Genomic DNA, 72,089 nt, shown 5'->3' with positions numbered 1-72,089 from the left:
TTTGGTCTTGGTTTTTCTTTGAATAGAGTAAGCTTTGCTGAATCCAAAAGTTTATGTATGTTCCTGAAACGAAAGTGCATTTTAAGCATCTACTGAAACTGCTGTCAGCTAACATTAAATTTCCTAAAGTGACATATTTCAGTTTTAGGTACACTAATCTCAGGAACCATAAGAGCTAGAGCAATCAAATTCAGAACCGGTACACTTCTTTAGGTGCCTAAAACGTACAAGAGTGACTTGTAAAAGTATACTTTTCCCTAACTTTTTTAAGGAGAATTTTTTGAGAGCCGATTTTAATAGGGTAAAATACTTTTTGGACACATATCCAAATATTTATCGTAGAAACTAGTGTCATTAATTTTAACAAAACGACCTATGACTCATATTTTCTGTGTTCGGACCTAGCCAATAACCTGATAGTACAGTAACGAGACGAGTTAAGCTCTGATCTTAAGAATGAGAAGAGTTTTGTTAAATATTAGATTACTTTCATGAGCGAAATATCATCTCACCCAGTTATGAAGGTGTATCCAGTTATTACAAGTAACTTGAATATTTTATTGTATCACAACCCCTAGACTCAGTGACGTGGTCCTCGCCAATATTCATCATGTCGATGAGGTGGTAAACGCAGCTTGCATCAGACGATTGTAGGCAGTCGAACGCTGTATTTACAAGGAATTGTAGATAAAGTGGTGGCGCGAATCGTCACAGACTTACTGCGAGGCGTGTGCGCATTTTAAAGTGTCCAGACGCCTTCCGTGTGTTTTCTCTTTCAGATACTGTGTAAATACCAGACATGAACATAATGGATGGAAGGATGATGTATAATGTTGTCATGATGTCTGATGATGATGATGATGACCGGCTAAACACAGATATGCCAGCTGGGTGAGCCATGACCAGATTCCAGACGAAGGTCTGTAAATTTGTATTAAATATTATATGGACATGTGCCGCTTACCATTTCACCTGTTTCCGATACGGGCGGAGCCCTTCTGTTTCTTTATAATTTTACGTAGGTGTATAGCAGGGCCTCTCAAACGCCCAAAATCTCACGCGTGCAAATCGAGGCGCAAGAGCTCCGTGCACTGTGCATCGCTCCCGCTCGGCAGGGCTCGGACCAACGCTTCGTCTCTGGGCTACTCTGCTAAGCTCGGCTCAACTCGGCTCAATTCGGCTCGGATTTGGAGCGCTACGCAGCAAGTGAGGAAGAGGGAGACAGGGGGTGCGAGCGAGACAGGCGTGGGGAAAGAGAGAGACAGCGCTATTGCTCCAAATCGAGGAGTGGGGGGTCTGCACTCTGGTCAACCAAGCGAAGTCGTCTTTTGCACCGTGCACAGTGCATGCACCAAGCGCATGCTTCCTGAGAGGCCCTGGTGTATAGTGTAAATAAAGAGTCAGGTAACTTGCGAAAAGCGTATTGATAAATTTTATTTGTGCTGGTTAATGTATTTTTGGGTTATGTCACTGCATTCCAAGGTTAGATTATGGCGAGGAGTTATGCAAACAGGAGGAAAGCTTATTCCTTTTGTGTAAATTATTGTTGTCATGCTGTCTGTAAATTCTAGCTTGCCAATTGGGAATTGTTCACTTATTGTGCATTTAATCGGGAATAGAATGTGGAAGTTTTGCGTGCTCACAAAATGTGATAATAATAATAACAAAGTCTGAGATCGATGATATGAGTGTAACAGGATCGGTCACACAGGATATCGCGCGGGCGAAGCGTGAGCAGTCATCAAGGGGGAAGCCAGGAGTATTGTTTTTTTCTTGTCGCCACGACGGCGTGATATTGTGTTCATTTGTAGTAGTAGCGAGAGGTCCGACTCGTTGGCTGAATGGTCAGCGTACTGGCCTTCGGTTCAGAGGGTCCCGGGTTCAAAAAAAACCAATCGTAGCCCCACTACACTCTCTAAAGACAACATTACCATTTTATAAGGCTGCATTTTTCATGGAAAAGTCTACCTGAGAAAGATCTTTCAAGAATATTTTCAACCACACGCTCGCACATACTTCCAAATTGGTATTCACAGCAGTGACGAGACCAGCATAACTTAATCTATAGCAGATTTTAAACAACGTGCTTACAGTTTCATCCGGTGACGCTTCGTGATAGTACAGTCATGGTTTTCACAAAAATACACTGGGACCAACAACTTTTTTTTACTTGAAAAGCCTAATCTAAACTAATCAGCAAATTTTTTTTTTGCTAGTGGCTTTTACGTCGCACCGACACAGATAGGTCTTATGGCGACGATGGGATAGGAAAGACCTAGGAATTGGAAGGAAGCGGCCCTGGCCTTAATTAAGGTACAGACCCAGCATTTGCCTGCTGTGAAAATGGGAAACCACGGAAAACCATCTTCAGGGCTGCCGACATTGGGATTCGAACCCGCTATCTCCCGGATGCAATGTCACAGCCGCGCGCTCCTAACCGTACGGCCAACTCGCCCGGTATCAGCAAAATTTAACTTGTATTTTACCGCCGTTGAAGTTATATAGTTTCATTCGCATACCGCCCGGCTCCATGGCTAAATGGTTAGCGTGCTGGCCTTTGATCACAGAGGTCCCGGGTTCGATTCCCGGCAGGGTCGGGAATTTTAACCATAATTGGATAATTCCCCTGGCACGGGGACTGGGCGTATGTGTCGTCTTCATAATCATTTCATCCTCATCACGACGTGCAGGTCGCCTACGGGAGTCACATCAAAAGATCTGCACCTGGCGAGCCGAAGTACTCGGACACATCCCGACACTAAAAGCCATACGTCATTTCATTCATTCGCATACTGAGTGTACGGGCATCAACGACAAACGAGGGAAAACGTTTGTTACGACGTATAACACACGTTATATTCATGAAGAATGCCACAGAACTCGCGAAACCTTCACCTGTAATCTAAGAGGAACACTACAAAAATTCACTATATACCACCATCACAGACAACCATTCGCGCTTAACTCTGTGTCCATGCTGGGCAACCTAAATATTTTTCTGCGGCTATCGGGACACACACTCTACACGTGCTATCAATGAATTGCTCGAAAAAACTGTATACATGCCGAAACCCAAGACTAAAATATATTCTTCTTTATTACAATTGATTTCATATACTGGCTCTGTTTTTATTAGCAAGACGATGTCCAAGTGGCTATACTGTTAAACGTTGATATTTTTTCTTGTAGTCTCTGGTGTGTAGCGCTGAAGACTTCGAGTGTCAAGTATTAAAACTAACACCCCTTACCTAAGCTAGCTGGCCTGTCGCCGTAAATTGCTGTCGGGGGAGGGGCACAGCTCCGCCTCGAGGAAGATTCAAGTGCATGCGTCACCCAAGCGACCTTAAATTTCGCTGGGGGTAGCTCTCTATCGCGCCTGCAAGGAAACCCAGCTCGCTGGAGAAGCTGAACTGCGGTAGTGCGAGCGGATTGTCGAGACAGTTGTACTTGGCTTGGCTTAGATGTTCGCAATGTTTTAAACATTATAAAAAGTTATCTAAGGAATAATTAGAAAATGTTAATACGAAGTTCTTCGGGGGTAGCTCTCTATCGCGCCTGCAAGGAAACCCAGCTCGCTGGAGAAGCTGAACTGCGGTAGTGTGAGCGGATTGTCGAGACAGTTGTACTTGGCTTGGCTTAGATGTTCGCAATGTTTTAAACATTATAAAAAGTTATCTAAGGAATAATTAGAAAATGTTAATACGAAGTTCTTCACCCCAGCAGCGCTGGGGTAGGTGGGGTTCAGTTCACACCACTGGAATTGATGAAAATGAGCGCTTTTCCCCATGTGAATCGGGAACCGCTACAGTTTAGCATAGTGGTTATCACGGGAGGGGTGTATGATGGAGCGCTGATCTACGAATGGAAGTCTGGGTTCGCTGGTGCGCGTGAGCACTGTGGTGTGTTCCATTTATTTTATTGAGGATTTTTTACATTGACGTTCGGGGCGTTGGCTCAACGTTATCCACACGTTTAGTTATGACTTATGAGCAATGTAGTAATTTTAGTGACGTTTAAGTGACGTAAGGGAACAGTTAGGATGGTAAGAAAATTGTAGAAGCACATGTATTTCTTTCAGGAAGCTGCACACGAGTGTGATATTCAGTCACTTTATTTTCGTTGTGGAAGCTTCACTTCCAAATAATTAACTTTTAACTGTTTCATTAGTGTTTTGTTGTTGACAAATGAATGGAGCATTTATTTAACAACACCGGGTGGTACAACAGCCCCTATTTTTTCCCAAACATATGCGACCAGCTAGGATTTAAATGTCTCTTAGTCCTATCTTGCGCAACATCTTACAGCAATTTTATGGGCAATTAGTCCGATATAGACTTCCCCACACAATGCATAAAAGGTACAAGAGGCAGTAAGTGAGGTCCATCTCAAAAACACAGTACCATTTTATGTAGAGCGGAGTCCAATACTCCAGTCAATTTTACGAAATGTTACTGTACTGTACAAATCATAGCCACTCCTTTATCTGTCGGTAGAGAATTGCGCACATGATTGGTTCAAGAGGCCATTTTCTTTTGACAGTAAAGGGTGGTCACAGTATCATAGAAAACGTGATAGGTTTGGACCAATTACAGTCATGTCACTTCACTGCCATTTTGTATAGTCTCATCACATCGAAATTGATAGAAACGCGTTTTTCACAGTATTTTATAATATACGGCACGCAAATGCTGTACAGAAGATGTGATGGCTTACGCCATGTAATTATTACCGTTACTGCATTCAATAAAGTCATAAAATTGGGCCATATGGCTGTAATACACAAGTAAATTTACGAAGCGAGAACTTTCGCTCTCCTCGTGAATACAGAGTTGTAAGACCTATACATTCAAGCAGGAAGTAGCTGCGCGGCATTAGACATGTTACATACACCCGGATAAGCTGCAGGTAGCAGTGAGGGCTCAAAACCATACTGAGTCATGCGTTTTAAAATTTTTATTTCGTACACTTCTAGGCATCTTTTAGGAAGAATGGACTTTTCTGAAGTCTCAGATATTCTTCTAAGGAAGTTATAATTAACAGACACAATTATCGCCACGTAAGCACCGACCACGGACAAACACCACCTGAAACATAATGCTGGACTCATTTAACCAAGTGAAAAAAATGAAATGGCGTATGGCTTTTAGTGCCGGGAGTGTCCGAGGACAAGTTCGGCTCGCCAGATGCAGGTCTTTTGGTTTGACTCCCGTAGGCGACCTGCGCGTCGTGATGAGGATGAAATGATGATGAGGACGACACATACACTCAGCCCCCGTGTCAGAGAAATTAACCAATTATGGTTAAAATTCCCGACCCCGCCGGGAATCGAACCCGGGACTCCTGTGACCGAAGGCCAGCAGGCTAACCATTTAGCCATGGAGCCGGACATTTAACCAAGTAATAGGTACATACTCTACTCGCAGGGACTGGTTGCAACTATCTGGGCTTAAGAGAGTCTCCATTAGTACAGAGATACGAGACCTATTTTTCGTTGCCTGGAGTTGCTACATGGTAATAATCGCAGCGAGCGTATGATTTTTCGACGGATTCACAGTTCGAATCTAGCTCTGAGCTTTTCCTTTTTATTTTTATATTCTTAAGGTTTTCGTAGTTAAGGTTTCTTTCTTTCTTTATCTGCTTACTCCCCAGGGTTGGTTTTTCCCTCGGACTCAGCGAGGGATCCCAGCTCTACCGCCTCAAGGGCAGTGTCCTGGAGCGTGAGACATTGGGTCGGGGATACAACTGGGGAGTATGACCAGTACCTCGCCCAGGCGGCCTCACGTGCTATGCTGAACAGGGGCCTTTGGGGGAGGGATGGGAAGATTGGAAGGGATAGAAAGGAAGAGGGAAGGAAGCGGCCGTGGCCTTAAGTTAGGTACCATCCCGGCATTTGCCTGGAGGAGAAGTGGGAAATCACGGAAAACCACTTCTAGGATGCCTGAGGTGGGAATCGAACCCACCTCTACTCAGAGGCTGAGTGGACCCCGTTCCAGCCCTCGTACCACTTTTCAAATTTCGTGGCAGAGCCTGGAATCGAACCCGGGCCTCCGGGGGTGGCAGCTAATCACGCTAACCACTACACCACAGAGGCGGACATATTAAGGTTCAACTTCCTTAAGTCTCAAAAGTCACTTTTCACCTTTAGAAGGAAAGTATACATCAGAAAGGAATAAATACATGCGACTTTTATATGACAAACGGCTACAACGAATGAAGCACACTGCACTTATTGTCAGCCTTATGATACACCCATTCAACCAAACAACTGCGCACGTTCGACTCGAAGAACGACTGGACTTCGTACGTACGGCACATGAAACAGCAAAGTGCAGGCAGTTTCCACCACATACGCTGCAACAACCAAGAATGACTCACCTCTACCACCTCTACCGTACTCAGATATACATTAACGAACATTTCCTTTATTAATCGAATGCGCCTCTGTCGGTAATAGCTTGTTTTACTGCAAATAGCTCTTTTAAGAGCTACTTAGAAATGAACATAACAGAGTACCTGCAACATAAGAACTGGTCATAATTTAGATTTGTCTTCAACAACGCGACTCACACGAACATTTAACAACGAAATTTAAAAAAAAGACTGATCTGCATTTAGGGCAGTCGCCCAGGTGGCAGATTCCCTATCTGTTGTTTTCCTAGCCTTTCCTAAATGATTTCAAAAATATTGGAAATTTATTGAACATCTCCCTTGGTAATTTATTCCAATCCCTAACTCCCCTTCCTATAAATGAATATTTGCCTCAGTTTGTCCTCTTGAATTCCAACTTTATCTTCATATTGTGATCTTTCCTACTTTTATAAACACCACTCAAACTTATTCGTTTACTAATGTCATTCCACGCCATCTCTCCGCTGACAGCTCGGAACATACCACTTAATCGAGCAGCTCTTCTTCTTTCTCTCAATTCTTCCCAGCCCAAACTTTGCAACATATTTGTAACGCTACTCTTTTGTCGGAAATCACCCAGAACAAATCGAGCTGCTTTTCTTTGGATTTTTTCCAGTTCTTGAATCAGGTAATCCTGGTGAGGGTCCCATACACTGGAACCATACTCTAGTTTACATCCTTACTACAACCCCTAAACACCCTCATAACCATGTGCAGAGATCTGTACCCTTTATTTACAATCCCATTTATGTGATTACCCCAATGAAGATATTTCCTTATATTAACACCTAGATACTTACAATGATCCCCAAAAGGAACTTTTACCCCCTCAACGCAGTAATTAAAACTGAGAGGACTTTTCCTATTTGTGAAACTCACAACCTGACTTTTAACCCCGCTTATCAACATACCATTGCCTGCTGTCCATCTTACAACATTTTCGAGATCACGTTGCAGTTGCTCACAATCTCGCAATATCGGACTCGAACCTCCAACTAACGAGCGCCGACTTCCTCCTCTTACTCCGAGCACGCTCGGCTATCACGAGCTGTCGTTTGCCAGCGTTATATCATCACTACTTCTAATCATTCAGCCATCATATTCACTGTACATGAAGTTTCTGTGAGACAGATATTTCACGATTCTTTACAATCGTTCGGTATTTTATCGTTAATGCTGATTTCGTTGACATGAATAAACAAATTATAGAAAGCGTAGTAAGACCAGACATCGCTGTGAGTAGCCAAGGTCAATGTTTTTAGGCTATAATCTACGGGTTGCATAAAACTGCGTGAATAGGGGCAGTTGTACCACTCGGTATAATTAATGTTTCATTATTTAACTTTGTTTTCTGGCATAATGATGCATTCGATTTTATTTTGGGATCTTCTATCCAATAATCCAATAATCAGTCGATTGGACTTATCCTTTGGTCATCAGCCCTTATAACTTAAATTCATTAATTGTGATAGTCGATCCACAAGGACATCGGAGATCAATCAGATTCAATTAAGGATCAGGTGACTGCCAATTCATATGGAACAATCCACTGCTGCCAGTGAAATTCGACAGATAGATTTTCATGTTGTTGTTGTTGTTGTTGTTGTTGTTGTTGTTGTTGTTGTTGTTGTTAGGATATCAGGTTCACGGCGGCTTTCATTTATTAAGCCCTTCAGGCAACACTGTAAGGAAACATGGCGACTCCGAAATATTGAATGAAACTGTGCCCAGTATGATCATCAGAACTGATGACTTAAGATTTTGATTAATCGATTTTACGTTTTAATAAATAATATTTTAATCTCCCACAGGCTTTTAATTTCACGTAGTTATATTTTTAATTGTTCTCTTAGTCATGCCAGCAAGTTCCAGAGAAATGAATAGTTTTGTTTTCGGTTATTACCCCCCATTTAACCCTTAAGGGCTGAAAGTTTTTCTAAACTTGTCTTTTTTAACATCTAGTAAATAAAGTAGCAATCGTTGAGTGCAATTTCAACTTTGCCCTGTGAACGGTTTCGGAGTAATGAATATTTTGGTTTTCAGTGTTTCATCTCCGTTTCATCCCCTTAAAGGAGTGATTTTCGAAACCCTTCCTTAGTGGTGCCTACACTGTTGTAGAAATGTATCGCCAAAAATTTATTTCGTTATGTCCAGTAGTTTTGCCTGGGCCCGCCTCTGAGGCGTAGTGGTTAACGTGACTAGCTGCCACCCCCGGAGACCCGGGTTCGATTCCCGGCTCTGCCACGAAAATTGAAAAGTGGTACGAGGGCTGGAACGGGTCCATTCAGCCTCGGGAGGTCAACAGAGTTGAGGTTGGTTCGATTCCCACCTCAGCCACCCTGGAGTTGGTTTTCCGTAGTTTCCCACTTCTCCTCCAGGCAAATGCCGGAACGGTACCTAACTTAAGGTCTATCCCTTCCAATCGTCCAATCCCCCACCAAGGTCCCTGTTCAGCATGGCAGGCGAGGCCGCCTGGACGAGGTACTGGCCCTCTTCCTCAGTTTTATCCCCCAACTCAAAGTCTCACGCTCCAGGACACTGCCCTTGAGGCGGTAGAGGTGGGATCCCTCGCTAAGTCCGAGTGAAAAACCAACCCTGGGGGGTAAACAGATTAAGAAAAGCAGAAATTTTGCCTGGGCGTTGACTGATAGTCAGTCAGGACATTACCTTTTTTATTATAGATGATGATGATAATAATAATAATAAAAATAATTAATAATAATGTTATTTGCTTTACGTTCCACTAACTTCTTTTACGGTTTTAGGAAACGCATTGGTGCCGAACTTCTGTCCCGCGGGAGTACTTTTACGTGCCAGTAAATCTACCGACACGAGGCTGACGTATTTTAGCACCTTCAAATACCACTGGACTGAGCCAGGATCGAACCTGCCAAGTTGGGGTCAGAAGGCCAGCGCCTGAGCCACTCAGTCCGGCTTTAAAGTACAGATTAACACCGTAATAAAGTCGAGACGGCCAATGGAAGCCCCTTAAGCGAATACTTCTCCTGTGGTTGGCCCACCCTAGTGATAACGAGGGTTCCCCGTCGGTTCTTTCCTCTAGACACAGGAGGCGATGGCCATTCGTGTGTCGTTTAAATAGCAAGGTTGTCATATTTTGCGTCGACTATTTAAACATATTAGCCTTTAATTCATAAGACAAAATAAAAATATAAAAGACTGATCGCGAACCACAGCACAAACCAGTATCGAAGTATATTTTGTTTCGTGCATGACCCGTGCGACGGTCGCAGTCGTTAAAAGAAAGAAAGAAAGAAAGAAAGAAAGAAAGAAAGAAAGAAAGAAAGAAAGAAAGAAAGGAAGGAAGAAATATTTGGTAGATGAAACTGACAAAGAACTTTCAAAAAGCCGTAAATGATGGCCATGAGATATTTATGTGTAGGCCCCTATAAATACCAGGTCTTTCAAAATACACTTATTTTTTCTTTCTGTACAATGTGCTTTACGTGGCATCGTCACATATAGGCCTTATGGAACAGAAAAGGGCTAGGAGTGGAAAGGAAGTGGCCGTGGCTTTGATTAAGGTATGAAAATGAGAAGATACGGAAAACCATCTTCAGGGCTGCCGACAGTGAAGTTCTAATCAACTATCTCCCACAAACCGCACAGCTACTCGCTCGGTCTCAAAATACTAAACTGAAATTCGTAACAAAGTAGGCCTATTACAATACAGTGGAACCTCGATTATCCGCTCCCGGAAACTACGTTTTCCCGGATATTGCGTTCAAATTACGTGGTCCCGCGAGCATTCTAATTCAATCGCATTGTAAAAATCCCGCATTATCCGTTTCTCGAAGAAACGAATTTTCGTACCAACCGTCCAGAAATTTGAGTCCGATCAACGCTAAATCCTCGATCAAGCGTTTTTCAAGAAACTGTATCTCACGAAAAGTTGGGTACGGCATACTTATGGAACGCCCCGTCATGGCGATAATTAGAGCAAGTACTGTACTGGAAAAGCGATCGGTGGTGAACTTGCATAAGGGACCATCTTAAACATCGCATTCAGGTGGTATTGTTTAGAGAATCCTCGGAAATCATAAAGCAGAGAGTGGCCACAAAAACTGGAAGGAGATAGAGTGCATTTCGACAACTCTACTTGAAGACGGAACGAATTTCGTCAAATGTTCGTACTAGTAAAACGTCCACATATAATGTCCAGGGTTAGATGCTTATACTTTTACTTTTCTTCGATTGTATCGCCGAACAGGTTTTCGGCACTTTCCTCAGAGCACTGTATAGTCACTGGGCTTTCAGGCAGGAATCGAAACTGCTCCTTCTTAACAAAAATCTAGTATTTTAATATTATCGTAAGTTATACCGTAGGATTATGTTATCAAGACCAGAACAGATGTTGCAGCTTACATACATAAAGCCACGAGAGGCCTCGGGATTGCCTATTACTGTTTTGGTCCTAATATAAGCTAAGACGGGAAATTTTACGCTTTTGTGTTAAAATGTCATAAATATCGCAGTCGATTTTGTTACCGAGATTTGATGGTTTAGTAGATGTGGAAAGAAGGTGCGGGCGGTGAATGGGTCTAACTACGAAATTTAAAGTTAATTTAAAACTTCAACAAAGGTTATATTTTTCAGACAGAACAAGATTTACATATAATTTGGAATATCAACAAGTTCAGCAAGAAATGATTAAAGCCAAAAATCAGGTACAATTACAAGTAAACAGCAAGTTAGAGGTATCCCAATTTTAGGGGGTTTTTACCCTCTAGGACTATCAGCCCTACATTTTACAAAGCTCTCGGGCATACATTCTGAGTTCCAAGCTCCGCTTTCCCTACATGTACTTAATTCATGGGGTAGAAAACCCCTTCATACAAGGAGCACTCGCTCCCAACAAACACCTTCAGGCCTTCTAGAGGCACTCAAAAAATCCACTTCGGAGAGAACTAACAGGCTCTCAGTTACTCACGCCTATTTAAGGCAACCTCAACTTTCACCATCACTTGCCCTCGGGCACAACTTACAAATTTATACAGGGGTATCATGTACCCAATCTACTGGGCCTTATCAGAAAAGAACAGGTTAATTACATGGCCCTAAAATACCAAATTGGCTGGAGGCGTAGCTTTCACTCCTACATGAAACTTCTTAAAACCTAGGTGGCACTCGGCCGGTTACACAGGGGCTAATCCCATACTAGAGAGGTGACTCGTAGAAGAAAAACTTTATTACCTTAAGAAGAGAAGAAAATTGGTTATAAAAACGTAGTCACCTCAAAACAATATGAGTGGGAGCTCGAGAGGGTTAAGCACTCCCTATCCCCATTTGCGGTTAAAGATATAGAGTTTTACAAAGATATTACATTTTACATGAGAAAAGTTTCGAACCCGCCCGGTGGGTTAAACTGCTGAGCTAGAAAGAAAAAGTTATTAAACGGCCATTACCTTGTTGATGAACTGCTGCCCGAAGAAAGAGGCGCTTCCCGTCCCCTGCTACATAATCACACACTAAGCAAGATGTCGATGACGTGGCGCCGAGCCATGACAATTAGCAGTTTTATACCCACAAGGAAACTTCGAGACCTTTCATGGAAGAAAAACGCCACACCCACTCTGTTTATTGGTGGACGCAATAGTTACATACAACATTGGAGAAGATATACATGATTGGCTGAAAATTATTTTAGAAAATTAGTGATTGGTAGAATTCAAAACTGGCGGAAGAAGAGATCAATATTGCCAACCCAAAAAATGAAAGAACGAAATTTAACAAAGAACAAACTTAGGGATACAAAATTTCTTCAAAACAGTTCGTTCATTTCGCACCAGGGTGCACAGTCATAGTTTTTTTTGGGTAGTGACATCTGGAAGAGAATGTCTACACCTCTTGCTACAGAGCAAACAAACACGAATCGAAATAGACACAGTTCAGAACACTTCAAAATTTACCGTAGTGACATCTCCCAAGGAACCATTGATTTAATACAGATTTTAAAGTTCGGAGATTCTCCTGTAGGGGATTATTTTAGGCGCACAATTTAAACTTGCGGGGTCGGGGTGTACCAACCGGTACAGACCTCCCCCCCCCCCAAAGTCCTTCCAAGCAGTAGCGTGCATTGTGGGTATGCAGGCTAAGCCGGGCTTACCCGTTGGACTTGAGAAGCAAAATAAGCAGTAATACAACTGTAAAGTGCAACAATAGTTTTATCTTGTCAGTTGGCAATACATTTTTTTTAATGAAAGCAGTTGCTGCAGTAAATATATTCTGCAGTACGAATTTCTGCATTAGCGAGGGTACGCGACACACCTACCGCTTGGCTCGCCCAGCGTTGAGCTCAAGGTGACGCATGCGTAGTAACCGCGCCAGTAAGTGAGCTTGGTAAGCCGACAATTCAACGCTGCCCGGCTTGATCGCATTGTGTAGCAGTGTGAAGCAACTTTGTGCGGGTTTATGATATGTTTTATTTATTGTGATTTGGTTTATTGCTGAAACAGCTCTTGCGAGTGATAACTGACAGCAGTGAAGAACGTTTTAACAGTACGGATATCCAGTTCATTTTAGAATGAAAATTAGCTTTTTCTTAAATGTAACGGTGTGAGAAAAACTTGTCTACTAGTAAGATGCAGCGTTGTTGTGGACCATGTGGCGTGTTTGTGAGGGCGTACGTTCTAATGATTTTCATAATAATAACATGCAACGTGGACAGTGCTGTGTCGTGAGTGTGTAACTGTGTACTTACACAGAAGTATTTATTTAGTGAAATATACGGTAATTTCTTATTAGTTTCAACTATCGTAATATTTGCGATGGCTGACTCTTATTTGTGTGATTGAACAACTCTTGGATAAACCGTTTCGCTTTAGGAGCTTATGTGAGAAACTAGAAATTGTTCAATCTGGAAAACCTTCTCCAGACATGTCCAACTTTAAAGGGACGCATAAAAACAAAAGTCAAGAGTACGTTCGTCATTTTCAAACTTCACAGTACATTAAAACAGAATGGCTTGCTGGAAGTTCCAAATTTAATAATATAATAATGTTATTTGCTTTACGTCCCACTAACTACTTTTGCGGTCTTCGGAGACGCCGAGGTGCTGGAATTTAGTCCCGCAGGAGTTCTTTTACGTGCCAGTAATTCTACCGACACGAGGCTGACGTATTCGAGCACCTTCAAATACCACCGGACTGAGCCAGGATCGAACCTGCCAAGTTGGGGTCAGAAGGCCAGCGCCTCAACCGTCTGAGCCACTCAGCCCGGCAAAGTTCCAAATTTAATAAACTGTTTTGCTGGCCATGCTTACTCTTTGCAAGAGACCGAACTGTTTGGTCTGACACTGGTTATGATAATCTGAGTAACTTGCACAATGCCATTCAAAAGCATGGGAAATCGCAGTCACACATTTCTGCACTATTACGGCTGAGAACGTTTGGAAAATCTAGAATTGATATTCAGCTTGATGGTCAATTGCTTGCAAGCATTGTACAATATAATGAGACCGTTCGGAAAAACAGAGAGGTGATCAAGTGATTGAATGATGTGTGTGTTTTCAGCTACTCACGAATTACCATTCCGAGGAGATTCTGAGGGTGAAGGTTCTTTGAACAGGGGTGCTTACTTGGGTGCATTGAACTTACTCGCCACTTACGATGCGACGTTAAATACACACCTAGAAACATCGACCGTGTTTCGCGGAACTTCAAACAGGATACAAAATGACTTAATAAGGGCAGTCAGTGATGTAGTTTTGGAAAAAGTGAAGTCAGAAATAAAACACGCTATTTTTGTTGCCCTTGTTCTTGACGAGACTTCAGACATTATGAATTTCTTTCAACTATCAACTACTCTGAGATACGTTGATTCTGAAAATGTTAAGTTCACGAAAGGTTCATTTTTTACTGATGTTAGCGCAGATCGAACAGCCAGTGGTTTGCTTGAACATGTGAAAAACATCGTTACTGAGCTTGACTTAAACTACAGGTTGGTTGCACAAACTTTCGACGGAGCAGCTGTGATGGCCGGCCACACAAGTGGACTGAGAACCAAAGTACAAGAAAAGAACTCTTTCCGAAGGCCATATTTATCCATTGCTTCAGTCACAAGCTTAATCTGATTTTGTCACAGTCAGTTTCCTGTATCAAGGAATGTAGAATATTTTTTTTCAAACCTTAACGGGATTAGAATCATTTTTTCACAAGTCCTCTAAACGATCTCGTGGACTGAAAGAATTTACCGCAAAAAGGATGCCTAGAAATGCTCCAACACTGTGGAATTTTTCATCTCGTCTTGTTCACACAGTGAAAGAACATCGCACGTCATTCCTTGAATTGTTTCGGAATGTTTTTTGATAGGCCTATGTGTACAATGTAATATGCATGGTAGTTGCAATAGTGTCAGAGGTATTTCAAGTTGGCTTCTATTCTGAAGGGTGAAAAGTGTAAAAGGACAGAGAGTTTTCTGATACATACATACATAAACTGGGACAGTGAAACAGTAGTAGCGGCACAAGGTTTCATGACATTTCTAACCAGCACTGAAACTTCCTTTTTGTTACTGATTTTTAGCAACATTTTTACCTTCACCGATATCCTTTTCAATATCCTTCAATCTAAGCATTTAGACGTCCTATATTGCTCCCAGAAAGTTCAGGAAATCAAAAGAGAGATACTAAACCTCAGGAATAAGTGCGACGTAATTTGGGCCGAGACTCTGGTCTATCATGGTGTCGAAGACTCTCTACCAACTAAACGACAATGTCGGGAAGAATATACAATAATATCAAAGAAATGCCTTTACCACTCTATTTTTGACAACATTATTGCACAATTAAACGATAGATTTGGGTCATTAAACCAATTACAGTTTACTTCCTTGTTAGATCCTCTGGAGTATGAAGCGTACAAAGCTACTTTTACTCATTCCGCTTTTGAAAATCTTAAACTCTCCTTTAAAGACTTGTTTGATTTTATCCGATTGAAGAATGAACTCGTGCTGTATTCGTTTGATGAATTTTATGGTCAACACCCTCATCAGTCAATGTGTTCTCTGAAAAGGAAACGATTAGATACAGCCCTGCCTGAAGTGTATAAATTGGGTGTACTTATAGTAACTGTTCCAAGCACAACAGCATCAGTTGAAAGAACATTTTCAGCTCTCAGGAGGATTAAGACTTATCAGAGGTCAACACCGAGTCAAGAGCGGCTTTCAGGCTTGGCAGTTCTGTCCATAGAAAAGGAAGTTCTGCACCAACTGAAAAGCACAGACACATTTTACGATGATGTCAACACAACATTCACAAAACAAGAGAGCGACTAGATTTCACCTTCAAGTAGACTCAAAGCAACCAAAAATCTTGTGGAGGGACTTAATGCATAGTTTTGTTAGTAGTAAACCATACAGTGGACAATAGAAGAACTTCTCACAAAAACGTAGCAAATAAGTTACTATAGTTTTTTGATAGGCCTATGTGTACAATGTAATATGCATGGTACTGTTGCAATAGTGTCAGAGGTATTTCAAGTTGGCTTCTATTCTGAAGGGTGAAAATTGTAAAAGGACAGAGAGTTTTCTGATACATACATAAGAGATCAAAGAGTTTTTAACTGAATAGTGACGGGGGATACATGAAATAGACGTGATTTCTACTAATCTATGCACTTTCATCTAGGAAACTGATTAAAATAAAAAAAATAGACACAAACGCAACAATGACACGTTTGTCTTCCATTTTTTGCGGATTATGCACTGTCATTGGGAATAAATAAACTATTTCTATACATCTCAATAAGTTAATTGCAGCTTTAAAAATATATCGATTTCTTAAATCTGTAGAAGTGATGTCACTAGTTATTTTATGTTTCCTGAAAAGCGAAGGATTTGACATGATACAGTACGCTCTGGTTAAAAGTCCTTCAATTTTCATGAGATTACACATATGTAAGTCTATATGGTTACAGCTTGGTTACATTCCTTTGTATAATGATGTACGTTAAATTATACTTCCTACGTCCGGTAATTAGTACGTCCTACTTTGGACAGCATACCCACGTTTCAAAACCACCGCACGCCACTGCTTCCAAGGGCGACACACCAAAAAGGTTGAAGAAAATAATATTCCAAAAAGAAGTCCCAGATGGTTGTAGATAATTTGCCATTAATTGTTTTTCATCTTCCGCTGAAATAGATTAGATGGAGTCATTAGGAATTTTCAAGATCTGTAGCAGAATTTAAACAAAATCGTTTAAAGCATCAAAACCATTTTAAAGACTCCTTTGTTATGAATAAAATAGTTAGGAGCTAGTTGAACTCTGGCTTGAAAGTGTCTTTGTTTAGTCAAATTTTCAAGGTAGTTTAATGCCGAAACCAAAAAAATTCTTGAAAGATATATATTGTAAGTCCATTCCAGTTGACTTGAAGTAAAAAAAATATTAAATGGAGCAAAAGAATGTCTAGGTAACTGTTGAAGTTTCTTATATGCTGGCTGGTTTTGACGGCAAGGCCTGCTGCCGCTGCCGATGTTTGGTCGAGGCGCTCGGACCCCTCAAGTATCCTGAGATACCGCTCTCCCGCACTATGAGAGGGGTAGTGGTGCTGCACGCCGCAGATGAGAGGTGAAGTTTAAGCGTCCAGATGAGTTTGTGGAAGGGCCGCCGGACACCAACCAGTGCCGGGAGATGGACTCCGGCGCGCCGTACTCAATTAGCCATCACGGGAGTGGAGTGGGCCCGTACCCCACCGCAGTGGGAGTACGACGCCGAACAGCTGCGGGGCACTGACACATTAAAATTTCTGCGGCAGAAAGATGTTGTTGGAGACATTGTATAGTAATTGCCACGTAAGGAAATACCCCAGAAAGTAAATATCGCCGCCCGATGCTCTTCTTTTCTCTTTTTTGTAATGGCTGATCACTGCTGCCAACCTGCCTGGTTACATATTAAAATCATCAGACATAACCATAACAAACTAACCTCAATGTAAACACCGATAATGAATGTTTCCCTACCCTAGTAAATGATAAAAGATAAGATGAAATAAATCAAGATAATTATGAATATCTCCTCAATGAGGAATTAAGGAAATAAACACACTTTCTCACTTAAATTATCTGTCTTTATTTTGATATACAGTAGGCGTGCTATAACCATATTCTTGAAAAGAGGGGCGTGTTAAACGATGCAATTTATTTAATAAGTCTTTGCAGTGTGATTTTCGAAAGTTCCAGACATCCAATGACTTCCCTTTCTTTTGCGCGAATATTTCCTTCTCTCTTCAATACCGGTAACCAGTAAGGAGAGAGATTATTGGGCATATTTTCAGCCTGCAGGCTGGTTATATCTTCAAGCTTATCAGGAAACATATAGGAATACTAATGTGCCAAGCTCCTTGAACGGAATTTAGGTCAGCTTTCAAGTTCACTGCGGATTTGAAAATAATAATGTTATAAGTCCTACTGCCAAAATTTCGTCCCGCAAGAGTTATTTCATGTACCGGTAGATCTAGACATGAGACTGACGTATTTGAGCACTTTCATCATTTCACACAAACTATGTTATTAAATGCATTATCCGAACATGCCACAATCCTACTTACCTGGTATTAGCCAAATAGATTTACAATCCCACAGAAAAAGAAAATATGCTTTAAATATTCTCGCAAATGTATCACTAGTGACTTCAACGGCGATGCGGTGGCAACACGCACTTCACGCTAGAGCAGTGATTGAACGTTGCCAACGTGCCAGATTAACGGTAAATGTAAGACGTCGTATCGGCAAGTAGGGTCCCTAAACTGTATGGTTACCGACACTGAAAAAGACCCAACAGCAAGAAAAGTAACCATAAATCAATATCTTAATATTACAGGGGAGAAAGGGTAAGGTTGCACCCTTAGGGTACGTCCTTACACGGAGAGGACTATATTTAGGGTACGGTGATGTTAAGGATGAGGGGCCAGCGGCGTGACATTTGGTTTTTCTCATAAAGCCACTGCTGTGTTTGAGCAGGAGACGGGAGCTTGGTAATGGCCTAGGTGGACAGGACAGCAGTTTAACTGACAGGGGAGGTTGTACAATGAATATTTAAATACAAAGAACATAATTCAAAGGGCAGAAGGCCTCAAAATGAAACCAAAAATATAACCTTCTGATTTCTTTCAAAAGGTAAAAAAAAAGCCAGCTAAGTTAGCACGGAAATTCCACAGGTTTCACCTGCGACAGGTGAACCCTAAAGATCCTCTCAGTGGCTGGATTGCTTAGTAATAAAGTAACGAGTGTGAGGAAATCGAGAATAATACACGGCCCATGAAATCTGGGGGCAAGCTTGCCCGCGGGAACAAAATTCTTGACCATTACGTGGTCGCCTACCTTCAAACGGGTGGGTCTCCGTCCACGATCATATCTCTCTAACTTTTTCATGATACACTTTAAGATTGGCCTTAGCCTTTTTCCAAAGATCTCTAATATTATCAGGATCTATTGTCTCCGGCAGAATGTCACTAAGAGACCAAAGATTAGAGAGCGGCGTGTTGGGCACAAACTTAAACATTAATGAAGCTGGAGTACATTTATGAGATTCAGGAACCGCCGAATTCAAAGCGAAGGCTAACCAATGTAATGACGTGTCCCGCCTGGAATGGTCGTCGTGATGATAGGCGATAAGAGCCGACCTCAGATTACGATTGACCCGTTCAGTTAGAGATGGTTGAGGGTAATATGCCGAAGCAGTTACATGAGAGATGGATAAATCGAAACAGAATTTACGAAAGAGATTGGAAGTGAAAGCTTTAGCATTATCAGACACTATATATTGGCAAGGACCAAAAGAAGCAAAAATGGAATTCAAACAAGAAATGGTGGTCTGAGCGGTAGCCAGCTTAGTCGGAAATAACCATGAAAATCTAGTAAAACCATCTACACATACAAGGATGAAATTATTAGCATTCCCCTTTGATTGGGGGAAGGGTCCGACGTAGTCGATATACAGGCGTTCCATTGGGCGCGACGCTTGATGAGAAGCCAAAAGGCCTACCTTAGTGGATATGGTGGGTTTACTAAGCAAGCAAGATTTACAAGCTTTTATTAGTTCACGAATTTCACCGTCCATACCTTTCCAAATAAACATCTCCCGGATCTTTTCACGGGTTTTGAAGATGCCTAAATGCCCCCCTAATGGGGTCTCATGATAGTATTTGAAGATCATAGGTACAAGAACAGCTGGAACCACCACTTTCATCTTATTATCATGCCTCGACGGGCAACATAAAACACCATTCCTCAGCACATAAGGGACAACATGTTCCCCAGAAGAAAGGGTTTCCACGACAGGGGCCAGCGTCGGATCTTCGCGCTGATATTTTTCAATATCCCTAAACAACATGGGAGCATCGGTTAGTATGGCATACACACCATGAGGTATGGACTCGGGAAGTGAAGAACAGTCTTCCTGTTCCGAGTTCTCTACATCACTAGAAAACATACGACTAAGTCCGTCAGCCACAACATTTTCAGTTCCTCTAATATGCCTAACGTCAAACTGGAAGGCCGAAATTCTGATGGCCCAGCGGGCTATACGACCTGTACGACGGGGCCTAGCTAAGGCCCAACTTAAGGCTTGGTTATCCGTCTCCAAGTCAAATTTGACATGTTCCAGATAGAGACGGAACTTTTCTAAAGCAAATAAGACTGCCTAACCTTCAAGCTCATAGATGGAATACTTGGCTTCTTGAGCCGATAGAGTCCTAGACGCATAGGCGATGGGTCGCCTCCCTAGTTCGGTCTCTTGAAGAAGGACTGCAGCCACAGCCGACGACGACGCGTCGGTCTGGACGATGAATTTCCTCGAGAAATCAGGCATAGCAAGAATAGGGGCGTTACAAAGAGCTAATTTGAGTTCTTCAAAAGCGGCTTGTTGAGAAGGCCCCCACTCAAATTTGACGTCTTTCCTACGAAGAAGGTTCAAGGGCGCCGCTCGGTTGGCGAAGTTAGGAATAAATTTCCTGAAGAAGTTCACCATGCCAATGAATCTGGCGATACATTTAATGTCCTTGGGAGGGTTGAAATCACGGATGGCCTGAGTTCTAGATTGATCTACTGCGACACCATCGGGCGACACAATATGCCCTAGAAATGACATGGAAGGCTTAGCGAAGGCAACCTTGGACAACTTAACAGTTAATCCAGCCTTACGAAGGCGATTAAGGACCTCTTTCAGATGATCTAAATGTTTTTCAAAGGTCTCAGAAAATACGACGACATCATCAAGATAGTGGTACAAGTACTCAAACTTGATGTCGGAGAAGACCCTGTCTAGCAGCCTCGTAAGCACAGCTGCTCCCGTGCGGAGCACGAAAGGCACGCGGTTGTACTCATACAAATTCCAATCCGTGGCAAACGCTGTCAGATGTTTAGATTCTTCAGCTAGAGGGATCTGATTGTACGCCTGATTGAGATCTAAGATGGTGAAGAACTTAGCTTTCCTGAACCATGAAAAACAAGAATGAAGGTCGGGGAGGGGTACAGATTGTAACACCACCTTCTTATTTAATGCCCTATAATCAATCACAGGCCTAAAGCCACCTTGGGGCTTCGGAACCAGAAAAATAGGCGAAGAATATGCCGACTTAGAGGGCCGAATAATACCGTCTTTCAACATTTGATCTATGATCTCTTTCAGCGCCTTCATTTTGGGCGGAGATAGCCTATAAGGAGGAAATCTAACGGGGATAGAATCCGTAACCTCAATCTTGTATTCGATAAGGTCAGTAACCCCGAGAGTGTCAGAGAAAACATCAGGAAATGACTGACACAACTTACGAATACTATCAGCCCGCTCCTCAGGTAGATGTTTAAGATCTAACAACATCTCATCCTGGGTAGGCGAAACAGATGAACATGACACAGAACTACATTTTAATAAAGGGATTTTACAATTAGAAGCAAATTTGAATGTGCACGACCTGCTCTGAATGTCGAGCACTAGACCAGTAAAAAACATGTAATCCGCTCCCAACATAATGGGGCAAGACAACTTCCTAGCCACAAATAGTTTAACTTTCCAAGTGAATTTGGCAATTCTAATTTTGGCATACAGAAAACCCAAAATTTCTAATGGAGAAAGGTTGGCCGAAATACATTGAACCGAAGACGAAGAATAATTGGCAAGTTTACAGACAGACTTTAATTTGGAATACCATTCATCCGAAATAATGGAACACACGCTACCAGAGTCTAATAGAGCCGTAACAGGTTCATTATTTAATTCAATTTTGAGAAAAGGAACCGGTGCGGGGGTATCCGCCGCAATCCTCCGACATTCTTTGGGGCCTTCAAATGGGGGGTCAGAAGAATTTCTACCCTGTTCCGAACTGTCGCAAATTTTGTTCAGGGCAGAGCCTTGGAAAGATGAATTTGCCGACTCAGCTGAAGCCACTAGTCACTTTTGATTCTTGGTGGGAGTTGCACCAGAAGTTGAGCAGGAGGGGGTGCTATTAGCATTAGGGCAATTCTTGGCGATATGAGAAAATGCGCCACATTTAAAACAGCCTTGGGATGACCCTGCTCCATTGTTTGTCCTACTAGCTTTAATCAAAGGACACTTGTTTCGGAGATGATCTGCCGACCCACAGGCATAACATTTTCGGGTAGTGATGGTTCGGCGAGGTGGAGGCCGAAAGTTACTCGATAACGGAGGGGGCTCCCTCGCGACACGTAGTGTGTCCGCATACCTAACCCCTTCGGCTGACACAGCCAATGCTTCTAGCTCGGGAAAGGTTTGCGGGCGCGCCGCAAAACACAAATATGACCTGTAGGATGGTGATATTCCTTCCACAATAGCATGAACAATTTGATCTTCTGGAAAATGAAGAGCAAACGCCCTGGTATAGAATTTGATGTCTTGTATGAAATCAGCAAGATGTTCATCCAGTCTCTGTACTCAATAATAGTACTTCTGAATCAGAGATGACCTCGCCCGAGCAGGAATGAAATTTGCGAGAAGGTGTGCATGAAAGTCTTCAATCGATGACTGTTCAGCTATTGCCCTAACAATCTTGTCCGAGAGGACACCTATGGCATACGGATATATAATTTGAAGAATTTGCGAAGCAGAGAGGGAAAACACTAGAGCATGATCCTGGAACTCGACCAAAAATCTCAAGAATGAAATTACATCACTGGTAGAGTTGACCGAAAACTTAGAAATACCCCTAAGTAACATTGCTAATGGATGAGGCAAACTACTGAACCCAGGTGACATAGTAAGTAACTGCCTAGGGGGTGAGGGAGGCTCGGACGGAGCGTTATTCAAAAAGAAGGGCGGAATTGAGGGCTGATGATCAGGCTCGGTGTCTAGTGGGGCAGTGGTTTTTTGAGTAACCGCTGGTGTTCCATTTTCTTCCCCTTTGGAAGAAGTTTCCTCGCTAACAATGTTTACCCCTAGGGGCGGATCGGTTTTGGGAGCCGTTACCCCAGTTAGGAACTGGCTAACTTTACTGGACAATTTAGAAATGTTTTCAATAAGAGCACTAGCCTCCTTTCCCTGAATGTCACTCAACTTAAGAGACAATAGATCAAAGTCTATTACAAAAATGGAATAGTCTAGCTTGCACACGTTTAAGTTGGTTAGGGGATGGATTCCCCTCCTCAAAAAACGAACTACAGATGCTAGCTCAGTTATATTTTCAGTGATCGTGGAGAGAGCGTCATCGATCTCTGTCTCTCCCAAAGTTGGGGTGGTAATAGGCAAATCAAGGGAATCTTTAAGTTTATTGGAATCCACCGCAACCGTGCCTCCAGATTGAACGTTTCTAATAGATAATTCATAAATTAATTCCTCCTTACGCAAATAGAAGGGATGGAGGACATCGCGAGGGCCGGACATGATGACGAACGATTTACAAATTTAGAAAAGAAAAATTTCCAGCAACGGAGAAAATTGTTAGAGTTCGAATTAAATGCAATATTTAGCCGTCAACAGGGGCTAAATTGAGACCAATTCAACCACGCTCTGCTACCACTTGTTACCGAGTTTTGATGGTTTAGCAGATGTGGAAAGAAGGTGCGGGCGGTGAATGGGTCTAACTACGAAATTTAAAGTTAATTTAAAACTTCAACAAAGGTTATATTTTTCAAACAGAACAAGATTTACATATAATTTGGAATATCAACAAGTTCAGCAAGAAATGATTAAAGCCAAAAATCAGGTACAATTACAAGTAAACAGCAAGATTAGAGGTATCCAAATTTTAGGGGTTTTTTACCCTCTTGGGCTATAAGCCCTACATTTTACAAAGCTCTCGGGCATACATCCTGAGTTCCAAGCTCCGCTTTACCTACAAGTACTTAATTCATGGGGTAGAAAACCCCTTCATACAAGGAGCACTTGCTCCCAACAAACACCTTCAGACCTTCTAGAGGCACTCAAAAAATCCACTTCGGAGAGAACTAACAGGCTCTCAGTTACTCACGCCTATTTAAGGCAACCTCAACTTTCACCATCACTTGCCCTCGGGCACAACTTACAAATTTATACAGGGGTATCATGTACCCAATCTACTTGGCCTTATCAGAAAAGAACAGGTTAATTACATGGCCCTAAAATAACAAATTGGCTGGAGGCGTAGCATGCACTCCTACATGAAACTTCTTAAAACCTAGGTGGCACTCGGCCGGTTACACAGGGGCTAATCCCATACTAGAAAGGTGACTCGTAGAAGAAAAACTTTATTACCTTAAGAAGAGAAGAAAATTGGTTATAAAAACGTAGTCACCTCAAAACAATATGAGTGGGAGCTCGAGAGGGTTAAGCACTCCCTATCCCCATTTGCGGTTAAAGATATAGAGTTTTACAAAGATATTACATTTTACATGAGAAAAGTTTCGAACCCGCCCGGTGGGTTAAACTGCTGAGCTAGCTAGAAAAAGTTATTAAACGGCCATTACCTTGTTGATGAACTGCTGCCCGAAGAAAGAGGCGCTTCCCGTCCCCTGCTACATAATCACACACTAAGCAAAATGTCGATGAAGTGGCGCCGAGCCATGACAATCAGCAGTTTTATACCCACAAGGAAACTTCGAGACCTTTCATGAAAGAAAAACGCCACACCCACTCTGTTTATTGGTGGACGCAATAGTTACATACAACATTGGAGAAGATATACATGATTGGCTGAAAATTATTTTAGAAAATTAGTGATTGGTAGAATTCAAAATTGGCGGAAGAAGAGATCAATATTGCCAACCCAAAAAATGAAAGAAAGAAATTTAACAAAGAACAAACTTAGGGATACAAAATTTCTTCAAAACAGTTCGTTCACTTCGCACCAGGGTGCACAGTCATAGTTTTTTTTTGGGTAGTGACATCTGGAAGAGAATGTCCACACCTCTTGCTACAGAGCAAACAAACACGAATCGAAATAGACACAGTTCAGAATACTTCATAATTTACCGTAGTGACATCTTCCAAGGAACCATTGATTTAATACAGATTTTAAAGTTCGGAGATTCTCCTGTAGGGGATTATTTTAGGCGCACAATTTAAACTTGCGGGGTCGGGGTGTACCAACCGGTACAGATTTATTTGCGCGCGTTACATTTAAATAGTTTGTTTCGTTTCCAAATCGTACTGACTTGTGCAGCGAGCGCACTTTCCAGCTGAGTTCGGGGTCACGAACATCTGTAATTTCTGAAGTTATTATATTTTTTCTCTTTCCAATTTGATTGTGATTAGTGACGGGCAGAATTAAATATAATGCATTCGAGAACTTTTGAGAATCGATACTTACATCCGAAACCATATTCTCGAGCTCAACATAACCTTCAAAATCTCGATGTAGGCCTAATTTACGGGATAGAAGATTTCCATAAACTGACTACGAACAGTATTCAATATACTGTACCGGAAACCAAATTACAATGGAAGATTAAAAAAATAAGGGATTTCGCCATCATGTTGGGCGCTTTTGTATCTAATATACTTGATTTTATTAGATTAGAGATTAGATTGGCTTGGCGTTATTAGATTTTTCGAAGAGTTTGGCTGATCAAAGTTGCTGAACTGAAAGAAGTTTCCCAGGTAAAACTGAATATAAGACATCGAGAGTTTTAACTCGCGTGCCGGTAATTAATGTTTGAAGCCGGTCTCGCGGTCTAACCTGCCTGCCACTTAGCCGGAGGGCCCGGATTCGATTCCCGGCCAAGTCAGGCATTTCTACCTGGATATAAGCGATGTTTCCAGGTCCACTCAGCCTACGATATTACCTTTAATTCAGGAGCTATCTAATGGTGAGATGGTGACCTCGGGCTGGAGGGCCAGGAATAACTGCTGAGAGGATTTGTCACACTGACCATGCGTCACCTCGTAATCTGCTGGCCTTCGGGCTGAGCAGCGGTCGCTTGGCAGGCAAAAGCCCATTGGGGCTGTTGTTTGGTTTGGTGTAGGGGTATTTGTAAGATTATCATCATACATATTTCATTTTTGTGATGTTTAGCCAAATTGTTGGATGGTTTTCATTCATTCCCGGATTTTCCGTTTTCCCGTGTTGTACGTCTTTATTTCGTGGTCCCTCCAAAAATGGAGAATCGAGGTTCCACTATTACTTTTATGCTGCTAATATCAGTGTCTCGCTTTCAGTAAAAAAATCAAAGGTAAAATTACGAACTAGGGTCTAAGATAATAATGTTTTCTTATGGGTTTAACGGCCCGTTTAACTACTGCAGCTTTATAGAGTCCCTGGGGTGCCGGAATTTTGCCCTGTAGGGGATCTTTTCCGTACGTAATTAAATCGCATTTAAGCAACCTCAAATGCCAACTGACTTCGCCGGGATTCGATTCCACTACCTTGGGCACAGGGACTAGGGGTCGCATTTCGTGTTCTCTCTCTAACTCTATTCGGCTCTTCAGTTTTGTTACTTTACGTTTCAAGTAAACTTGGGACTAAAAGGGTATATAAAAACCATTTCATAATCATTGTATTTATAATAAAAATTAACTTCGATGTATAATAATAATAATAATAATAATAATAATAATAATAATAATTGTACCGGGCGGTACACCTCTACTCTGTTTATTTAAAAGTTGCGCCAGTTGAAACTCCTCTTCTGGAGGAAGGTTGAACTTTATCTATTCTATTAATTCTCTACTTTCTCAGAAGATGTCACCACGTGAAAAATTTTGAGTTTTTGAACTGTGTCACTTTTGATGTGTTTTTGTTTCGCTTGAAGTAAGAAGTGTGAACTTTCTCTTCTAGAGGACACTACTGAAGAATTACAATAGTGCAACCTAGTGCGAAATCAAAGAACTATTTTGTTGGAGAAATTTTTATTTCAAAAGTTTGTTTCTTGTTAAATTTCTTTCTGTTATTGTTTAAGTTGGCTGTATACCCCTCTTTTTCCCCTTAGTTTGGATCTAGCCAATCCCGAATTTCTTTAATTAATTTTCCACCAATAATGTGTTTCTTTTTCCTCTATGTAGGGGTTTCTTTTCCCGAACCAATAAAGATTTTGTGGGAGGGTGTTTTATTTCCCCTAACGCCTAGAATCTTCCGCGAGAGGATATAAACTGCTGATTTTGGGGTCTCCGGGCCACTTCTGTTCCATCTTTCAGTGTATTAAGTACATAGCAGGAGGCGGGAAGCGCCTCTTTCCTCGGCAGCGATCTACTACCAGGTAATGGCCTATTAATATCTTCTTTTCTTGCTAGGTCGGCAGTTTAACTCTCGCGGCGGGTTCGAAGCGTTTTCCATCATGTAACCTTTTCCTAAAATGTAACTACTCTTTTCTTCTTTTCTTGTAAAGTTACATATTGGGATAGAGAGTGCTAACCCTCTCGAGCTCCCACTCACATTTGTTTTGAGGTGAACTTATTTTCTCAAACTTTTCTTCGTTTATGTAATGTAAAGTGTTCTTCTCTAAGTCACCTCTGTAGTATGGGATTAGCCCTTGCGTTAGTGGCCCAGAGCCAGATTAGGTTTTAAAAGCAAAGTGTATTAGGAGTGCAAGTTCGCCTCCTCTCAAGTTGTATTTTAGAGGTCATGTATTAATCTTTTCTCACCTAATAGACCTCAGTAGGTTGGGTATTTTACCCCTGTGTATATGTCCTTTGAGAACAACTTGAAAGTTGAGTTTGGTGTGGCCTGGGAGAGGCTTAACTTTAAGAGCGAGTGGCTCTTTTCTAAAACTGGGAGTTGTATGCCTCGAGGAGGCTTTGCTGTGTAATTTGGAGCAAGGGCTCCAGGGTTTGAGTGGGGTCTTCTGCCCCTTTTGTTGAAATTGGTATATCGTAAAGTTGAGCTAGTTGCTCAAGAATTGTGTTTTCAGGGCTCGAAGCCCAAATTCTTTAATCCCTGTAATTGTACATTTCAAGTTGTATTTCGGCTATTAAGTACCTGTTCTATTTGTTGTTACCTAATTTTGAAAAGAAAATATAACCTTGTTAAATTTTAAAATTTAATTTCTCTTTAGTAGCTTGAGACCTATTCACCACCCAGCACCTTCTTTCATGCTTAACTACCACAAAAACTCGGTAACAAGTGGTAGCAGAGCGTGGTTGAATGGGTCTCAATTTAGCCCCTTTTGACGGCTAAACATTGCTTTGATTCGAACTCTAACAATTTTCTCAGTTGCTGGAATTTTTTGAGTTTTTCAAAATTGTTCTGTCATCATGCCCGGCCCTCGCGATGTTCTCCTCCTTAACTACTTGCGCAAAGAGGAGTTGATATATGAGTTAACTATCAGAAACGTTCAATCTGGAGGCACGGTTGCAATAGACACTAACAAGCTTAGAGAGTCCCTTGATTTGCCCATTTCCATCCCCAATTTGGGAGAGAAAGAAATTGATGACTCTCTTTCCACGATTGTCGAGAATATTACTGGGCTAGCATCGGTAGTCAGCTTTTTTGATGAAAACGATCCATCTCCTAATCAAATTAAGCGTGTGCAAGGCAGGCTGTATCACTTTGCAAATAGAGTTAATGATCTATTGTCTCTAAAGGTGAATGACGTTCAGAGGAAGCAAGCTAATACGCTCCTTGAAACTATTTCTGAATTGTCTAATAAGGTCACTCAATTGCTAACCGGCGAAGCTCCTCCCAAAACTGATCAACCCGCCACGGTGAATGTAGGTAACGAGGAAGAGCCTCCTCAGGGAGAAGTCAATAGGATAACCGTTGCTGCTCAAACTATCTCTGCCCCATCGAACAACGAATCTGAACGCCGTGCGTCATTGAGTAACATCCGCTCTGAATTAACTTCCTTGCCCTTGAAACCTTTCACGACTATGACACCTGGGTTCAGCAGCTTGCCTCATCCATTGGCAATGTTGCTTAGAGGTATCTCTAAGTTTTCCGTCAACACCACCAGTGACGTAATTTCATTTTTAAGATTTCTAGTGGAATTTCAGGATCATGCCCTTGTGTTTTCTCTTTCCCCATGTCAAATTTTGCAAATTATCTATCCTTATGCTATTGGTGTTCTATCTGACAAAATAGTTAGAGCCATTGCCGAGCAATCTTCTATTGAGGATTTCCACGCCCATTTGCTAGCTAACTTCATCCCGGCTAGGGCCAGGTCCTCCCTTATTCAGAAATACTATTATCGGGTACAGCGCTTGGATGAAAACCTGGCAGACTTCATCCAAGATATTAAGTTTTATACTAGGGTGTTTGCTCTCCACTTCCCTGAGGATCAGATCGTGCAAGCTATTGTTGAAGGGATTTCACCACCCTACAGGTCATATTTGTGTTTCGCGGCGTGCCCGCAAACCTTCTCTGAACTGGAAGCATTAGCCGTCTCTGCGGAAGGAGTTAGGTATGCCGATTCCTTGCGTGTGGCGAAAGAACCCCCGCCTTCCTTTAGTAACACTCGGCCTCCACCTCGCCGACCAGTCAATCCCCGTAAATGTTATGCTTGTGGGTCGCCTGACCATCTGCGGAATAAGTGTCCTCTGATCAAGTCAAGTGGGACAAGGAATGGAGTAGGGTCATCACAAGGCTGTTTTAAGTGTGGGGCCTTCTCACATATCGCCAAGAATTGCCCAAACTCAAATAGCACCCCCTCCTGCTCAACTTCTGGTGCAAATTCCAGCTATTCCAATAATAAAAAGTGACTAGTGGCGTCGGCTGAGCCGACTAATCCATCTTCCCGAGACTTAGCCCCTAGTAAACAGGTTGTAAATGCAGAGAACGACCAGCCTTCAAATTCATCTTTTGAATGCCCTAAAGAGTGTCTTAGGATTGCGGCGGATACCCCCGCACCTGTTCCTTTTCTTAAGATTGAGTTAAATAACGAGCCTATAACAGCTCTCTTAGATTCAGGCAGTGTTTGTTCCATTATTTCGGCTGATTGGTATTCTAAATTGAAATCTGTTTGTAAACTCCCTGACTATGTCTCTTCTCCTGTTCAATATGTTTCGGCTAATTCATCTCCATTAGAAATTCTAGGTTCCATACATGTCAAAATTCGGGTTTTTAAGTTTACATGGAAGATCAAATTGTTTGTGGCCAAGCGTTTGTCTTGCCCCATCATATTGGGAGCGGACTTCATTTCTCACACTGGTCTTGTGCTCGATCTCCAGTGTAGGTCGTGCATATTCAAATTTGCGTCCAATTGTAGAATTCCCTTGTTAAAGTGTAATTCTGTATCATGTTCATCTATTTCGCCTACCCAGGATGAGATGTTGTTAGACCTTAGACATCTACCTGAGGAGCAGGCTGATAGTATTCGGAAACTGTGTCAGTCGTTTCCCGAGGTGTTCTCTGATACTCTTGGTGTTACTGACCTTATTGAATACAAAATTGAGGTCACGGATTCAATTCCTGTCCGTTTTCCACCGTATAGGCTATCTCCACCTAAAATGAAGGCTCTGAAAGAAATCATCGATCAGATGTTGAAGGATGGTATTATTAGGCCCTCTAAGTCAGCGTATTCTTCGCCTATTTTTCTAGTCCCGAAACCCCAAGGAGGCTTCAGGCCTGTCATTGATTACAGGGCTCTCAATCGGAAGGTGGTGTTGCAATCTGTGCCCCTTCCCGACCTTCATTCTTGCTTTTCATGGTTTCGTAAGGCCAAGTTCTTCACCATCTTGGACTTGAATCAGGCCTATAATCAAATTCCCCTTGCCGAAGAGTCTAAACATCTTACAGCGTTTGCCACGGACTGGAATTTATATGAATACAACCGCGTGCCTTTCGGGCTCCCCACGGGGGCAGCTGTGCTCACTAGGCTACTAGATAGGGTCTTTTCCGACATCAAATTTGAGTACTTATATCACTACTTGGATGATGTCGTCGTATTTTCCGAAACCTTTGAAGAACATCTAGATCATTTGCGAGAAGTTCTCAATCGCCTTCGTAAGGCTGGGTTAACTGTTAAGTTGTCCAAGGTTGCCTTTGCTAAGCCCTCTATGTCATTCCTAGGGCATATTGTGTCACCTGATGGTGTAGCAGTCGATCATTCTAGAACACAGGCCATCCGTGATTTTAAACCTCCTAAGGACATCAAAGGTATCGCTAGATTCATTGGTATGGTGAATTTCTTCAGGAAGTTTATTCCTAACTTCGCTAATAGAGCGGCGCCCTTAAACCTTCTTCGTAGGAAAGGCATCAAATTCGAGTGGGGACCTTCTCAACAAGCCGCTTTCGAAGATCTTAAATTAGCTCTCTGTAATGCCCCTGTACTTGCTATGCCTGATTTCTCGAAGAAATTCATCGTCCAAACGGACGCGTCGTCGTCAGCTGTAGCTGCAGTCCTTCTTCAAGAGACTGAACTAGGGAGGCGTCCCATCGCCTATGCATCTAGGACTCTATCGGTTCAAGAAGCCAAGTATTCCATCTATGAGCTCGAAGGGTTGGCAGTCTTATTCGCCTTAGAAAAGTTCCGTCTCTATCTGGAACATGTCAAATTCGACCTGGAGACAGATAATCAAGCCTTAAGCTGGGTCTTAGGTAGGCCGCGTCGTACTGGTCGTATAGCCCGTTGGGCCATCCGTATTTCTGCCTTCCAATTTGATGTACGACATATCAGAGGTACCGAAAATGTTGTTGCTGATGGACTCAGCCGTATGTTTCATAACGACGTCGAGACCCACGAACCGGTCGATAGTTCATCACCTTCCGAGTCCATACTATCTGGTGTTAGTGCCATCTTAACTGGTGCTCCCATGCTTTTTAGGGATATTGAGAAATACCAACGTGAAGATCCGACGCTGGCTCCTATAATGGAAACCCTTTCTTCTGGGGAACATGTTGTCCCTTATGTTCTGAGGAATGGTGTTCTATGTTGCCCTTCGAGGCATGATAAGTTGATGAAAGTTGTTGTTCCAGCGGTTCTTGTACCTATGATCTTCAAATACTATCATGAGACCCCATTGGGGGGGCATCTTGGAATCTTTAAAACTCGTGAAAAGATTCGTGAAATGTTCATATGGAAAGGTATGGACGGGGAAATTCGAGAACTTGTAAAAGCTTGTAAATCTTGTTTGATCAGTAAACCCACCATGTCCACTAAAGTAGGCCTTTTGTCTTCTCATCAAGCGTCGCGCCCCATGGAACGCCTGTATATCGATTATGTGGGACCCTTCCCCCAGTCAAAGGGTAATGCCAACAAGTTCATCTTTGTGTGTGTAGATGGTTTTACAAGATTTTCCTGGTTATTTCCGACTAAGCTGGCTACCGCTCAGTCCACCATTACTTGCCTAAATTCTATTTTTGCTTCTTTTGGTCCGTGCCAATACATTGTATCTGATAATGCTAAAGCTTTTACATCAAATCTGTTTCGTAAATTCTGTTTTGACTTGTCCATCTCTCATGTAACTACATCTGCTTATTACCCTCAACCATCTCTGGCTGAACGGGTTAACCGCAATCTCAGGTCCGCACTTATTGCCTATCATCATGAAGATCATTCTAGGTGGGACACGTCCCTGCATTGGTTAGCTTTTGCTTTGAATTCGGCGGTTCATGAATCTCACAAATTTACTCCAGCTTCTTTGATGTTTAAGTTCGTTCCCAACACGCCGCTCTCTAACCTCTGGTCTCTGAATGACATTCTGCCCGAGACAATAGATCCGGACAACATTAAAGATCTTTGGAAGAAGGCTAAAGCTAATCTTAAAGTATCTCATGAAAAGGTTAGGGAAAGGTATGATCGTGGACGGAGACCCACCACCTTGAAGGTAGGTGACCAGGTTATGGTCAAAAATTTTGTTCCCGCGGGCAAGCTTGCCCCCAGATTTCATGGGCCTTGTATCATTCTCGATTTTCTTACGCCGGTTACCCTATTGCTAAGTAATCCAGCCACCGAGAGGATATTTAGAGTTCACCTGTCCCAGGTGAAACCGGTGTAATTTCTGTGTTAACTTGCTCCATATTATTTTGAAAGGATATGAAGGTTATATTTTTTTTGAGTTTCACTTTTAAGGCATTCTGCCCCTTCTGTAATATTTTGGTTTTAGATGTAAGCCTTATGTAAAACCTGCCCCGACCCGTTAAACTGCCATCCTGTTCTTGCCACGGCCATTACCACGCTCCCGTCTCCTGCTCCACTCTACACAGTGGCTTAATGAATACCATGAATATCTGCACGCCGCTGGCCCCTCACTCTCTCTACAAGCCTGTACCCTCAAAGAAAATAATTGTCCAACACAATTCTGCCGCCTAGCTTTAATGTTTCAGCGCCCCCGCAGCCGCGCAGCGCCGTGCAGCGACTGGGGAGGGGGATGGGCCCCCTCCTCTCCAGCGAGGACGACATGTGCACGGCGAGCCGGAGCTCACCTCCCGGCCAAGGCTGATGTGCGGCGCACGACCTGCTACATGCCCGCAGCCTGTATCTGTTCACCGCGGGCGCGGCGTACTTCAACACCTCTGCTCCCCTCATAGTGCGGGCGAGCGGTATCTCAGGGTACTTGAGGGGTCCGAGCGGCCTCCGTTGGACGCAAGCTGCAACGGCCGGTCTGGCCATCCGACTCAATCTACATCAACTACATGGACAGTCACCATAAGCAATAATTACATTTGGGAATTTAACAACAATATTTGGTGGACATTGCAAAACTTTTCTTCACCTTTTAAGCATTAAAGGTTTATCTTCAGAAATTCAACTTCTACAAACATAAAAACTTTACTGCACCGGCAACAACAAAATTTTGAAATTGCAACCAACCAAATTACTAAAATCTTATAAATGCTTCCGCAATTAATCTTAATATCAACATCAAAACTTGGACCTTATTTTGGAAACAAAGCTTATGTTCTTCTGTGTTACCCCTTGGAGGAACTTTTGGGGGGGGAGGTCTGTACCGGGCGGTACACCTCTACTCTGTTTATTTAAAAGTTGCGCCAGTTGAAACTCCTCTTCTGGAGGAAGGTTGAACTTTATCTATTCTATTAATTCTCTACTTTCTCAGAAGATGTCACCACGTGAAAAATTTTGAGTTTTTGAACTGTGTCACTTTTGATGTGTTTTTGTTTCGCTTGAAGTAAGAAGTGTGAACTTTCTCTTCTAGAGGACACTACTGAAGAATTACAATAGTGCAACCTAGTGCGAAATCAAAGAACTATTTTGTTGGAGAAATTTTTATTTCAAAAGTTTGTTTCTTGTTAAATTTCTTTCTGTTATTGTTTAAGTTGGCTGTATACCCCTCTTTTTCCCCTTAGTTTGGATCTAGCCAATCCCGAATTTCTTTAATTAATTTTCCACCAATAATGTGTTTCTTTTTCCTCTATGTAGGGGTTTCTTTTCCCGAACCAATAAAGATTTTGTGGGAGGGTGTTTTATTTCCCCTAACGCCTAGAATCTTCCGCGAGAGGATATAAACTGCTGATTTTGGGGTCTCCGGGCCACTTCTGTTCCATCTTTCAGTGTATTAAGTACATAGCAGGAGGCGGGAAGCGCCTCTTTCCTCGGCAGCGATCTACTACCAGGTAATGGCCTATTAATATCTTCTTTTCTTGCTAGGTCGGCAGTTTAACTCTCGCGGCGGGTTCGAAGCGTTTTCCATCATGTAACCTTTTCCTAAAATGTAACTACTCTTTTCTTCTTTTCTTGTAAAGTTACATATTGGGATAGAGAGTGCTAACCCTCTCGAGCTCCCACTCACATTTGTTTTGAGGTGAACTTATTTTCTCAAACTTTTCTTCGTTTATGTAATGTAAAGTGTTCTTCTCTAAGTCACCTCTGTAGTATGGGATTAGCCCTTGCGTTAGTGGCCCAGAGCCAGATTAGGTTTTAAAAGCAAAGTGTATTAGGAGTGCAAGTTCGCCTCCTCTCAAGTTGTATTTTAGAGGTCATGTATTAATCTTTTCTCACCTAATAGACCTCAGTAGGTTGGGTATTTTACCCCTGTGTATATGTCCTTTGAGAACAACTTGAAAGTTGAGTTTGGTGTGGCCTGGGAGAGGCTTAACTTTAAGAGCGAGTGGCTCTTTTCTAAAACTGGGAGTTGTATGCCTCGAGGAGGCTTTGCTGTGTAATTTGGAGCAAGGGCTCCAGGGTTTGAGTGGGGTCTTCTGCCCCTTTTGTTGAAATTGGTATATCGTAAAGTTGAGCTAGTTGCTCAAGAATTGTGTTTTCAGGGCTCGAAGCCCAAATTCTTTAATCCCTGTAATTGTACATTTCAAGTTGTATTTCGGCTATTAAGTACCTGTTCTATTTGTTGTTACCTAATTTTGAAAAGAAAATATAACCTTGTTAAATTTTAAAATTTAATTTCTCTTTAGTAGCTTGAGACCTATTCACCACCCAGCACCTTCTTTCATGCTTAACTACCACAAAAACTTGGTAACAATAATAATAATAATAATAATAATAATAATAATAATAATAATAAAGTTTAAATTTGTAGTTCGGACACAGCGAACTAATTTAAATATTTAAAAAACTAAAATGCAGTATTTACCTTATCTATGTTCGTCGTCGTCCTCGTCAGTGAATCATAATTTTATCTTGGTTGCTATCCATGTCACGTTTCATGTAACTTATCTTCTATCTTGGTGTGGCGAATACAAGCAGACCAGCTCCTCAGTATCGACTGTTCCAGCTCCTTCACGCAGAAGCTGACACACATTAGCACTCAAAGTTGGGGAAACTATTTTTCTAACACACGACTTCAGTTGAGCCCAGATCATTTGTATGGGGTTTGTTAGTTTGTTAATTGATTTACGTCGCACCGACTCAGATAGGTCTTATGGCGACGATGGGACAGGGAAGGGCTAGGAGTGGGAAGGAAGCGGCCGTGGCCTTAATTAAGTTACAGCCCCAGCATTTGCCTGGTGTGAAAATGGGAAACTACGGAAAACCATTTTCAGGGCTGCCGACAGTGGGGTTCGAACCTACTATCTCCCGAATACTGGATACTGGCCGCACTTAAGCGACTGCAGCTATCGAGCTCGGTTGTATGGGGTTTAAAATACAGTGATATGGAGGGAGTCGCAACATTTCGTGGCCGCGTAGGGCTGCGATCTCCTCTACAGCGTATCTTTCACTGATATTGGCTGATTTGATTTCCTGCAACGTAACTGCCTTGGCATAGGAATATTATTGTACTCAATAAACTTAATAATGTCCTTAACATTGCTGTTCATGGAAGAAGGTTCTCTATAAGATAGGACCTAAACCAGTTTTCGAAAACTTGAACTATCATTTCGTGATGGATATCAGCTTGGCAGTCTCCAAGAATTTTAGCCTACAAATAAAGACAATATTGTCCACCCAGTCCTCACTGCCCCCAACATGTAAAACTACAATACGCTTGCCTCGCAATGTGGGTGCCTTCAATATGCAAATACAAGTTCCTATCTTCATAATGCCCTGATTGTCGTACCAAGTTTCATCTCTGTACCCCTAGGAATTTACAGAGACGGTCTATGAATTTATATCGCCAAGCTACTATTCTAGCAGATTACATTACAGTCTGTGTTTTCCTCAGAATGCGGAAAAAACCCAAGCTTTAATAACAGCTGTCGTAGACCAGCTTTCTCATAAGGAAAGACAGACAGACAGACAGACAGATAGACAGACAGACAGACAGACAGACAGACAGACAGACAGACACATCCACGCAAGTTTTAACAGTTCCTATACGGTGGTTACTTACCTTTAGTAAAGAATTTATATTCCTTAAAGTCTCACCAAGTCACAGGTCCGGCCCCTTAAGGACTGAATGGTCAGCATAGTGCTCTTCGTTTCAGAGGGACCCGGGTTCGATTCCCGGCCGGATAGGAGATTTTAACCTTAAATTGTTAATCTCCTTGTCTCGGAGGCAGGGTTTTTGTAATGTTCCCAACATACCTGCAACCCACAACCCACACACAACAATATCTCCACTACAACAATACACAGTTTCCTATACACGGCCGATGCCGCCCACTCTCGTCGGAGGGTCTGCCTTATAAGGGTTGTACCAGGCTAGAAATAACCACACTAAATTTTTATTACCAAGTCGCAGCAAAAAAACATACATTTAGTTAAAAATAACATTATTACCTGACTTTTTGGGAGTTGTAGGACATCTTTGAACGATTTCCCTAATAGTTTTCCTGTCAAGTTACGAAAAAATTAGCTGTCTCCTAAATATCCTTCCCTAAATTGTTCTTCGTAACGCATTCTTATGCGTTACATACCAGCCGTAGTCTTTGCTTTCGAAAAATTGTAGCCGTCGTGATATAAATATCTAAAGAAGTCAGTCACACCGATAGTATAAGTAACTAAAGCCAGTTTCTGATAACCCGTACGAAGAACGGGTACTTCTGCTAGTAATTCATATAGATGTATCAATCCTAATTTTCTCTATCTTGTGGTGCATAATACTTTTACTGTGGATTTATCTATAACAGGCCAAAGCTTGGGCACTAGGCAATTCTTGCCTTTTACCTTCCCACTTTTCTTCACACAGGGCATATTTGTATTTTGGAGCTTCTACATGTTGGAGAATATGGGACTTATTTATTATCACAACTTCCCCCATGCGGAGGCTGCCGCAAGGACAAAGTATGTCGACTACACAGTATTTTGTCTTCTAAGTTACTATTGACTTTGCTAGTGGGCCAGGTAGAAAAATCACCACAAGGCTCAGGAATACATTTGCAATACGGTTCTTCAGATGTTATATAGATGATTACGGAGTATGGTCACTGAACCTCGTATTGCGGCGATAGCGATGTCGTGAAGTCGTGTCCGGCTGAGGCCGAGATAATCCCATAGCTGTGCAATAAATTTAGGGATTGTGCCTCGAGCTCCGATCATGAGTCCATGGACGGAAATATTGTCTAGGTGATATTTATCTTTATAGTAGTTTACAGTTGGCTGGTAAATTGACTTCTTTTCGGCGTCCACCTCTTCGGCCTGGCCAACGTGCGACTCGAAGCGTATCGTGGGATCTAAGATTAGTCCTTGCTTGCTAGCTGGTTGAAAGGCGTACTGTTCAATGATGTTTAACAGATGTTATAGAATACAATTGGTCTGTCAGTTTACAGTATCACCAAATTCTTAAATGATTTTATGTAAGTTTTTTAAATGTTGCTGTTCTTTAGGGACATGGTAATCGCCAAGAAGAAACTACTGAATACTGTCACACCAATATGAAGGCAGACTGTTCAGGATAATTTGAAGGTTAGACGATCTCAGCACAGTTTCAGTTTCACCACATATCTTCGTAAAACCCAGTATGCTTGGACCAGGGAACAACAACAGTGAATCATCACTTGTTGGTATCGGGTGTCCACAGTTGAACTGACAGTGTTCAACGTGGCACAGCATGGGCTGTAATGGCCATAAGAGTCTGAAATTATGTTGATATGCTAACTAAGCAACGTGTTTGTCAATTATGCCACATAAATTATTAATTATACATACATACATACATACATACATACATACATACATACATACATACATACATGCATACATACATACATACATACATACATACATACATACATACATACATACATACATACATACATACATACATACATACATCATCATTATAGACTGTAATGCCTTTCAGCGTTCAGTCTAAAAATATGGGGCTGTAAGCAGTGGTAAGGTTGCAGAAAAAATGCAGGGAAGATCAGATATATGTTACTGGTGGTTCTGGCACATTTATTTGGATTTATGGTTACAAATATTGTTCGGTATAGCCTCCCAATTCATCAACATGCTGCATCTGTAAGACGGCATGTTCGACAGTTGCCTGCTGCATATTGGGGAAAATCAGAGCGACATGTCGTTGTATACTAGCCTTTAAATCATGCAGAAACCGGGTATGTCCTTGATAGACACGATCCCTTAAATATCCCCATTTCCAGAAGTCACATTGTTTTAGGTCCGGGGATCTTGAAGGCCATGCATCTGGAAAATGCCTAGAGATGATGTGCTTGTTACTGAAGGTCTCTCGCAGCAAATCTTTCACCTGGTGAGCGACATGCTCTGCCACGAAATTTGAAAAGTGGTACGAGGGCTGGAACGGGGTTCACTCAGCCTCGGGAGGTCAACTGAGTAGAGGTGGGTTCGATTCCCACCTCAGCCATCCTGGAAGTGGTTTTCCGTGGTTTTCCACTTCTCCCACCTAAGGCCACGGCCGCTTCCTTTCCTCTTCCTTGTCTATCCCTTCCAATCTTCCCATCCCCCCGCAAGGCCACTGTTCAGCATAGCAGATGAGGCCGTTTGGGCTAGGTACTGGTCATCCTCCCCAGTTGTATCCCCCGACCCAGAGTGAGATACCTCGCTGAGTCCGAGGGAAAACCGACTCTGGAGAGTAAACAGATTAAGAAGAAGTAGAAAGATGTCTTTTATCGCATCTTCGCTGACTACTGGGTTCTCAGAACTGGCTAATTACTTCAAAAGCCTTGTTGATTGTTGTGAGTGACAGCAAGGGACGATTGTTACTGGAACAGGTTCAGAAACCCACATTCTTTCAGAAATAACTACCGTACTCCTATTGACGAAAGGAACTCTGCACTACGACGGCCAAGTTTGGAATAACCCTCTGTAATACACATAATACTGTGTTGTTTGCTGTAGCTTCATCAATACGTAAATTCACTCTTCAACTACTGAATTAAGAAACAGTCATGGGCCCCTCACAAGCCACGGGCTCCCCGCCCGGCGGGGTCTGCGGGCCCTTATCGCCGGCACTGTCATAAATGTATTTTGACCGAGCTCGATAGCTGCAGTCGCTTAAGTGCGGCCAGTATCCAGTAATCGGGAGATAGTGGGTTCGAGCCCCACTGTCGGCAGCCCTGAAGATGGTTTTCCGTGGTTTCCCATTTTCACACCAGGCAAATGCCGCGGCTGTACCTTAATTAAGGCCACGGCCGCTTCTTTCCAATTCATAGGCCTTTCCTATCCCATCGTCGCCGTAAGACATATCTGTGTCGGTGCGACGTAAAGCAAATAGCAAAAAGAGAAATGTATTTTGACCAAGCTCGATAGCTGCAGTCGCTTAAGTGTGGCCAGTATCCAGTATTCGGGAGATAGTGGGTTCGAACCCCACTGTCGGCAGCCCTGAAGATGGTTTTCCACGGTTTCCTATTTTCACACCAGGCAAATACCGGGGCTGTACCTTAATTAAGGCCACGGCCGCTTCCTTCCCACTCTTAGCCCTGTCCTATTCCATCGTCACGGCAAGACCTATCTGTGTCGGTACGACGTAAAACAACTTGCAATACATAATAATAAATGTATTTGGTATATTTTTTTCTTCATGGGCAACCTCCTTATGGGGGAATATATGTTGTAACGTTTTGTCGGGGAGGATGAATAAGCACAGAAACTGTTAGTACATAACTTCTAAAATGTGTTAACCAATGGCTACACGTTAATGCACACAGGCATACCGAAATCACAACTTACACTCATAGTACAAGGTACACATTTACGCAATACGCTCTCAACTCAGACTCGCCCACAGACTGGCTGAGCTCGGCTCCAAATCGACTAGAACTACTACTCCATGCTGGTAACTGAACCCGCCTGACTTACATCAAATACAGTAGAAACAATACGCGACACTTACGGATTTCGCCTTGCTAAAATGGGAGACAATTCGACGGTGGCGCTCCTAGTGACTTGACCTGAACAAATCGCGCTAAATTCAAATATCAGTGGAAATGTATATACGGAAATGGATAAATAAATTACGTCTAGAAAGAAAGTGGTATTGAGCTATTAACTTCGAAGTTGCTAAAGCAATTCTGGATAAATGAATGAAGAATTATTTAAAAGGTTATTTATTATTCAAAGACTGAAATTAGACACATAAACAAGATATGAAATGGGCTGCTGTGAAATGGTTTGATCTTTCATTTATGCATTACTTTTTAAGCTTTAGCATTCCTGCCTGAACTTTTACGGTTGGACTTGTCTTTTTTCTCATTTAAAAAACATTGTATGATCACATTAAGACACTTGTCAATAAAAATATCGGCACATTCCTTACACACATGATGCAATGAATTAACATTTAAAAGCTGGACAATTTTCCTCTTAACATGAAGCCTACTAACAGAAAGAAAATCTATAAAATTCCGGCTTTAATCTGAGAAGAGGGATTAAAGAAAGAAAAGTATGAAAATGTTGTCGATAGTGATGCTTTGAGGAATATTTACGTACAATTAGAGTAAAAATGTAACATATCCTTGGCTGTAAAGTCGAGGATTTTTAAAGTCGCTGGCCTGGAAATGATCTGAACAGATCTTACAATTCTTATATAAGCGTAACGTCCCTTCTTTCTTGTACACCTCATCCAAATCACTTCTGTGACATTTCAAAACCCACAGATCACACCTACAACAACACATCGGTATTGAAGGTTAACTGCTGGACTATACAATAAAATATGCGTATTACATTTTATGGCAGTTAAAATATGGGTCGAGTAGGTCAGAAGATTATGAAGTACTATAAAAATCTCTGTCACTGGAAGAATATATATGCAAACACACTATTACTTACATGTTCTTGTCACGAGGGAACCTGAAGAACGACCGCGCATTTTTCTCTACTTCGTAATTACTGCAGCCAAACACAGCGCATACCTTTCCCCTCATGTTGAGATGAGATATCAAGGAATGACACACGCTACTATTTAATTATGTCAACTCACTGAAAACGCATACAGTACATAACGCCAGAAACTTCACACAAAAATACACGTGCTCTTATGAGAGAATCAGTACTGTTCAGGTCTATCCGCTAGAGTGAGCTCCAATAGCAGTCCCTCGATATCTCGCTCAGAGTCGCGTATTGTCTCTACTGTATTTGCTTACATACACCTGATCGACCCTTCGAGATACATGCTATTTAGAGGGCGAAAGGGCTACTCCTCACCAAGAATAAAGGAAATGAGACACCTGTTCAGATAGAAAAGGCAGAATTCCACCCGGAGACATCGGTTTGCATCGGACGATGCGGAGTGTGATAGCTTTTTCAAGAATGAGACTGACCATCTCACCATCCAGTGGGATGAATGTCTTAACAGTTCTGGTGGTTACTTTTGAAATATTGAAGATCCGTTATACGTTTTCAGAACGAAAAGGGTGAACGGGGTTCATCGTAGGAGAGGCTGAGCAACTTGGGCAGGCAAGGGTTCTGTACATGCTGATTCAAATACCCGTCTTAGCCATATTTGCTAAATATTTGTGTGTATTGTAGTTTCGGCATTTTTTATAAAACTTAGTAAAAACATTCAATATGTAAACGTACGCGCACAGTAAATAAAATGAGTCAATGTTACACTGCATTAAGGTATACTGGTATACGTAACACAAAGTGATAAATATATTCGTGTAAACATAAGAAACACAAAATACACGCACAACACACTAATGAAAGTTACTAAATAATTTAAAATAATGACCCATTCGGAGCTGCGGTAGAATGAGTCAGTCCTGCACAGACACCATTGATGGAATGAACTCACAAAGGAAAACAGAACTCGTCCAGAAAAATAACGGTACTTCCCAATTACATGAAGGAGATTTACAGGCTCACCCTAACGTAATTAACAAATAACAGTAGTGATATTTCCACCGGGCTCTAGGTACATTCTAATCTTTTCCACTAATTTGATTCAGTGATATTAATGCCATAAATGTGTGACATTGCATTTACATTTTGCAAGGCCACTAGAAAATCAGCTGAAGCATAAACATTCCACCAAAACTTACGCTAGCCACAAAATGCATTTTTGTTTTGCCGCTAGAAGGATTTAGAATCCGCCAGATTTAGCGGGAAATCCGTTAAAATCGGAACACAGGTGCATAGGCGTTGTCGCGTAAAAACCCAAAAAGAAAAAAAAAAAACGAAATAGGGGTCATGGCCGCAGGTATTGACGTAAATCATGTATCGCGTAATGTAGCAGGTGATCTCAGTTTACCAAATGACAACTGGTAAGGTAATGCGAACGACAGGGAGCATGAACAACAAATGGCAAATAAGTTAGTATGGGAAGGGCAGCTGATACAGAAAGTGATGGAACCAACTAGAGGGAAGAACATACTCGATGTGGTGCTGGTAAAACCAGATGAGCTCTATAGAGAAACCGAAGTAATAGATGGCATTAGTGATCACGAAGGTGTTTTTGTTGTAGTTAAAAATAAAAGTGAAAGAAAGGAAGGTATTAAAATTAGGACTATCAGGCAGTACCATATGGTTGAAAAAACAGGCGTGAGGGAGTTTTCAAAAAGCAACTGTGATCGGTGGAAAACGGTAAATAAAAATGTAAACAGACTCTGGGATGGGTTTAACGCAATTGTTGAAGAATGTGAAAATAGGTTTGTATCTTTGAAGGTGGTAAAGAATGGTAAAGATGAACTATATTATAACAGAGAAGTAAAGAGACTAAGAAGGAGGTGCAGGTTGGAAAGAAATAGAGTTAGAAATGGCTGTGGAAGTAAGGAGAAATTTATGGAACTTACTAGGAAATTGAATCCAGCAAAGAAGTCAGCTAAGGATAACATAATGGCAAGCATAACTGGTAGTCATACTAATTTTAGTGAAAAATGGAAGAGTTTGTATAGGTACTTTAAGGCAGAAACAGGTTCCAAGAAGGACATTCCAGGAATCATTAAAGAACAAGGGGAGTGTGTATGCGAGGATCTTCAACAGGCAGAAGTATTCAGTCAGCAGCATGTAAATATTGTTGGTTACAAGGATAATGTCCAGAATAAGGAGGTGACTAATGCTAAAGAAGTAGTAAAATTTACCTATGATAACAATGACATTATTTTACAATAAGATACGAAAATCGAAAACTAGAAAAGCGGCTGGAATTGATAAGATTTTTGAGGATATACTAAAGACAATGGGTTGGGATATAGTACCATATCTGAAGTACTTATTTGATTATCGTTTTGTTGAAGGAGCTATACCTAATGAATGGAGAGTTGCTATAATACCCCCTGTGAATAAAGAAAAGGGTGATAGACATACAGCTGAAAATTACAGGCCAGTGAGTTTGACATGCATTGCATATAAGCTTTGGGAAAGCATTCTTTCTGATTATATTAGATATGTTTGCGAAATTAAGAACTGGTTTGACAGAAGGCAGTTCAGGTTTAGGAAAGGTTATTCCATTGAAACTCAACTTGTAGGATTCCAGCAAGGTATATCACATATCCTGGATTCAGGAAGTCAAATGAACTGTATTGCGATTGACCTATCTAAGGCATACGACAGGGTACATCATGGGAGACTACTGGGAAAAATTGGACTAGGAAAAAAGTAACTGAATGGGTGGCTATATTTCTAGGAAATAGAACTCAGAGAATTACAATAGGCGAAGCTTTATCTGACCCTCTAATAATTAAGAGGGGAATTCCTCAAGACAGTATTATTGGAACTTTATGTTTTCTGATATACGTATGTCAATGATATGTGTAAAGAAGTGGAATCAGAGATAAGACTGTTTGCAGATGATGTTATTCTGTACAGAGTTATAAATAACTTACAAGATTGTGAGCAACTGCAAAATGACGATAATGTTGTGAGATGAACAGTAGGCAATGGTATGATGATAAACGGGGTTAAAAGTCAGGTCATGAGTTTTACAAAGGAAAAGTACTCTCAGTTTTAATTACTGCGTTGATGGGGTGAAAGTTCCTTTTGGGGATCATTATAAGTATTTAGGTGTTAATATAAGGAAAGATCTTCATTGGGGTGATCACATAAAAGTATGATTGTTCATAAAGGGTACAGATCTCTGCACATGGTTATGAGGGTATTTAGGGGTTGTAGTAAGGATGTAAAGGAGAGGGCATATAAGTCTCTGGTAAGACCCCAACTAGAGTATGGCTCCAATATATGGGACCTTTACCAGGATTTCTTGATTCAAGACAAAAGTGTGCCGTTACAAAAATGTTGTTAAGTTTCGGCTGGAAAGACTTGGGAGAAAGGAGACGAGCTGTTCGACTAAGTGGTATTTTCCGAGCTGTCGGTGGAGAGATGGTGTAGAACAGGCCTTTCCAACTCGAGCACTTAGTGCCGGGACGCACCAGCGCTGCACTCAGCAGCACCTTTCCCCTCCTTCCCCACCTACCCCGCGCAGTGGTCGGTGCATGTGTGCGTAAGAGACAGTACATCCATTCTCATTCTCTCTCTGTTTGTGTCATTCACAGTAGAATCTATTCGATAGAACAGACAGTGGAGCAGTTGGTTTCACCTTCGTTAAAAATGTCGTTTAATTCTTCATGGGTGGATTAATATTTTGTTCTCAATACCGAAGGGAAAGCTCAGTGTTTAATTTGTAATGCCATTTTAAGCGTAAAGTCTTCAACCGTGCGACGACACTACCACAATAAACATGTTTCCACCTATGATGACATCGTTGACGCAGCAAGAACCGAACAAATTGCTAAGTTAAACTCGGAATTGTCAAGTTCTTCAAAGATATGTAATAACTTACTCATTAGGAATTGTTGTACATGCAATTTAGGATATTTGTTTTCGTCTTTGGTTTTGTATTATTAAGAACTGTTTTGAATCAGACTTAGATGTGCTGCTAAGAAAAAACACCGGCGAAGTTGGCGGCGCGGTTAGGGGCGCTCAGCTGTGAGCTTGTATTCGGGAGATAGTGGGTTCGAACCCCACTGTCGGCAGCGCTGAAGATGGTTTTCCGTGGTTTCCCATTTTCAAACCATGAAAATGCTGGGGCTGTTCCTTAATTAAGCCCACGGCCGCTTCCTTCCCATTCATAGCCTTTTCCTATCCAATCATCGCCGTAAGACCTATTGCAAAAAAGAACCCACAGAGATAATTATTTTAATTATCTCCCTGTCCCACAGATACTTGAACTCAATACTTTAGAAGGCGCGGTTCGAGCACGTTATGGGCTATTGTTGCTCTGAAAATTGCAAAAAAAAAAAAAAAAAAAACAGTTTTCTATTCTGAATTTAAATAAATGGAGAACTAGTACTTTTCTGTCTGATGCGGACTTAGAGGCTGTACTTAGAATTTATAATGCTAAATCGATTGTACCCATTATTGGTAAATTAGTTGCTGCAAAAAAAATGGGCCTATGACCTTTGATGTTAGGCCCCTTAAAACAACAAGCAACAAGCAGTTGCTGCAAAACGATGTCAGCAATGGACTTAAACGCTAAATGTACATTAAGGCAAACGCAAAGTACGTGCAGAATAAATTGTGTGTTTATGTGTTCACAGAACTGTCATAAATAATATTGTTTTCATAAGCTGCGCGCTGATTGACGACCTGTGGTTCTGCCTCTGTCACTTCCCCTCCTTCCCCCTCCACCTCAACGGTGCTATAGCACAGCACCGGGGCTGTTGCCGGGGCCGTGGAAGCACATCAGTTGGAATCGCTTGGTGTAGAATGACATCGGTAGACGAATATGTTTGAGTGGTGTCTTTAAAAGTGGGAAAGATCACAATATTAAGATAAAGCTGGAATTCAAGAGAACAAATTGGGGCAAATATTCGTTTATATGAAGGGGAGTTAGGGATTGGAATAACTTACCAGGGAAGATGTTCAATCAATTTCCAATTTTTTGCGATCATTTAAGAAAAGGCTAGGAAAACAACAGATACGGAATCTGCCACCTGGGCGACTGCCCTAAATGCAGATCAGTAGTGATTGACTGTTTGATTGTATTGTCGAAATAACGTATTTAGTCTGTATAGGTTTGAAAAATGTCCACCATTGGAGTACAGTATGCGCAACTTTTAGTGATATTTAGAGTTACGGGGGTGAGAAGTAAGGAGGGAGCTCTCCCGGTTCCGGTGTTACTGCCAACTGAATGTAAATGAAATATGAATTGAATCGATAATATGATCGATCGAAAGGAATTAAAACCTTTATTATCTTAAGCCAACAACTGTGTCACACACACGCTTTATATAACATTATATAACATTTCTCGTTGCGAATCTTGTTCCTAGCATGAATTCCATAGTTTGGCCTTGTTGTGTAAACAACAACAGTACTAGTACGTAAAGTGTACGCCATATGTCTCTCAGCGATGCATAAGCGATTAATAGTTTGTGTTTCAAAGGTTGCCAATACGAATCTCGAAGATAACCGAGGTTTACCAATTCAGCACTAGGGAGCCCATGTATCACTTTGTGCAAGTAATAATATATATGCTCGGCTGGGGCGCAACTCGCCTCGCGACACTCGGTCTCAGTAACTACGAGACGCTCCCGATAAGCATTTTGACGCTCGGCATTGGTGATCTTGGACTTACTGGATTTCAAACAAACCACTCTATCCTCTAGAATTCATTCTCGATAATTTCGAACGCATTTATTGTCCCTATGTCGCAAACATTTCGAAAGCATTTTTTAGCATTTTCTCAAATGTTCAATATTTAATGTTTTTCGCCGAATACCGAGTGACCACAATTAAACCGACGGTGTTCAGCGCGGTAGAGCACACACGGGCTGTAGTGATCGTAAGAGTCTGAGCATTCGTAGATATGCTAAGTAAGCAATGCGCTCACAACAATTAGTTCCAAGTCTTGCCACCAGAAGAAAATATAGCGCTGTAATCAGTGTTAGGGTCGCAGAAAAAGTCAGGAAAGACCAAACACAGGATAACGCTAGTTCTGGCACATTTATTAGGATTTTTGTTTGCAAATAGGCCTACTGTTCGATTGTGCTTCCCAACTCAGCAACATGCTGTATTCATAACACGGCATGGTCGACAGTTGCCAGCAGCATATCGGGTGAAATCAGAGCGACATGTTCTTGTGTGCTAGCCTTTAGACCAGGAAGAGAACGGGTATGTCCCTGACAGACACACTCCTTCAAATATCCTCACAACCAGAAGTCACACGATTTAGGTCGGGGGATATTAAATGTCTAGAGATGATGTGGTCGTTAATGAAGGTTTCTCGCAGCAAATCTTTCACCTAGCGAGCGACATGTGGTGTTATCCCGTCTTGCATGAAAATAACAGTGTGGTCACAATTGCGTCCTTGCAAAGCTGGAATCACATGTTTGCACGAGGAGGTCCCTATAACGTGCAGATGTCGCTGTACACCTAACAGGCCCACGAGAGGTTATCTCCTTAAAGAAAAACGGACCAAGAATGAAGGTGCTTGTAAAACAACACGTCACGTAGTCTGAATGCAATGGTTGTTCCTGCAGCAAGCAAGGAACTGTCACAACGCAATTCCACCGGAAGAACATTCTGACGTCAGAGTTAAGGAAAATTGTACGTTCTGACTCCTTGCAGCGCCGTACATTCGCCAGGTGGAACTAATACTTTTGTGGTGTGGTTTGGGCGCGCATTGCTGTCAGTTTAATTGCGGACACCCGTATTTGCAGTACTCGGTGAGGCGAATCAAATGGTACCTCACACGACATGTTCCCAAGCCCCAGTCCAGAGCTATACTCAAGTCCCCGAAGATTGTGGTGCTGTTGGATCACGTCCTACCGAGGTAAGACTCTTGTTACTACAGTAAGTACACTTCTTTCCTCTTTACAATGATATTGAATACTTTCATTGGACGTTTTATCTAGAAATGATTTCGATTTTAAAACTTTCACAGTTTTGTAACGTTCTTCAGCCCAAGTACGGTTCCGAAACTATAGACGCATTCTACGTCAAAATAGAGAGAGTCTTTTCATTCTTATTCTACAGCTTTTCCTACATTTGTGGGGTCGCGGATGCGAACTGTGTTGCAGATGTGGATTTGGCCCTGTTTTATGACCCTTCCTGACTACAAACCTATGTGGAAGGATGTAAACACTATTGCGTGTTTCTGTGGTGGTTGGAAGTTTAGTGCGTTGTCTGAATATGAGGAGGAAGGACAATGTTGAGACAAACACAAACACCCAGTCCCCGAGCCAGAATAATTTATCAAACACGACAATATTCCTGACCCGGCCGGAAATCGAACGCGGGACCCTCTGAACCGAAGGCCTCAACGCTGAGCATTCCGCTAATGAGTCGGAGTGAGAGTGTAGAACATCTATAGCCTATATATAAAATAAGAGTTTTGCCTGTACATTGCTCAGAATTTGAAAAGAATGGTGTTTCTGTATCGGTCATATCCACAGTAACCAGGAAATGCACTTTTTACTTTGTCTCTGTATGTATGTACGCGCATCACTAGAAAACGGCGAAAGAGAATTTAATGAAAATCGGTATGCAAAGTCGGGGAATAAGTTGCTACAATCTAGGCAATAAATAATTTTATTTACGCTGATAGAAATGGCAGTTTAAGGGAAGGCCTAAAATTTAATTTTCAAATATTTATGTTTTTAGTAATCCTACCTTCATAAAAATTGGTATGCAAAGTCGAGGAATACGTCGCTACAATCTACCCTATGAATAATTTTACTGGCCGTGTGCGTAGAGGCGCGCGGCTGTGAGCTTGCATCCGGGAGATAGTAGGTTCGAATCCCACTATCGGCAGCCCTGAAAATGGTTTTCCGTGGTTTCCCATTTTCACACCAGGCAAATGCTGGGGCTGTACCTTAATTAAGGCCACGGCCGCTTCCTTCCAACCCCTAGGCCTTTCCTATCCCATCGTCGCCATAAGACCTATCTGTGTCGGTGCGACGTAAAGCCCCTAGCAAAAAAAAATAATTTTATTCACGCTGAGTGAAATGGTAGTTTAGGGGAAGACTTAAAATTTAATTTTTAAATATTTACGTTCTTACAGAACATTTACGTTATTATTGAAAATTGGTATGCAAAGTCGGAGAATGAGCCACTACAATTTAAGCTATAAGTAATTTTATTTACCATGAGTGAAATGGTAGTTTAGGGGAAGGCCTAAATGTAATTCTCAAATATTTATATTATTAGTTGTCGTATCGATAAATACTACACAACCAAAGTTTTAGAGAATTAAATTTCCGATCATTTATGTCTTATACATTTTACCGTATCGGCTATGATAACACATATATTCATGAATTTGTATTTTTGTTGCTAAGTCCATATCAACGCCGAGCCACGAGAAAATGGGTTAACAGAATTTAATGAAAATCGGTATCAATCAATCACTACTGATCTGCATTTAGGGCAGTCGCCCAGGTGGCAGATTCCCTATCTGTTGTTTTCCTAGCCATTTCTTAAATGATCGCAAAGAAATTGGAAAATTATTGAACATTTCCCTTAACTCCCCTTCCTATAAACGAATATTTGCCCCAATTTGTCCTCTTGAATTCCAACTTTATCTTCATATTGTGATCTTTCCTACTTTTAAAGACACCACTCAGACTTATTCGTCTACTGATGTCCTCCCACGCCATCTCTCCACTGACAGCTCGGAACATACCACTTAATCGAGCAGCTCGTCTCCTTTCTCCCAAATCTTCCCAGCCCAAACTTTGCAACATTTTTGTAACGCTGCTCTTTTGTCGGAAATCGCCCAGAACAAATCGAACTGCTTTTCTTTGGATTTTTTTTCCAATTCTTGAATCAAGTAATCCTGGTGAGGGTCCCATATACTGGAACCATACTCTAGTTGGGGTCTTACCAGAGACTTATATGCCCTCTCCTTTACATCCTTACTACAACCCCTAAATACCCTCATAACCTTGTGCAGAGATCTGTACCCTTTATTAACAATCATATTTATGTGATTACCCCAATGAAAGTCTTTTCTTATATTAAGACCTAGGTACTTACAATAATCCCCAAAAGGAACTTTCACCCCATAACGCAGTAGTTAAAACTGAGAGGACTTTTCCTATTTGTGAAACTCACAACCTGACTTTTAAACCCGTTTATCATCATACCATTGCCCACCGTCCATCTCAACACTATCGAGGTCACCCTGCAGCCGCTCACAATCTTGTAACTTATTTATTACTCTGTACAGAATAACATCATCTGCAAACAGCCTTATCTCGGATTCCACTTCTTTACACATATCATTGATATATATAAGAAAACATAAAGGTCCAATAATACTGTCTTGAGGAATTCCCCTCTTAATTATTACAGGGTCAGATAAAGCTTCGCCTACTCTAATTCTCTGAGTCCTATTTTCTAGAAATATAGCCACCCATTCAGTCACTCTTTTTTCTAGTCCAGTTGCACTCATTTTTTGCCAGTAGTCTCCCATGATCTATATAGAGTCGGTATATAGAGTCGGGGAATAAGAAACTACAGTCTAAGCTATAAACATTTTAATTCATCCCTGATGAAATTGTATTTTAGGGGAAGGTGCCTAAAATGTAATTTTTAAATACCAATGTTATTGGTCCTATCGAAAAGTACTATATAAAAAAGTAATAGAGAATACATTTTCCGATCATTTATCTTTTATTCAGTTTGACCATACCGACTATGATAAGAGTGGTATTTCAGAGTCGGAAGAAAGCGAAATGTAAAGGCCTATAATATAGAAAGTGCAAAACATTGATCAACAATAACAATTCAATGACCATTGTTTATTGTGATGTTCTTTGTCTTTTACGCTGCCTCTCAACTCCGATAGATGGGATTACTGCTGCGTACCGAGTATAACCAAATACAGTAGAGACAATACGCGACACTGAGCGAGATATCGAGGGACAGCTATTGGAGCTCACTCTAGCGTATAGACCTGAACAGTACTGATTCTCTCATAAGAGCACGTGTGTTTTAGTGTGAAGTTTTTGGCGTTATGTACTGTATGCGTTTTCAGTGAGTTGACATAATTAAATAGTAGCGTGTGTCATTCCTTGATATCTCCTCTCAACATGAGGGGAAAGGTATGTGCTGTGTTTGGCTGCAGTAATTACGAAATAGAGAAAAATGCGCGGTCGTTCTTCCGGTTCCCTCGTGACAAGAACATGTAAGTAATAGTGTGTTTGCATATATATTCTTCCAGTGACAGAGATTTTTATAGTACTTCATAATTTTCTGACCTACTCGACCCATATTTTAACTGCCATAAAATGTAATACGCATATTTTATTGTATAGTGCAGCAGTTAACCTTCAATACCGATGTGTTGTTGTAGGTGTGATCTGTGGGTTTTGAAATGTCACAGAAGTGATTTGGATAAGGTGTACAAGAAAGAAGGGACGTTACGCTTATATAAGAATTATAAGATCTGTTCAGATCATTTCCAGGCCAGCGACTTTAAAAATCCTCGACTATACAGCCAAGGGTATGTTACATTTTTTACTCTAATTGTACGTAAATATTCCTCAAAGCATCACTATCGACAACATTTTCATACTTTTCTTTCTTTAATCCCTCTTCTCAGATTAAAGCCGGAATTTTATAGATTTTCTTTCTGTTAGTAGGCTTCATGTTAAGGGGAAAATTATCCAGCTTTTAAATGTTAATTCATTACATCATGCGTGTAAGGAATGCGTCGATATGTTTATTGACAAGTGTCTTAATGTGATCATACAATGTTTTTTAAATGAGAAAAAAGACAAGTCCAACCGTAAAAGTTCAGGCAGGAATGCTAAAGCTTAAAAAGTAATGCATAAATGAAAGATCAAACCATTTCACAGCAGCCCATTTCATATCTTGTTTATGTGTCTAATTTCAGTCTTTGAATAATAACCTTTTAAATAATTCTTCATTCATTTATCCAGAATTGCTTTAGCAACTTCGAAGTTAATATCTCAATACCACTTTCTTTCTAGACGTAATTTATTTATCCATTTCCGTATATACATTTCCATTGATATTTGAATTTAGCGCGATTTGTTCAGGTCAAGTCACTAGGAGCGCCACCGTCGAATTGTCTCCCATTTTAGCAAGGTGAAATCCGTAAGTGTCGCGTATTGTCTCTACTGTATTTGTTATAACAGCCTGACTGAATATTGGCGGGAAATAGCCGGGGATACAGCTGGTATGTAACACACTGGATCATCACAGTATTTCAGCTATTCGATTCCTACTCTGACGCGCTGTTTTGAATGAGCAGTGTGCATTCTTAAGGCAGAGCCTCACTTAGTAGTAGTAGTAGTAGTAGTAGTAGTAGTAGTAGTAGCAGTAGTAATAGTAGTATTATAATGGCCTGGTCTAGAATAACAATTTAGGCATTTTCCGAATTATAGCACCACAATATTCACTAAATAACTCAAAAAATCAACTTTGAAAAGAGCCGTTTCTTAAGAAAAGCTTCTTTCTCTTCACTTTTATTAAATTCTACATTCAATTTATTCCAAACTAGCAGTGGCTTGGAGGAATAATTTGCCTTCAAGTCAGATAGATTTTTCTTCCGCCAGTGTAGTGAATTGATATTTTCCGACTCATCGGGTACTTCTAGGAAACAGAATAGTAATTGGGCATCGTTTTTGCCCTGGGAGTCTCCACTATTCGACCCTCTCCCCGCCGAAGAAAGCCGAAGAGTGTTCACGGATCACGGCTGTCTGCGGTTTGGTCATTCCAGGTCTGGAACTTTGGTCTGTTAGATAGGCAGCGTAGTCCTGTTCGTTAAAAGTGAGAAAATGTGTGGTGTTTCTTTTGAACGAGTATATCGTAATATGAAAGCATTGCTTTTAATCGCGCCATTCCTATTGACGTCATTGTATGTTCATTTTAGTTGAGAAAACCACTAAGACAGTCTTTCTGAGGATGTAAAAAGGCATTCTAATGTAAACATCCCAACCTGATTGTGACTGATGGTATGAAATTGGGTCTACCATTACAGTGAAAATTCCCTCAGTCTTCATATGAGAAAAGGTGTTTGTGACCTCCCGTCGCGTTTCCAGGGTAACGTTAAGAGCTATACAATATTTAAGACAATCTTGCTCACAACGTGTACACTGCTTAACCTAGAATTCTGTATACAATGTAGAATTCCGTAGCGAAGCACGGGTACATCAGCTAGTTTACAATAATACACTCTAAACTCCCGGACAACTGTCCGAATTGTTCCGTTTCTCACACAGACTAATGCTAAAAGAGAAACTGGAGTAACCAAATCACTCTAGGCACGCACTTAACTGTGAAATATGAGTGTGCTGTGTGGGACCGTTGTCAGGGCAACGCGATGTGAGAGCAAACTTCGTTACAGAGCTCAGCGGCTACCAACACCGGTATTCCTTCTCGTAGCAGTACTGGAATCTCTTCACTACCACTGTATATCTGTAGCAGATGAGTTGATAAGCGTTCTACCTCCACTAAGTTCAAGTTTAATGAGTTATATTTCGAACCTGAACTCATCTTGTGGGCTTTGTTTCAATTACTTCAGCAAATCAAGTCGGTCCAAAGCCATCAAACTAGTAAAGAATTAAATTTTCTACAATAATGCTTTCTTTTTGTCAATCCATATCAAGGTCCGAGCTCTTCTATGAGTCTTGAAGGAGTGGGGAAGATAACTCGCGATATTGTACATTGGTGAATGATTTCAATCCTAGAAGTAGTGTGATAAGTACGATAGAAGAATTTGAGTGGGAGACGCTGGAGACTAGAAGGAAATGAACACGGTTATGTGCCATGTTTAATGCCTATACGAATAAGCCAGCTTGGGGAGAGATGAACAGTTTTAGAAAAGCCCCGACCGGGCGAGTTGGCCGTGCGGTTAGAGGCGCGCAGCTGTTAGCTCGCATTCGGGAGATAGTGGGTTCGAATCCCACTGTCGGCAGCCCTGAAGATGGTTTTCCGTGGTTTCCTATTTTCACACCAGGCAAATGCTGGGGCTGTACCTTAATTAAGGCCACTGCCGCTTCCTTCACATTCCTAGACCTTTCCTGTCCCATCGTCTCCATAAGACCTATCTGTATCGGTGCGACGTAAAGCAAATAGCACAAAAGCCCTGATACATAAGTAGATCATTCGCATAGACTAAAAGGTAGATCACCGAGCTCGATAGCTGCAGTCGCTTAAGTGCGGCCAGTATCCAGTATTCGGGAGATAGTAGGTTCGAATCCCACTGTCGGCAGCTCTGAAAATGGTTTTCCGTGGTTTCCCATTTTCACACCAGGCAAATGCTGGGGCTGTACCTTAATTAAAGCCACGGACGCTTCCTTCCCACTCCTACACTCCTAGCCCTTCCCTGTCCCATCGTCGCCGTAAGACCTATCTGTGTCGGTGCGACGTAAAGCAACTAGCAAAAAAAAAAAAAAAAAAAAAAAAAAGGTAGATCGCACAGAAAACTATGGAAAATATTCGTTCGTAAATCGGGGAATTGATGATCGGAATTCTGCAGCTGTCATAGACCTTTTCCCAAAAATGTTACATGCTTCCAGAATCCAGAATAGACTCCAGCATTATGTAAAATGTCTATAAATCGCGCGTAAATTTCTATGTGATGGTGTCATATTTTAACGTAACGCTCAATCCACTGTAAATCGTAGTATTGAGGTATTAAGGCGTCTGAATTATTTAAGGTATATGTACCTTTGTATATGAATGTGTTGTATTTACAATGGTAAGATAATAGTTACCAGTAGTTTAAGCATTTTTGAAATACATAAGGTACGTATGAATTTGTATATGACGGAGTTTTAAGTTTACTTCATTATCACACTACTGTAAGTGATCATTACCACGGGATATTTCGCAATTGTGATATATCTGTTAATAATAATAAAAATAATCTTACCTCCACCTAGAGGGCGGCGTTATAGAATACGGTATCTCTATCAATCAAAAAGGCTGCTAAAATGGGTGACACCCCAGGGGCTGTGAACTTAAGAGCGTGGGTAGGTGACAACGAGATTTCCAGCTGAGCCTTCTGCTAAGTGATCCCCTCTGATTTCCCTTGGTCAACTGCATCGTCCGAGGTACCTTTCACGACCTTCATGAATCTTTCCTTTCTTTTACCGATATCTTCATTGTTCGAAGGGTAAGATACTTTCCTTTTGTCATCTGATGGCGTTAATAAAGGCTGGTTACCTGGTGGGACTACCCCTTTAAACAATAATCACTTCCACCCGTACACATACCATGCCGTAATTTATGCACGATGGTTCAGAAACGACTACTCCTACAACGTTGCACTGAATTAGATAGGTTTTCGGTGATGATGGGATAGGAAACAAGTGACCGTGCCTTAATTAAGGTACCATCCCAGCAGTTGCCTTGTGTGAAACTGGGCTGCCGAAGGTGGGTTTCGAACGCACCACCTCCCGATTGCAAGCTTATAGCTATGTGGTTCGAGCCACGTAGCCAACTCGCTCGGGAATCAGTAATACAGTAGAAACCCATTTAACGGAACATCGATTAACCGAAACCCGGCTGAACCGAAATGCTCTGAACCCTATTTTTATATTATGACATGCCAAAATACACGTGTAGCATAAAACAAAACTGTATCGTACCCTGTGGTTCGATCCATTATACATTGTTTCTTGAACAATCAGGAATTATTATTATTATTATTATTATTATTATTATTATTATTGCTACTTGCTTTACGTCGCACCGACACAGATAGGTCTTATGGCGACGATGGGACAGGGAAGGGCTAGGAGTGGGAAGGAAGCGGCCGTGGCATTAAATAAGGTACAGCCCCAGCATTTGCCTGGTGTGAAAATGGGAAACCACGGAAAACCATCTTCAGGGCTACCGATAGTGGGGTTCGAACCTACTATCTCCCGAATACTGGATACTGGCCGCACTTAGGTGACTGCAACTATCGAGCTCGGTATTATTATTATTATTATTATTATTATTATTATTATTATTATTATTATTATTATTATTATTATTATTATTATATACTGTATATATAATTCGCTGGGGCCATCAAGGACCACGTTAAGTCTTGTTGCATTTGACACTGAACTTGGCCTTCTTTAGAGCCCAAATTTCCCTCATTCTTTGTGAGTGGGCCTGCTTACGCTCCTATGTCCAAGGGGCACCGTGTCTTCTCTTCGGTTGCTCGTCTCGGTTTAGCCCGTTCGTCAATATTTTCTTGCGGAAGAGATCTCTGTTAAGGGCGTCTTCAGCTGAGATATGTAGCATTTGCAGGTCTTCTTTGGTATTTCTAAACCAGGGAATTGTGGTTTTAGGGTTTGAATCAAAAAAGTGAAAGATTTCTTTAGTTAACTTTCTTCCATCCATTCTTTTCAGATGACCGTGAAATCGTGCCCGTGTTTTTCTGATTGTGTCGGTAATTTTCTCTATTTTGCTGTAGACTTCCTCGTTGGATCTCTTTTGATAGATTCCATTTCTGTACTTCGATCCCAAGATTCCTCTCATAATTTTGCGTTATTTTTTCTCCAGTTCTTCAAGGAGTCCTTTGTTGGTCTTTAGAGACAGGGTTTCGGCTGCATATAGAACTACTGGCTTCAGAACTGTTTCATAGTGACGTATCTTGGTGTTTTGGGTAAGGCATTTTTTGTTGTAGATTGTTTGGTAGGCTATTTCCAGTTTGCGTACTCGCTCCTGAAGTGCTTCTTTGTCCAGTCCATTTTTCATGATGATCTCACCCAGGTATTTGAATGTCTCTACTCGGGTGATGTCCCCGTATTTTGTATGGTGTTTTAGTGGAGCCTCTTTAATGTTAGTCATTACTTCTGTTTTCTCAAACGATATCTGCAGACCAGTTTGTTCGGCAATTTCCTTTAAAATTTCAACTTGAGCTCCAGCGGTTTCTATGTCGTTTGAGAGAACAGCAATATCATCGGCAAATGCTAAGCAGTCTGTTGCGATCCCCTTGGATTTGGTTCCTATTCTTAATGGACTGTAGTTGGTTTCCTGTAATCTCACCCGCCAGGCTCTGATGATCTTTTCAAGAACACAGTTGAAGAGTATCGGGAATAGCCCATCACCTTGTCGGACTCCTGTTTTGATGTCAAAAGAATGCGATAGATATCAATGGAACTTCACCTTGGATTTTGTATCGGTCAGGGTGGCTCTAATTAACGCCAGCAGTTTCAAATCAACTCCACATTCATTTAAGATGTTTAGCAGGACTTCCCGGTCAATGGAGTCGTACGCTTTCTTAAAGTCCACAAAGATAGACACATACTGCTTGGACCTTAGTGTACAATATCTGATGATCGTTTTGAGATTTTGGATCTGTTCAGCTGTTGAGCGACCTTTTCTGAACCCTCCTTGGTATTCACCTATTTGATGTTCGACTTGTGCTTCCAAACGCTCCAGGATGGCAAGTGATAGAATTTTGTAAGTTACGGGTAGCAAAGGTATTCCTCTGTAGTTGTTGATGTTCTTCATGCTGCCTTTTTTGTGTAATGGATGAATCAAAGCTATTTTCTAATCATCGGGTAGAGTCTCCTTGTTCCAAATTTCTTCTATTTGCTTTTGCAAGATATCAAGTGATTCCTCTGGGGCATATTTCCATACTTCTGCTACTACTGAGTCTTCCCCCGGCGCTTTGTTATTTTTGAGAGGGGCAATGTGGCGCTTGATTTTATCTCTGTCGGGTGGTCTGGAATCTGGGTACCTGAGTAAGGGTTCCTTGGTCTCAATGGGGCTTTGCGGTTTAGAGCAATTAAGTAAATTCTTGAAGTAGTCCGCCAGAATGCTGCAATTTTCTTCATTTGATGTCGCCAGTGTGCCGTCCTTTCGATCAAAGCATAGAGATGGTGGTTTATAGCCAGTGAGTTTGCGTTTGAAGGCTCTGTAATACTCTCTGCTTTCATTCTTCCTAAAGTTTTGTTCTATCTTTTCAATTAGAGATTTTTCGTATTTACGTTTCTCAGTTCTGAACACCGTAGCTGCTTGGGCACGTTGGGTTTTGTAGGTTTCTCAATCATTTTCTGATTTCGTAGAGTAGTACTGTTTCCACGCATTGAGTCTTTCTTTGAGGACTGATTCGCAGGTATCATTCCACCAGGCATGCTTTTTGCTTCTCTTGATTTCTGCAACGTCTTTGGCGGCCTCAACAAGGAGACCTTTGGTGTTGTTAAAGTCACAGTCATTTGGCCTAGCCTTCTCCTGGAACTCCTCGACCCTTTGCCGAAGTTTATCATTGTCGAAGCGTGTGATCTGTTTGGTTGTCTTCCTTGTGTTTGCGGGAATTGGTTTGAATTTGATAAGAGACATATAGTGATCTGAGGCCACATTGATGCCTTTCTTTACCTTGACATTCATAATCTCAGGGCTGTTTCTCCTGGAGATTGCAACATGATATATTTGGAACTCTCCGAGAGTTTGGACGGGAGAACGCCAAGTCATTTGCTTTCTGGGTAGATGGCAAAAGTGGGTTGACATGACCTGCAGGTTGTGATTTACGCAAATGGACACCAGTCTTTTGCCGTTGGGATTGGTTCTTTTGTGAGCAGGGTAATTTTCTATAACTTTCTTGTACTTCTGTTCACGACCTAGTTGGGCATTGAAGTTACCCAAATGAAGCATGACATGGTGTTTGGGGATTTTGTTTAATTTTTCATCCAGTAGGACCCAGAAATGATCAACTTCGTCTGGATCAGACTTGTTCTTATCGTTTGTAGGAGCTTGTGCGTTAACTAGGGCGTAGGTTTTGTTCGCGCATTTAATTGTGAGTATAGACAATCTGTCATTCACAGGTTCAAAATTTGCAACCGACTTAAGGATCTTGGTTCTAACAGCAAACGCGGTTCCAAGCATCACAGCTCCATTGAGGATTACTCTTTGCGCTTTGCTCTTGAAAAAACGGTAGCCTTCGGATTCAAAAATCTCTTCATCTGGGTACCTTGTTTCCTGTAAGGCCATTATGGATATCTGATTTTCGTGAAGAGCTTTGGTGAGGGTTTTCAGCTTGCCAGTTTGTGTAAGTGAATTTATGTTGAAAGTTGCTAGAAAGGTTTTGGATTTTGGCCTGAGGTTTTGACTCTTGCATGATGTCGAGTCTCCCCCAGAATCCAAACGAGACTCGCGCTCCGTGGCGTTCACGACGAGGGATTTATCCGAAGATTTACCCCCTGGGGTATGTTTCTTGAAATGTTGTGCCATCATGCTTCTTGACTTGACTTTGGTTTGGACGGGTACCATCCTTTTACAACTGGGGTTGTTAGCCCTAGGGGTTGCCTCAAGATGTTTTCTGGCTTCTGGTCATTTACCAGTCTTCGCCGTAACCCTGGAAAGGGACCAGTTTTTTTTCACGGTGGTATTTCATTTCCCTACTACCCTCTGACTCTGCTGGCGGCAGAGCCAGCGAGCTTCCCCAATTCCAATGGGACGCGCCCGATGGAGGTAACCGGTAAGTCCCCACACGGGATTATTATTATTATTATTATTATTATTATTATTATTATTATTATTATTATTATTATTATTATTATTATGTTGACTGTGGTTAACGTTGCTTCAGTTGTGGGAGTTTCATGTTGTTTATTTCTCGGACTATACTGCAGATACTGTTAGGAAACCAGGGAAGTCCAGCGACCCTTCACCATTCATATTTTTCTTTCAAAGAAGTTTTTCCACTGCCCTCGCAGTTCTATACTGTAGTTCCAATGCTTTTAGTGACGTCTGACGTTTAGCGCCACCGAGAGAAAAAGTGGACTAACGCTGCTCGAAATTGGTCTGTTGCTATAAGAACGATAACAATGATGTCACATTAAGGATGCTATCGTCACGTGGGTTAGCTTTTTCTCAGTCACTTTTGAGATATTATTCGGAGTAGTACTGTGTTAGCTGTGTTTGTTGTGGCAGGTTTATGTACTAATTTAAGTGTTTGTTTCCTAAAAATTATTTTCCTTGTTAGTTCATTTCTTTGTAAGTTAATCACTGGCTTGTTATATAGTTCTATTCTCTATTTAACATGTGTATTTGTTGAGGTTATTGTCAGTTTAGTACATTTACTTATCGGCAATGACGTGTTCTGTCTTAAATGCCGGAATTCTTGGCACGAGCTTAGGAACGGATCTAAGTTTATTGAATTGCATTAGGCCACCATAGTTGATGAAATATTCGGCCTGTATGGAAGGTTGATATGCAGCAGATTGAGATAAATTTGACAACACAGCGTACTTCGTAGTTAGGCACTACTGCTTTCGCCGCTCAAATGCCAGACATCAACTTTCGTGGGCCCTACTGTAGACGTTCGTCCTGCGTGTTTATGCAGTCAACATAGTCTATTCTTAAATGTTTTCAAAGAAATTCCCCTAGAGGTGGAGTGGGGAAGGAGTGACATGAAAATATAATCGAAAACGATCATTATTAGTGTTGAATTCATAATTTTCGGGGTCGCTTAGATGAACAATGACCCTCCGGATGACGTGTAAGACCGAATCCATCCATCCATCCATCTTCCTAGTCAGCTGTTCCAGTCTGTATTGTGTTGTCGAGAGACGCGTAGCAGTGTTGCTAATTCGGATGGATGGATGGATGGATGGATGGATGGATGGATGGATGGATGGATGGATGGATGGATGGATGGATGGATGGATGGATGGATGGATGGATGGATGGATGGATGGATGGATGGATGGATGGATGGATGGATGGATGGATGGATGGATGGATGGATGGATGGATGGATGGATGGATGGATGGATGGATGGATGGATGGATGGATGGATGGATGGATGGATGGATGGATGGATGGATGGATGGATGGATGGATGGATGGATGGATGGATGGATGGATGGATGGATGGATGGATGGATGGATGGATGGATGGATGGATGGATGGATGGATGGATGGATGGATGGATGGATGGATGGATGGATGGATGGATGGATGGATGGATGGATGGATGGATGGATGGATGGATGGATGGATGGATGGATGGATGGATGGATGGATGGATGGATGGATGGATGGATGGATGGATGGATGGATGGATGGATGGATGGATGGATGGATGGATGGATGGATGGATGGATGGATGGATGGATGGATGGATGGATGGATGGATGGATGGATGGATGGATGGATGGATGGATGGATGGATGGATGGATGGATGGATGGATGGATGGATGGATGGATGGATGGATGGATGGATGGATGGATGGATGGATGGATGGATGGATGGATGGATGGATGGATGGATGGATGGATGGATGGATGGATGGATGGATGGATGGATGGATGGATGGATGGATGGATGGATGGATGGATGGATGGATGGATGGATGGATGGATGGATGGATGGATGGATGGATGGATGGATGGATGGATGGATGGATGGATGGATGGATGGATGGATGGATGGATGGATGGATGGATGGATGGATGGATGGATGGATGGATGGATGGATGGATGGATGGATGGATGGATGGATGGATGGATGGATGGATGGATGGATGGATGGATGGATGGATGGATGGATGGATGGATGGATGGATGGATGGATGGATGGATGGATGGATGGATGGATGGATGGATGGATGGATGGATGGATGGATGGATGGATGGATGGATGGATGGATGGATGGATGGATGGATGGATGGATGGATGGATGGATGGATGGATGGATGGATGGATGGATGGATGGATGGATGGATGGATGGATGGATGGATGGATGGATGGATGGATGGATGGATGGATGGATGGATGGATGGATGGATGGATGGATGGATGGATGGATGGATGGATGGATGGATGGATGGATGGATGGATGGATGGATGGATGGATGGATGGATGGATGGATGGATGGATGGATGGATGGATGGATGGATGGATGGATGGATGGATGGATGGATGGATGGATGGATGGATGGATGGATGGATGGATGGATGGATGGATGGATGGATGGATGGATGGATGGATGGATGGATGGATGGATGGATGGATGGATGGATGGATGGATGGATGGATGGATGGATGGATGGATGGATGGATGGATGGATGGATGGATGGATGGATGGATGGATGGATGGATGGATGGATGGATGGATGGATGGATGGATGGATGGATGGATGGATGGATGGATGGATGGATGGATGGATGGATGGATGGATGGATGGATGGATGGATGGATGGATGGATGGATGGATGGATGGATGGATGGATGGATGGATGGATGGATGGATGGATGGATGGATGGATGGATGGATGGATGGATGGATGGATGGATGGATGGATGGATGGATGGATGGATGGATGGATGGATGGATGGATGGATGGATGGATGGATGGATGGATGGATGGATGGATGGATGGATGGATGGATGGATGGATGGATGGATGGATGGATGGATGGATGGATGGATGGATGGATGGATGGATGGATGGATGGATGGATGGATGGATGGATGGATGGATGGATGGATGGATGGATGGATGGATGGATGGATGGATGGATGGATGGATGGATGGATGGATGGATGGATGGATGGATGGATGGATGGATGGATGGATGGATGGATGGATGGATGGATGGATGGATGGATGGATGGATGGATGGATGGATGGATGGATGGATGGATGGATGGATGGATGGATGGATGGATGGATGGATGGATGGATGGATGGATGGATGGATGGATGGATGGATGGATGGATGGATGGATGGATGGATGGATGGATGGATGGATGGATGGATGGATGGATGGATGGATGGATGGATGGATGGATGGATGGATGGATGGATGGATGGATGGATGGATGGATGGATGGATGGATGGATGGATGGATGGATGGATGGATGGATGGATGGATGGATGGATGGATGGATGGATGGATGGATGGATGGATGGATGGATGGATGGATGGATGGATGGATGGATGGATGGATGGATGGATGGATGGATGGATGGATGGATGGATGGATGGATGGATGGATGGATGGATGGATGGATGGATGGATGGATGGATGGATGGATGGATGGATGGATGGATGGATGGATGGATGGATGGATGGATGGATGGATGGATGGATGGATGGATGGATGGATGGATGGATGGATGGATGGATGGATGGATGGATGGATGGATGGATGGATGGATGGATGGATGGATGGATGGATGGATGGATGGATGGATGGATGGATGGATGGATGGATGGATGGATGGATGGATGGATGGATGGATGGATGGATGGATGGATGGATGGATGGATGGATGGATGGATGGATGGATGGATGGATGGATGGATGGATGGATGGATGGATGGATGGATGGATGGATGGATGGATGGATGGATGGATGGATGGATGGATGGATGGATGGATGGATGGATGGATGGATGGATGGATGGATGGATGGATGGATGGATGGATGGATGGATGGATGGATGGATGGATGGATGGATGGATGGATGGATGGATGGATGGATGGATGGATGGATGGATGGATGGATGGATGGATGGATGGATGGATGGATGGATGGATGGATGGATGGATGGATGGATGGATGGATGGATGGATGGATGGATGGATGGATGGATGGATGGATGGATGGATGGATGGATGGATGGATGGATGGATGGATGGATGGATGGATGGATGGATGGATGGATGGATGGATGGATGGATGGATGGATGGATGGATGGATGGATGGATGGATGGATGGATGGATGGATGGATGGATGGATGGATGGATGGATGGATGGATGGATGGATGGATGGATGGATGGATGGATGGATGGATGGATGGATGGATGGATGGATGGATGGATGGATGGATGGATGGATGGATGGATGGATGGATGGATGGATGGATGGATGGATGGATGGATGGATGGATGGATGGATGGATGGATGGATGGATGGATGGATGGATGGATGGATGGATGGATGGATGGATGGATGGATGGATGGATGGATGGATGGATGGATGGATGGATGGATGGATGGATGGATGGATGGATGGATGGATGGATGGATGGATGGATGGATGGATGGATGGATGGATGGATGGATGGATGGATGGATGGATGGATGGATGGATGGATGGATGGATGGATGGATGGATGGATGGATGGATGGATGGATGGATGGATGGATGGATGGATGGATGGATGGATGGATGGATGGATGGATGGATGGATGGATGGATGGATGGATGGATGGATGGATGGATGGATGGATGGATGGATGGATGGATGGATGGATGGATGGATGGATGGATGGATGGATGGATGGATGGATGGATGGATGGATGGATGGATGGATGGATGGATGGATGGATGGATGGATGGATGGATGGATGGATGGATGGATGGATGGATGGATGGATGGATGGATGGATGGATGGATGGATGGATGGATGGATGGATGGATGGATGGATGGATGGATGGATGGATGGATGGATGGATGGATGGATGGATGGATGGATGGATGGATGGATGGATGGATGGATGGATGGATGGATGGATGGATGGATGGATGGATGGATGGATGGATGGATGGATGGATGGATGGATGGATGGATGGATGGATGGATGGATGGATGGATGGATGGATGGATGGATGGATGGATGGATGGATGGATGGATGGATGGATGGATGGATGGATGGATGGATGGATGGATGGATGGATGGATGGATGGATGGATGGATGGATGGATGGATGGATGGATGGATGGATGGATGGATGGATGGATGGATGGATGGATGGATGGATGGATGGATGGATGGATGGATGGATGGATGGATGGATGGATGGATGGATGGATGGATGGATGGATGGATGGATGGATGGATGGATGGATGGATGGATGGATGGATGGATGGATGGATGGATGGATGGATGGATGGATGGATGGATGGATGGATGGATGGATGGATGGATGGATGGATGGATGGATGGATGGATGGATGGATGGATGGATGGATGGATGGATGGATGGATGGATGGATGGATGGATGGATGGATGGATGGATGGATGGATGGATGGATGGATGGATGGATGGATGGATGGATGGATGGATGGATGGATGGATGGATGGATGGATGGATGGATGGATGGATGGATGGATGGATGGATGGATGGATGGATGGATGGATGGATGGATGGATGGATGGATGGATGGATGGATGGATGGATGGATGGATGGATGGATGGATGGATGGATGGATGGATGGATGGATGGATGGATGGATGGATGGATGGATGGATGGATGGATGGATGGATGGATGGATGGATGGATGGATGGATGGATGGATGGATGGATGGATGGATGGATGGATGGATGGATGGATGGATGGATGGATGGATGGATGGATGGATGGATGGATGGATGGATGGATGGATGGATGGATGGATGGATGGATGGATGGATGGATGGATGGATGGATGGATGGATGGATGGATGGATGGATGGATGGATGGATGGATGGATGGATGGATGGATGGATGGATGGATGGATGGATGGATGGATGGATGGATGGATGGATGGATGGATGGATGGATGGATGGATGGATGGATGGATGGATGGATGGATGGATGGATGGATGGATGGATGGATGGATGGATGGATGGATGGATGGATGGATGGATGGATGGATGGATGGATGGATGGATGGATGGATGGATGGATGGATGGATGGATGGATGGATGGATGGATGGATGGATGGATGGATGGATGGATGGATGGATGGATGGATGGATGGATGGATGGATGGATGGATGGATGGATGGATGGATGGATGGATGGATGGATGGATGGATGGATGGATGGATGGATGGATGGATGGATGGATGGATGGATGGATGGATGGATGGATGGATGGATGGATGGATGGATGGATGGATGGATGGATGGATGGATGGATGGATGGATGGATGGATGGATGGATGGATGGATGGATGGATGGATGGATGGATGGATGGATGGATGGATGGATGGATGGATGGATGGATGGATGGATGGATGGATGGATGGATGGATGGATGGATGGATGGATGGATGGATGGATGGATGGATGGATGGATGGATGGATGGATGGATGGATGGATGGATGGATGGATGGATGGATGGATGGATGGATGGATGGATGGATGGATGGATGGATGGATGGATGGATGGATGGATGGATGGATGGATGGATGGATGGATGGATGGATGGATGGATGGATGGATGGATGGATGGATGGATGGATGGATGGATGGATGGATGGATGGATGGATGGATGGATGGATGGATGGATGGATGGATGGATGGATGGATGGATGGATGGATGGATGGATGGATGGATGGATGGATGGATGGATGGATGGATGGATGGATGGATGGATGGATGGATGGATGGATGGATGGATGGATGGATGGATGGATGGATGGATGGATGGATGGATGGATGGATGGATGGATGGATGGATGGATGGATGGATGGATGGATGGATGGATGGATGGATGGATGGATGGATGGATGGATGGATGGATGGATGGATGGATGGATGGATGGATGGATGGATGGATGGATGGATGGATGGATGGATGGATGGATGGATGGATGGATGGATGGATGGATGGATGGATGGATGGATGGATGGATGGATGGATGGATGGATGGATGGATGGATGGATGGATGGATGGATGGATGGATGGATGGATGGATGGATGGATGGATGGATGGATGGATGGATGGATGGATGGATGGATGGATGGATGGATGGATGGATGGATGGATGGATGGATGGATGGATGGATGGATGGATGGATGGATGGATGGATGGATGGATGGATGGATGGATGGATGGATGGATGGATGGATGGATGGATGGATGGATGGATGGATGGATGGATGGATGGATGGATGGATGGATGGATGGATGGATGGATGGATGGATGGATGGATGGATGGATGGATGGATGGATGGATGGATGGATGGATGGATGGATGGATGGATGGATGGATGGATGGATGGATGGATGGATGGATGGATGGATGGATGGATGGATGGATGGATGGATGGATGGATGGATGGATGGATGGATGGATGGATGGATGGATGGATGGATGGATGGATGGATGGATGGATGGATGGATGGATGGATGGATGGATGGATGGATGGATGGATGGATGGATGGATGGATGGATGGATGGATGGATGGATGGATGGATGGATGGATGGATGGATGGATGGATGGATGGATGGATGGATGGATGGATGGATGGATGGATGGATGGATGGATGGATGGATGGATGGATGGATGGATGGATGGATGGATGGATGGATGGATGGATGGATGGATGGATGGATGGATGGATGGATGGATGGATGGATGGATGGATGGATGGATGGATGGATGGATGGATGGATGGATGGATGGATGGATGGATGGATGGATGGATGGATGGATGGATGGATGGATGGATGGATGGATGGATGGATGGATGGATGGATGGATGGATGGATGGATGGATGGATGGATGGATGGATGGATGGATGGATGGATGGATGGATGGATGGATGGATGGATGGATGGATGGATGGATGGATGGATGGATGGATGGATGGATGGATGGATGGATGGATGGATGGATGGATGGATGGATGGATGGATGGATGGATGGATGGATGGATGGATGGATGGATGGATGGATGGATGGATGGATGGATGGATGGATGGATGGATGGATGGATGGATGGATGGATGGATGGATGGATGGATGGATGGATGGATGGATGGATGGATGGATGGATGGATGGATGGATGGATGGATGGATGGATGGATGGATGGATGGATGGATGGATGGATGGATGGATGGATGGATGGATGGATGGATGGATGGATGGATGGATGGATGGATGGATGGATGGATGGATGGATGGATGGATGGATGGATGGATGGATGGATGGATGGATGGATGGATGGATGGATGGATGGATGGATGGATGGATGGATGGATGGATGGATGGATGGATGGATGGATGGATGGATGGATGGATGGATGGATGGATGGATGGATGGATGGATGGATGGATGGATGGATGGATGGATGGATGGATGGATGGATGGATGGATGGATGGATGGATGGATGGATGGATGGATGGATGGATGGATGGATGGATGGATGGATGGATGGATGGATGGATGGATGGATGGATGGATGGATGGATGGATGGATGGATGGATGGATGGATGGATGGATGGATGGATGGATGGATGGATGGATGGATGGATGGATGGATGGATGGATGGATGGATGGATGGATGGATGGATGGATGGATGGATGGATGGATGGATGGATGGATGGATGGATGGATGGATGTGCAGTCGTCTAGGTGACAGTTTCCCTATCTGTTGCTTTCCTAGCCTGTTCTTAAATTATTTAAAAAGAAATGGGAAATTTATTGAACATCTCCCTTGGTAAGTTATTCCAATCCCTAACTCTCATTCCTATAAATGAATGCCCCAATTTGTCCTCTTGAATTGCAGCTTTATCTTCATATTGTGATATTTCCTACTTTTAATGACGCCGCTCAACATTCGTCTACTAATGTCATTCCACGCCATCTTCTCACTGACAGCTCGGACATACCACTCAGTCGAGCAGCTCGTCTTCTTTCTCCCAATTCTTCCCAGCCCAATCTTTGCAACATGTTGTTAGTGTAAGTGAGAAGGGTTGAAAAAGGAAATATAAAAAATGATCAAAATTACTGTTGAATCCCCAGGTTTTGGGTTCGCTAGGCTGATTGGTAACAGTTTCAGTGACATGTGGATTCGGGCACATCATAGAGAGACGCGTAAATACATAGTTATCGCCTATTTTTATAATTTATTTGAAGGGACCAATTGTTGCAACAGTCACAAAGCTTCACGCGAAGCAAAATCATCTAAACCCAAAACTTTAAATGAAAAACACAATAATAACTCCAAAACGACAGAATAGTTCTTAAAATAGCAATCAGCGTCACAATAAAGAAATCTACAAAAATCACTTAACACCTAATGAGGGGCTAATACAAATCTTAAAAGTAGACATTCGAAAAGTACCTGGACAGCGCATGGAGTAATTTCATGTCAAGACACGTTTTATGACTTATTTTACAACGAATGCTGCGGAGTAGCAGGCGCCCTCTAGTATATATTTGTGTCCGCGAGTTTGAGAGAACGGCCGAACCGATTGACATCGTAAAGCATTCTGACGAAAGCTCTTCACCTGAATAATTGCGGAGTGTCTTTAAAGCATAAATATGTCTTGCCGTATATTTTTCAATTGTTAAAGAAAATGTAGCGTTCCGATTTGCAAAAGCGCTTTCCAGTGCTTCAAGGCCACCTGGACTGTGTGAGCGCTGAGGTATACGAGAGGGGAGGTTGATGGTGGGCAACCACGCATGCACAGCCGGATATCTTCCTGGTCAGCTGTTCCAGTCTGTATTGTGTTGTCGAGAGTCGCGTAGCAGTGTTGCCAATTCAGTGGTTTTTCCCGTCCGGCTCCATGCCTAAATGGTAAGCGTGCTGGCCTTTGGTCACAGGGGTCTCGGGTTCGATTCCCGCCAGGTCGGGAATTGTAACCATAATTGGTTAATTTCGCCGGCACGGGGGCTGGGTGTATGTGTCATCCTCATCACGACCCGCAGGTCGCCTACGGGAGTCAAATCAAAAGACCTGCATCTGGTGAGCCGAACTTGTCCTCGGACACTCCCGGCAGTAAAAGCCATGCGCCATTTCATTTCCGTGGTTTTTCCGCTAGATCTGGAGGTTTTTAATGTTAGCGGGTGAAAAACGACAACGGTTAGCGGGTTTTCTGGCGGGCTCTAACTTATGAATAGCTGGAATCTAGCCGGAAATACCATTGCTATTAAATACGATTTTATTTATTAGTATAGTACTAACAACCCTAAATATATTTCAGTAAGCGAGATTTTGTACTTTAATGTACTGTAAATAAAAAATTGTTGCATAATGATGCAGTGTGGCTTTATATCTTATTGTGCTGAAAATAGGAAATTGGAATCTTTCCGGTATAATCATCTGTCTAGCTCCTTGCATCTGTACTTCATATGGACGGGGAGCCGCTATCTATCAGAGACCTGTCCACAGATGATGAGAGCACTTCCCTTCTGTCAGCGTACAGTACTGTTGTGTATGGTATGTCGCCGTCTAGAACAGTGGGGTGCGACTAGGTGACACGCGAACATGACTTCTGTGGCACGTCAGACAACATACTAACATACCTTATTTTAATGTTCTTAACATATAACATATCTAGCAACATAGCATAGCTTTAATAAAGAAGTTCGTCTTAATTAACTATATGGCCATATTCTTTTTACAAATTGTATTAGGTTAAAGCAAAAATATACCTTATTCTTAAAATCTACCTGTTTTTAAAATTCCATTTTCAGTAATCTTCCAGCTTCCATGGTGTGTAGAATTATGTAGTCCTTCTTCCGGGTTGAACAGTGTTGTTGTTTTCTGTACATCGCGTACAGATTACCGACATTTCGAATACATTGCAGTATTCTTTGTCAAGGTGACTAAAATACCCCTACACGATCCGAGGTAATCAGTCTCCCAGGCAGTAATCACACACTACGAGTAGTTCCTGACCTTGGTCTTATATATCCTGCCCTCTGGCTGATGTAAACCCCTTGCCTGTCTCGTGAGAATTCTGCAACGTTATGTGTCACAGCCAGGTAGTGGAACTGCCCGCGCTGTTATGAAATTAAAGTTGGGCCCACGAGAGTTGATGTCTGACGTTTAGCGCCACCGGCGAGAAAAAGTTGACTAACGCTGCTCGAAATGGTCTATTGCTATGGCAACGATAACAATGATGCCACATTAAGGATGCTATCGTCAAGTGGGTTAGCTTTTTCTCAGTCACTTTTGTGATAGTATTCGGAGTGGAACTGTGTTAGCTGTGTTTGTTGTTGTGGTTTATGTAATAATTTAAGTGTTTGTTTCCTGAATATTATTTTCGTTGTTAGTTCATTTCTTTTTAAGTTAATCAATGGCTAGTTGTACAGTTCTATTCTCTATTTAACATTTGTATTTGTTGAGGTTATTGTCAGTTTAGTGAATATACTTATCGGCAATGACGTGTTCTGTCTTAAATGCCGAAATTATTAGCACGAGCTTAGGAACGGGTCAAAGTTTATTGAATTGCATTAGGCCAACTGTAAGACTCCATTTATTACACTTCAGATACTATTTGTCTCTCAATAGTAGAATCGAGTTGAGATTGTCATTACTTTAGCCCTGGAGGCTAGCGCTGTTAACGGAGCGGTTGTTTACGGAGCGGAGGCTCCGGGCGCTTTCAATCGGTGCCTTGGGAGAACCTCCGATTGAATTACAAGCGCGTAGTTTAAACTTGGTACGGGAGAAATGAAAGAGCATTTCACAGGAATTTATAACTTGTCACTATTATCGTGAGAAACTAGGCCCCTCAGTTTATACCGGTACCCTTATTATTGGACGATATTACAGATAGCATTCTTACGTAGGCCTACAAACATTGAATGACCGAACTCGATATCTGCAGTCGCTTAAGTGCGGCCAGTGTCTAGTATTCGGGAGATAGTAGGTTCGAACCC

The sequence above is a fragment of the Anabrus simplex genome, chromosome 1, assembly GCF_040414725.1.
Source record: "Anabrus simplex isolate iqAnaSimp1 chromosome 1, ASM4041472v1, whole genome shotgun sequence".
Lineage (NCBI taxonomy): Eukaryota > Metazoa > Arthropoda > Insecta > Orthoptera > Tettigoniidae > Anabrus > Anabrus simplex.
Note: the sequence above shows the minus strand (reverse complement) of the source record.